At 44.3% G+C, this 70,360-nt stretch overlaps 4 protein-coding genes and 1 long non-coding RNA gene across 6 annotated transcripts in view; 1 reads left to right on the top strand and 4 right to left on the bottom strand.

Annotated features, from left to right (window-relative positions):
- Window positions 1-7,674: 7,674 nt before the first annotated feature.
- Window positions 7,675-17,568, bottom strand: xylb (xylulokinase homolog (H. influenzae)). Its single transcript, XM_031741581.2, has 19 exons — window positions 17,437-17,568; window positions 16,518-16,600; window positions 16,290-16,359; window positions 16,012-16,092; window positions 15,162-15,248; window positions 14,959-15,087; window positions 14,812-14,877; window positions 14,658-14,730; window positions 14,459-14,577; window positions 13,203-13,284; window positions 11,547-11,587; window positions 11,316-11,431; window positions 10,999-11,114; window positions 10,811-10,884; window positions 10,633-10,729; window positions 10,307-10,365; window positions 10,103-10,190; window positions 9,420-9,514; window positions 7,675-8,317 (listed from the first exon to the last, which is right to left on the bottom strand). Exons 1-19 carry the CDS (start codon window positions 17,491-17,493, stop codon window positions 8,249-8,251), a joined length of 1,602 nt encoding a protein of 533 aa, XP_031597441.1. The 5' UTR covers window positions 17,494-17,568; the 3' UTR covers window positions 7,675-8,248.
- A 3,051-nt stretch (window positions 17,569-20,619) lies between these two features.
- LOC116321685 (NACHT, LRR and PYD domains-containing protein 12-like) lies at window positions 20,620-33,805 on the bottom strand. Its single transcript, XM_039617096.1, has 7 exons — window positions 33,159-33,805; window positions 32,161-32,334; window positions 31,502-31,675; window positions 27,613-27,786; window positions 25,488-25,664; window positions 24,305-24,478; window positions 20,620-20,679 (listed from the first exon to the last, which is right to left on the bottom strand). The coding sequence occupies exons 1-7, from the start codon at window positions 33,689-33,691 to the stop codon at window positions 20,670-20,672; spliced, it is 1,416 nt and encodes a 471-aa protein (XP_039473030.1). The 5' UTR covers window positions 33,692-33,805; the 3' UTR covers window positions 20,620-20,669.
- Window positions 33,806-36,961: 3,156 nt separating this feature from the next.
- LOC116321687 lies at window positions 36,962-39,311 on the bottom strand. Its single transcript, XR_004199558.2, has 4 exons — window positions 39,092-39,311; window positions 38,873-38,985; window positions 38,143-38,759; window positions 36,962-37,013 (listed from the first exon to the last, which is right to left on the bottom strand). It is a non-coding gene; the product is annotated as an uncharacterized LOC116321687 (long non-coding RNA).
- Window positions 39,312-40,576: 1,265 nt separating this feature from the next.
- On the bottom strand, window positions 40,577-47,365 carry LOC116321684 (NACHT, LRR and PYD domains-containing protein 12-like). Its single transcript, XM_039617024.1, has 7 exons — window positions 46,737-47,365; window positions 45,474-45,644; window positions 45,195-45,368; window positions 42,194-42,370; window positions 41,842-42,015; window positions 41,183-41,347; window positions 40,577-41,059 (listed from the first exon to the last, which is right to left on the bottom strand). The coding sequence occupies exons 1-7, from the start codon at window positions 47,267-47,269 to the stop codon at window positions 41,053-41,055; spliced, it is 1,401 nt and encodes a 466-aa protein (XP_039472958.1). The 5' UTR covers window positions 47,270-47,365; the 3' UTR covers window positions 40,577-41,052.
- Window positions 47,366-58,071: 10,706 nt separating this feature from the next.
- sugct (succinyl-CoA:glutarate-CoA transferase) overlaps window positions 58,072-70,360 on the top strand; it is a 77,148-nt gene continuing 64,859 nt past the window's right edge. For both annotated transcript variants that reach the window (XM_039617130.1, XM_031741594.2), the window contains exons 1-9: window positions 58,072-58,265; window positions 60,524-60,572; window positions 60,654-60,727; window positions 60,804-60,889; window positions 61,095-61,145; window positions 61,211-61,331; window positions 63,096-63,187; window positions 64,295-64,438; window positions 66,689-66,784. In XM_039617130.1, the coding sequence (XP_039473064.1) occupies window positions 58,142-58,265; window positions 60,524-60,572; window positions 60,654-60,727; window positions 60,804-60,889; window positions 61,095-61,145; window positions 61,211-61,331; window positions 63,096-63,187; window positions 64,295-64,438; window positions 66,689-66,784 (837 nt within the window). In that variant the 5' untranslated portion in view covers window positions 58,072-58,141. The remainder of the gene's footprint in view (window positions 58,266-60,523; window positions 60,573-60,653; window positions 60,728-60,803; window positions 60,890-61,094; window positions 61,146-61,210; window positions 61,332-63,095; window positions 63,188-64,294; window positions 64,439-66,688; window positions 66,785-70,360) is intronic.

Here is a 70,360-nt window from a genome sequence, read left to right as displayed (position 1 = left end):
AAATCTGACCTGGGATCAGAAATGGTCTCCTTTAAGTGCAGCTGAGGAACCTGAAGATCCTCCATGATGGTGGAGGGGGCGGAGCTGATAGAGAGGACGTGAGGAAGAAAAAGTGAGCAGGATGAAGAGCACCTCCTCCCTCCGGCTTCAATAGAAGAGGTGACAGTTTAAATGTGTCCACCTAATGATTGTCTCTGTCCTCACCTGTGCATTAATCTGTGCACCAAAGCACATCCTGTGTATTCATATTAGCAAAGAGACCAAATCCTCATCCACACTTTCACACTTTGCATGAAGCTGCTGAGATGTTATCAGACTGAAGCAGCTCACTCGAGCACGTGTTTGATCCCGGTGCGTCTGAAGTCGTGGGAAAGCGTGGACGTCTCGTACAGAGCGGCCCTGATGGCGTCTGGTAGAGGTCAAAGGTCAGTTTGAGGACATCTGGAGCAGAAGCTCCACACCTGAAGCTCTGAAGCCTCCAGCCGTCATGATACACTGAGACGTTTGAAGCCTCGCCGGTGTCGTGCCAAGGTATGTTTCCCCTGTCGGGAGTGCGCACTGGGCTGTCCAAATCCCGGACAAACAGCGTCCATCATTCCTGATGTTTAGCTCACAAACTCTTCTTCTAAAGAAGAACTCCTCCTGAAACTTTGGAGCTGTGAGCTCTTTATACAGTAAAGTTACAGAATCATCAGGGAAACGTCGTCGCTTTGTAACACGAGAGAACAGAACGTGTCTCATGTTCTCTGTGACCCACAACCTGAACGCTCATGTACCCACACTCGTCTTTCACCGTCTCACTAAAGTAAACCTCACTACTTCCACGTCTAGTTGGTTGGAAAGGAGGCGGAGTCAACTGGTCCCACGCTCCCTGCCCAGTGCGCGCTCCCGACGCAGGTGAAACACACTCTGTCGGGGATACCTGCCTCGGCACGACACCTGTCCAGGAAGTGTTTGGAGTCTTGGTGATAAAGAGTCAGGTTGTGTTTTACTGACTCTTATTCTGAAGGAGCCTGTCAGGAAGAGGAAGTTTCCCCCATTAAGGTCACTTTCAGCAACATCATTACAGATATTTAATGTTTGTTTTATTTTGATGTCTTTTCTGTTCATCCAAAGTAAAGTGTTTGTTGTGTGCTGAGGATTGGGCAGCGATGACCAAATGAAGCTTTCTGACACTTGTATTGAAAAAGCGTTTCAGCACAGGCCTCTTTGGTGACATCTGGTGGCCAAAAACATGAAGCGCAGTTGAATCTGCTTAATGTAAACTGCTTCATCGTGATTGGCCGCTCTACAGAGCTTCTGTTTCATATCAGGCTGATGTGGAGCTTTGAACATGTGTTTGTGGGGCTGAAAAAACGATGTTCTGTCTGTTTTACTAATAAATCATTTAGATGAACAAACCTTCCTGGTTTAAACATGTGCTGTGTTCTCCTTTTGCTTTGACTTCTTGATGTTTTTTAGTAATAAACAAATACACAATATAACACTGTACAAAACAATCATATAATAGGCTGTGAGTACGCTGTGAGGTCCCTGCCTCCACATGATTATGTAATTAACCAGTGGACGCGTACATTTATATATAACATACTATAGAAGAGAGCATCCTCTCTTCAGCACAAACACTGACAGACTCAAGAACACTTTGTTTCTAGAAGGCATTCTATTCTATTTTATTTTATTCAAATGGATAAAATCACCTATAATCTATCTGTCTGTACTGCCAGTCTTTCACCAGCAGGGGGGGTGTGTGCACATGAAGCCTTGACAAATGAACCTTTTTGGGAACTATCAGGCTTGAAGACTTCAGGCTTCAAGGAGTTTTAAACCCTGAAAACTGTGGCGAGTCCATCGGTGTACTAGTAGTAGACCTTCTACTGTCCACACAGAGGGATCTTCCACAAATGCTGACACTTGATTGGTCAGTAGGCGGTGACGTCATACTTATTGATCTCCAGTCTGGAGCTGAGAAGCTATAACCTGATCTTCATAATATTGTAATAAGTTACCATGACGATTTTCCCTGGATAACATCAAATCCAGGTTGGTAGTTCAGTCTCTGCTCGCTCCATCCAACAATCATCAGACATGCATATCCCAGGGGAACATCACGCATTAGTTTCTATTTTTCACACACATATTAGTTGCACACCATGCATCACCATCACATTCAAGTCACACACAAATCTGTGATGATCACTGAAATCTAAATGTGGAGAGTCAGAGAGAAACAAGAACGGGCTCTTTGTGTCTTCTCTTCATCACAACAAACCAAATGAAACATGATGGAGGAAGTTGGCTGCAGGGCGGCTGTGAACATGTTTATTTGGACATGTTAAATTGGACATGTTAACATAGAGTGGGGGGACTGAATCCACGGAGATGTTTTTATGTTCACTCAATGTTCACTTAGAGCTTTCAAACATGTGACTGTGGTGATCATGTGGCCCACAGCCTCACAGTCTGTGATGTCATCCTGTCTCACTTCAAGAGCTCAAACAGGTTGATACGACTGTATGTGTGTGTGTGTATAGAATAGAATAGAATGCCTTTATTGTCACTATACAGTTGTACAATGAGATACAGAGCATCTCCTACTCAGTGTAAACATGCTGGGGGCGGCGGGGGTACAGTTCTTCAGCGCTATATACATATGGACAGTATTAACATATGGAAGAAGATGTGTATATATATATAAAATGTACAATTTACAAGCCGTAAGTCCATCCATCCATCCATCCTCATCCGCTTTATCCGAAGTCGGGTCATGGGGCAGCAGCCTAAGCAGAGAAGCCCAGACCTCCCTCTCCCCAGCCACCTCCTCCAGCTCATCCGGGGAACACCAAAGGCGTTCCCAGGCCAGCCGAGAGATATAATCTCTCCAGCGCGTCCTGGGTCTGCCCCGGCCTCCTCCCGGTGGGACATGCCCGAACACCTCACCCAGGAGGCGCCCAGGGGCATCCTTGTCAGATGCCCGAACCACCTCAACTGGCTCCTTTCGATGTGGAGGAGCAGCGGCTCTACTCTGAGCCCCTCCCGGATGGCCGAACTTCTCACCCTATCTCTAAGGGAGAGGCCAGCCACCCTTCGGAGGAAGCTCATTTCTGCCGCTTGTATCCGCGATCTCGTTCTTTCGGTCACTACCCACAAGCCGTAAGTAATATGTAATAAATAGTGTTATGTATATACAGTTATTGCACATAGAATTGGTATAAATAGTGGTGGTCCATAGAGGAAGTGGGAAGTGGGGGGCTGTGTTATCGGTGCATGTGTGAGTTCAGGGTGGTTATCGCTTTGGGGAAGAAACTGTTTTTGAGTCTGTGGGTTTTTGTGCTGATGCACCTGCAGCGCTTCCCTGAGGGAAGCAGGCTGAACATGTTGAAGCCAGGGTGGGAGCTGTCCTTGATAATGTTTGCTGCTCTGCTGAGGCAGCGGGAGGAATAAATGTCCAACAGGGAGGGGAGAGGGCAGCCGATGATCTTTTGTCTTGACCACACTCTGAAGCCTCACTCTATCCGCCTTGGTGCAGCTGCCGTACCATACCGTGATGCAGTAGGTTAGCAGGCTCTCAATGGACGAGCGGTAGAAGGTCAGCAGCAGGTTGGAGTCCAGCTTGTACTTCCTGAGGACTCTCAGGAAGTGCAGCCGCTGTTGGGCCTTCTTGATGACCGCTGAGATGTTGTCTGTCCAGGAGATGTCAGCAGAGATGAGGACACCAAGGAACCAGAAGGTGTGGACCCTCTCCACACACTCCCCGTTGATGTAGAGGGGGGCTAAGTCAGTGCTGTGTCTCCTGAAGTCAACAATGAGCTCTTTGGTTTTCTTAGTGTTCAGTGCCAGGTTGTTTTCTGAACACCAGGCTGCTTCAGGACTTCCTCTCTGTACTCTGCCTCGTCTCTCTTTGAGATGAGTCCGACTACCGTGGTGTCATCAGCAAACTTGATGATGAGAGTGTTGTTGTGGGTCGAACTGCAGTCATGGGTGTAGAGAGAATACAGGAGGGGGCTCAGCACACAGCCCTGTGGGGAGCCGGTGCTCAGTGTGCAGTGGAGGAGAGATGAGGCGGAGTCTCACAGTCTGGGGCCGGTTTGTGAGAAAGTCCTTTATCCAGGCACATGTGAGAGGAGGGAGGCCAAGAGCGACCAGTTTGGTGATGAGGATGTCCGGGATGATAGTATTAAAGGCTGAGCTGTAGTCCACAAAGAGCATTTGGACGTAGCTCTGCCGCTGCTCTAGGTGACTCAGCACAGCATGGAGGGCTGTGGCGATGGCGTCTTCTGTGGATCTGTTTGCACGGTATGCAGACTGGTGGGGGTCAAATTCTGGGGGGAGGTAATCCTTGATGTGCTGAAGGACTAGTCTCTCAAAGCATTTCATGATTACCGGTGTGAGGGCCACAGGGCGGTAATCATTCAGGCTGGAGATGGGAGACTTCTTCGGCACTGGGATGATTGTGGCTGATTTTAGACAGGATGGGATGGCTGCCTGTTCCAGTGAGAGGCTGAAGAGTCTGGTGAAGATGAGGGTGAGCTGGTGTGCGCATGCTCTTAGTACCTTGCCAGGTACTCCGTCTGGACCGGCCGCCTTGTGTGTGTGTGTGTGTGTGTGTGACAGTATCACAGCACTAACACATCTTTCTCTTCTCACTCGACTTCTCTGCAGCTTTAACTTCATTTGAAGGATTCCAGCAGCAGGTTTGGATTTGTCGGAGTTTCCAGACGGCCTTTAAACGCATCATGATGTAAGCGGCTGCACTGACGGGGAATAAAACACCTGAGCAGGTGTGCTGCTGCTGCTGCCAACAGGATGTCCTGCTGCTCCGGCTGCTGCGTGAGTCCCAGCGAGGAGCTGCTGAGCGTTAAAACTCAAAGTCATGACAGCAGCAGCTGATTTATTCTCCATTACTCATTTATATTCATTTATAACAGGGACCCTGAACGCATCTATTCATTCCCAGTATGATTCATAACAGCTTCATTTACACTGAATGACATCATATGACAGCTTTATGTATCAGATTGTACAGAAAATGATTTCTATTCATGTTTCTATTATTAAATCTAATCTAATAATCAGATAATAATCTGCTTTTCACATTAAGAGACTTTTATCAGGTTAAATGTAAATAAAAGAAGTGAGGAGGTTTCAGGTTTCAGGCTGGGTGTGCCTGGGTCAAAGGTCACTGTGTGTCCTCTCCTGCTGCAGGGATCAGGAAGAAGGGAAGAGGAGGAAGATGGACGTGTCTGTGCTCAGAGAAGAGTATCGGAGCTCCAGAGAGAGGAGGAGGAGGCACAGTCAGGTGCTGCTGTTCAGGACAGGTGAGAGGAAACGCCGTCTGATCTACTTCCTGTTTGACTTTGGACAAAATCTTTAAACTCAGTAAAAATCCATCTGTCAGGTTAACTGATAGAAATGAGACTTGTTCCTTCACAATAAAAGCATGTCAGACATGCAGAGACTGTGCTGGATCCTTTGTGAACGTGTTTAAATCACTTATTTCAGTAAAAGTAGCAGTACTACAAAGTAAAAGTACTACAAAGTAAAAGTACTCTGTTAACACCATTCTCCTGATGTGAGAAACACAAATTAGCTTCTTCTGCTGCTGTAAAATATGTGCTTTTATTTTGAAGGTGTAACTTACAGTTGTTGCTCTGGCTGATGTGACTGTTGGAGGTTTTTCTTCTTTCTAAAGTGAACTCACAGGATCTGATGGCTGTGTTTTTATTTTCATCATATTCAGTTTTAGTTTCTAACAGGCGAGTCTCAGGTGAGCTTCAGGTGAGTCTCAGGTGAGTCAGTGGGGCCACAAGTCGAGTGCAGGAGCTGCAGTTTGGAGCCGGTTGAGCCTTTTCTTTACTGCAGTCAGACTGCAGAGGGCGCTGTGTCTCTGAACTTTACCTGCTGCTCACCTGGATGAACTCACCTGTGAGCTGAAATCTGCTGAGCGTCACCTTTCATGAGTTCATGTGTTTCTGATTAAAGCAGCACAAACAGAAACACTGATCAGTGATCAATAATGTGAAAGGTGTGACCTGAAGAATCTTTAATAACTGAGTGTTCAGAGTCAAACATGTTTCACAGACAAATATTCACATCTGAGCGTCACAGATTAGAAACCATTCAAGCTCTTTCAGAATATTACTTCCTGTCAGCTGATCCTTTGGGTCCTGGTCTCTCTCTGATGATTGGACGCTCGTGTTGGCTGTGGGTGGGTCAGGATTCCTCACGTTCTGATTTCCATCTTTAGTCTCGGAGGAGCTGTCCGAGGCAGTCGCCATCGTCCCCGCCCCTCAGGGTCTGACGTTACCATGGCCACCACCCGTGATCTTTGACCCCGACCCCTGGCACGTCCACCTGGACCTGCACCGGCGCTCCTGCCCGGAGACATCCAGCAGGTGAGTTCCTCTCTGTCAGAGGTTCAGCACAGCAGGAGGTCTTCATCATGTCCGCCTGAGAGGTCTTCATCCCTGCTGGGAAGAACCCGCCTGCACGCTCTGGAGGAACATGGAAGGAGGTTCAGTGTCATCACGCCTCCTCACAGCTGTCCTCTCAGTTTGCTCTCTCTGATGATGGTGAAGCTTCAGTTTGTACAAATATCTTCCTGTGCTGTTGTTTTCCTCTGCAGACGCTCCGGCTCGTCCTCCTTGGAGGTCGGCAGCTTGCGGCACGAGTCCAGATACAGGAAACTCTCGGCTCCTCCGAGCAGCTCCTCAGAATCGCCTCCCTGCTGCTCCTCAAGTGCCACACGAGAAGAGGAAGATCCAGACCCTCCATCCTTCAGGGGCTCCAGGGGGGACCTGGCGTTTCCGGAAAGCTCCACCCCTATCACCACCAGCCTGCAACAGGACCAGCAGGAGAACCGGTCTACACAGAAGGAGACCAGTAACAGCGTCCTGGAGGGGAGGAGCTCCAGGACACTCAGGTTTACCAGGCAGCAGAGCGTGGGGGGGGCAGCCTCAAACTGCCAGGTCTACTACCCGTTCCCCAGCAGGAAGACGCCGAGGATCTCTGAGGCCGCCAAGAGGCTGGGGATGTACTCGAGCTTCTGAGGAGGACCAGATTCAGCAGCAGGTCGTACACGTGGAGCCTCACAGGGACCAATACGTGATCGATCGATACCTGAACCGATTAATACATGAACTGATTTTTCTGAGTTTTTAAAGAGCCAAAGTTTGATCCATTCGTCTCTGAGCTTCACAGAGGAACTCTCATCATCATCAGCCGCTGTGACGTCGCGCTGGTTATAAAGAGTTCTTCATGTTAGCGGCTCGGTCAGACACGAAGGTTCAACAGCATCATTTGAATCTGTCGGCAGACCTGCAGCTGTTATTATTCTGCATAGAAACGTATTTCTGGATGAAAGAATCTTATGGAAATGTAGAAAAATGAAAATGTGTCAACATGAAAACTGAGAAAAGTACAATAAATGTTTAAACATAGATCTGTTTTTTTCTTAATTTCACTTTGCTTTAAAAATAGATTTTACTTCTAATCATGATTTTCTTTTATTTTGTATCACGTACTCTTTTACATTTTATTTATTTTATAATATAATTTCATACATTTTTACTTTATTTCGAATTGATTTGTATTTTATTATATACATTTGTAATATTTTTGATGAAATTTTGTTATGCTTTTTTATTTTTTCCAGCAAGAGAAACCAAACACATGTTCATGAGCTCGTTCACTTTATTTCAGATTGTACACTAAAAATTACACATGATTAACTAATTATACCAGGATCCAGGTGATGAAGCAGTGGGAGGGGCTTCAGTCAGAAACGTCACAGACATGTCAGGCCTGTCACGAGTGAAAAGAAGACTTTAAAAAACTTTGGGATGTTAAACTTTGCTCTGCAGGACCCTGCTGGCACTAACGTGGACGTTCTTCAGCCGATCGCTCTCATCTCAGATTTTTGGAGGTTTAAATGCGACGCGTCACGGCTCGCTGGCTGTTTCATCATTTTAGCTTCTTTTCTGTTTCACTGCTGGTGGACTGAGGAAATCTGCTCCCCCATATAAAATCACATGGTGCTGTGTTAATGCTATCCTCCAATCAGGCTTTGACATGATGATGATGTCATTGATCCAATCAGGCTGAAGTCAAAGCGAGCAGCCCATCTTCAGGTGGCTGAGGGTTCACACTCTGTGATCTTCTTTCAGGTAAACAGGTGTAAAAGTCAAACTTAAAGCTGGCTTCAGTAGAAAATGGCGGTCGCGGGATTTCACTGATGGCGGTTTGAGGCTCAGCTGTGGCTCTTCTGCACAACTCTCTCCTCCAATAGCGCGTAGCGCTTTAGCAGCTTGTCGTACACCTGAAACAAAACAGAAGAAGAAATCCTGAGCTCGCCTCTGCTTCCTGTCCTGACAGAGAGGGCGGGGCTATATCTGAGACATCAGAGACACTTTTCAAACACGCTGCATGTCTGCACCTTAATCTCAGCGCTTAGAGGCCATCTTGGAAACATTTGTGGGAGGTTGTGTCAGGTGTGATGAGTCCGGGTGTGTCAGCGAGTGAGTTTAATGAGTGTTCACAGGTTTGTTTGATGGAAACTGACTTACAGGAAAGTGGAGGAACTCTGAACGTGAGATCCTGCACTGCAAAAACTCAAAATCTGTGTATTTGTCTTATTTCTAGTCAAAATAATCTCATCACATTTAAAATAAGACACAATCAATTACTGAGTAACATTTCAGTAAGATTTAGAAAACATGTTTTTAGAAAGTGCATCTTGAAACTAGAGAATTTTCATTTGTTCCACTGGCAGATTTTTTTCACTTAATACAATTTTTTTTTTGCTTGGAATAAGTGAAAAAGTCTGACAATCAGCTACTCAGTAGCTGATTGTGTCTTATTTTAAGTGTGATGAGATTATTTTGATTAGAAATAAGACAAATGTACTTGGTAAGACTGAGTTTGTTCAGTGTGTTCTTTGGACTCATCTGCTCCAGCGTCCTGCAGGTTGTTTTAGACCTGATTCATACAGCGGCCCTGAGAGCTCAAACACACTGCAACAGAAGAAAACAGAAGCAAACAGAAAAATGCTGCAGAAACTCACAGAGACCAACACGAGGGTTTCATTAAGGTGACGGATCAGCTGCAGCAGTGACAGGAAGTAAAACACGAGAAGGACTGAGACATGCTTAAAAGAAGCGGAGAATCCATCACCATGCAGGTAACGTGTGTTTGAATCACATGACTCATGATTAGCTGTTTACTGTAAGTGTGTTACATGTGCAGCTGGTCCGTCACCTTAATGTCTCCCCAGAAACACTGGTGTTGGTCTCTGCTGGGGAGCAGAGAGTGTTTCTGTGGTTATGAGGGCACGTTTCATGAAGCTCCTGCTGCCTCAGAGACCTGCTGCACGGTTCAGCTTCAGAGGCGTGGGAACGCATCATCATACAACGGCGCCTCACCTCCTTCGCCTTCGGATGCGGGGTGGCGACTAGTCGTGGTTCCGGTGCTTTCTTCACCACATCAAAGAAGGACGCTCTGGATTCTGCCACCAGGCCTGAAACCAGACATCGACCAATCAGAGGCTTCTTAGAGCCGTATTTCATAAACACCTGAAGCAGAATTCACTGATCCGCCTTTTTTCTGTTCTGATGTCAGACGGTCTCACTGCAGGCTGTGAATCAGTCGTGTCACCATGTTTTTCTCTTTGTAGACATATTTTCTCCCTTTTTCATGGACCTGAGTGAAATGTTGCATCAGAGCGGTCTGACTAAGTAAAGAAATTGTCTGAGTTTAAGAACTTGGCCCAAATATTTTTATTCATGTGAAAGGAAATCAAAAAATATAGAACCCTGTTTCCATTTCCACAGACCAATGAGCAAAGTGTCTACCACAGCCATCTCCATCAGAGTAACATCTGCTTGATCCAATCACATAAAGTTATCTCATGTCAGTTATTAACAGACTGCAAATAACTGCCAACTAGTCCACATTCAGTCTGCTAACATACTGCTTTCCTCTCCTTCTTTCCTTCCCTTTTATGTCCTCTCCTTCTCTTCTCTCTTCAAACTGAAACTCTCTCAGTGCTCAGAGACGAGGCAGTCTAGTGCGGGCTTTTCAAAATAAAAGCTGTGAGCACACTGACCGTGCAGAGCTCTGTAGGCTGAACCCAAACAGGTGGAGTCGGACAGGTCGATGGTGTAGACCGGAGCGTTGAACACGTCAGACAGCACCTATGGAGGAGACCACAGGAAGTGACTCTTCTCCCTCTTTGATGACATCATTCTGGCTATGTCCATCTTTTACATACAGTCTATGCATGCGGGTGCTAATAAAGCCTCAGACGGACCTGCAGGATCTCTTTATTCGATGACGCTCCTCCCGTCGCCAGAACTCTGGTTCCTGGAACTGAAAACACAAAATGGAGTCCCAGATGAGACTTAAAGCACATTCATGGTTTATCTAAGGAGGACGACGGCTTTACCGTCACCTCAGTCACACTTCCAGTGCTCTGGCTCAGAATCAGAGCCAGTGTAAAGATTTCTGTATGAAACGAGGGCTCAGGTTTAAAACGTGTAATCAGAGCTGAGCGTGATCCACGAGTTTCCTCACACAATAAAATCAAACAAAGAAAAACCAACGAATGGAAGCGTGTGAAGTCTGAGGAGGTCTTACTGATGGAGTATCCCAGCCTCTCAGCATGAAGCCGCCTGGACAGGAACTGACCCTCCACCACAGCCCGAACCTCCACCTGAGGACTCAGCGAGGACACCTGCAGGTGGAACAGGTGAGACAGGTGTGTCACAGTCTGAGTGTAAACAGATGGAAACATGATAAATGCTGGTGCACAGACCTCACAGTCAGCAGAGTCAAAGCGATGAACACCAATCACAGGAGGAGTGATCTCCATAGTTTCAAAATAAAAGCCTGTAAACACACAGCACAAGGAATCAGACAGAGGAGGCAAGGAAGGAAGGAAGGTAAGGAAAAAGAAAGGAACTGAAGCAAAGAAAGGAAATGATGAGGTGAAATGAACCTCACCGATGTTTCCATGGTTTCCGAGCGGCGTGTCACTCAAAGCTGTTGAGAAAAGTTCCCATGATGCTCCAGCACACTCGTTCCTGACGCGCTCCCTCGTCAGAGACCCGTTCTTGAAGCTGCTGATGACAAAACACCTGAAACACTGCAGCCTGTCTCTGGCTCCACCCCCTTTCCTAAGCAACATGGCGGACGCATCGAGGAGTCTGGTTGCCTCTGACTTTCTTGACATCATTGAGCTCTCACCTGACAGCTCACCTGTTTGTGTGTGTGTGTGTGTGTGTGTGTGTGTGTGTGTGTGTGTGTGTGTGTGTGTGTACCACAGCAGAGCCATGTACTCCTGCTGCTCCACCGGGTTACAGAAGACGTGACCCTCCAGAGCCGGACGAGGCTGCTGCAGCCACAGGAACACCGTGTCACTGGTCCCCAGACTCACCTGGACACACACACACACACACACACACACACACACACACACACACACACACACACACATTAACAGCCACAGTAACCCGGCATGATGACAGGAAGTGTGTCAGAGTCAGACTCACGGCGACGTCTCCGGGCTGCAGCCTCATTCCTGCCAGCGACGCTGAACACAGAAACAGATTTGATTCAAACGTTTTTCACGTTCAGTTTATTTGAATCACGTCTGTTTTAGTATTTTTTAATTTATTTATTTAATTTATTTATTTTTAATTTTGTAGTAGTGTTTAATGATGTTACTTTATTCTATTTTGTTATTCATTTAATATTTTATTTAATTTCTCACTTTAGTAGAACTTTTATTTATGTTTATTTGTTTTATGTCTGTGAAGGTTCTCAGTCATCCAGGTCATCGTAGTCAAAGGAGTTTGCAAAGAAAAGCGTCTGGACTTCTTTAAGTTGCTTGAAGACGTTTCACCTCTCATCCGAGAAGCTTCTTCAGTTCTAAGGTCAAATGGCCGAGAGTCCCAGATTTAAACCCAGTGGGAGTATCCCCCCAAAGAGGGACAAAGGACCCCCTGGTGATCCTCTAATCACATGCGCCAAGGTGTGAAAGTGGGTGTGGGTCCTAATCAGCCAGGGTTTCAGGTGAGCTCATTGTGAAACCTGGCCCCACCCTATCATGTGAATTCCTGAGGTCAGATGGCCCAGGATGTGAGTGGGCGTTAAGGCGTCTGGGGAGGGAACTCAAAACTGGATTATAGATGGCAGACAGTTGGTGTCGTAAACCATCGCCTCTGTTCAAAGATGGTCGCTCACAGTGGACATAGATGGCCTCTTTCACTCCTCTTTCAAACCATCTGTCCTCTCTGTCCAAAATGTGAACATTGGCATCCTCGAAAGAGTGACCTTTATCCTTAAGATGCAGATGGACTGCTGAGTCTTGTCCTGTGGAGGTGGCTCTTCTATGTTGTGCCATGCGCTTGTGAAGTGGCTGTTTGGTCTCTCCAATGTAGAGGTCTGGGCATTCCTCGCTGCACTGTACAGCATACACCACGTTGTTAAGTCTGTGTTTTGAGTTTGGGGCCAGGTTCCAGGGGGGTGGGGCCAGGTTTCACAATGAGCTCACCTGAAACCCTGGCTGATTAGGTCCCACACCCACTTTCACACCTTGGCGCATGTGATTAGAGGATCACCAGGGGGTCCTTTGTCCCTCTTTGGGGGGGATACTCCCACTGGGTTTAAATCTGGGACTCTCGGCCATTTGACCTTAGAACTGAAGAAGCTTCTCGGATGAGAGGTGAAACATCTTCAAGCAACTCAAAGAAGTCCAGACGCTTTTCTTTGCAAACTCCTTTGACTATGTTTATTTGTTTTACATACTTTAGATTTCTCTTTAATTTCATGGTGAATCATAACCCACATGTTTTGTTAATTTTCATATTACTGTGGTTGTCATGTGGTGCTGATGTGGACCTGTGTAACTACAGGTTCACATCAGCACAAATAACATGTTTAACATTATCTCATTATATACTGGTTGTTAGTTCAACTTCATATTTATTCTATAACATATTTCAGCTGTTTTGTTAAAGCTTGCGTTTATTGTCTCATTCAGAATAAATAAAGTTTATCTCATATGACCTCACTGATATCAAGTCTTACAGGATTCTTTTAAACAGGCCTGATGTTTGTGTTTAAACAGTCACACTTCATGATGTTGGGGAACAAATCTAAACATTTACATTTTATTGATTAACCATCAATAATCTCACATGTACCTGGGTTGTCTCCAGTGAACGCCACCACACTGCAGCTCTCTGAGAAACCGTACCGATGCACAAAGTAGGAGGAGACGGGACCCTGCAGACAGTCAGACCAGAATGTCACGGACCATCATGAGCACAAGAGAAGCCCGCAATGAGTTGAAACATTAACTTGTTATCCCTTTACGGCCGGTCGGGGCGGACACGCTCTGTTTTGAGTAACTATTTTTTCAATCTCGGTAGAACCGGGACCGCGTGAGCTAGCACAATAATTTTTTTGCATATGAAACCGGAGGAGTTGTACTTACATCTTATGCCATCAGCTTGTCCTCGGTCACGGTTTCCTTCCACTTATAGCTTTGCAAAACATTGTGTAAAAAGCACTTGTAGCAACAAAAACATAATATTCCAGAAACACGCTTTGCCGATCTGATCAGCTGTTCATAACACTTCCTACGTTGGAATAGACGTCCGCGCGAACGATCACGTGTTGCCATTACCTGCCCGAAACCGGAACTGACGTCATTTTCACAGAAAATGTATTTTTTTTCTATGGAGCGTTTACAAAGACATGCTGGTGTTTTTAAAACTCATGTTTGAGTTTATGCTTTTCTGAATAGTTTCTGGGATGCAGAACTCAAATTGCACAGCTGGAAATGCACATGCTGGTTTCCTCACAAATTTGGATTATAATATTTATTTTTGCTTTTCCTGCAGTATATAAAAATTGGTGTATCTCAAAAATAAAACTATGAAGACACTCAAAAAAATTCCTGTGGTTGGAAACTATTCTGTGCAACTTTTTTGTATTTACAGTTTTGAGGGATAAACCTCTGACATTTCTGCAACTAGAAATATGCAAAAAAACCAAAAATGATTTTCAATTTTTTTGTAATTTATTGCACTTTTTTGTAATTTATGTAGTTACTATGGACATAATGCAAACATATTATTAAAATTTGGGCTATAATGGTTGTATTGTTGTATAGCAACTTGAAATGCTCCCATAAATGGCTCCACAGCATGTAGAATACAAAGATGGTGGACTTGGCTCTGTGGTTTTCATGTGTATCCATATTCAGTGATATAGCTGGAAATTAACCACACATATAATTCTTCTCTGTTTCTCTTTTTTGACATATTTTTCAAGTAACCTATTTTATAATATTTATAATAAAACTGGAAATTCTGTTTTTGCTGTGACACTCTGATCCTTTTAGGGGCCCCCATGTGGCCACCCCATGATAAATTCTGGAGGCTCCCCTGCTTACCAGCACAGATGTGGAGGGCAGTGGAGCTCCCAGCAGCTGGTCCAGGTGAGGAGCGGTGGCCTGCAGGCAGATCTCAGACCAGTTTCTGGTCCTGATGTCCAGCAGATTCATCCCTGAGCCTGAACAATCGATCAGTGGGTTCATTGATTAGCTGATGGGTGAGAGACCCTCAGAGAGCGACGAGCCAAACAAACCGTACCGTCGCTGTAGTCGATGGCAGCGTAACCACCGAGGAAGAGAGAGGCGGCAAAGCTGCTGACCAATGAGATCCTCTGAAACCAAAAACACACACGTTCATGAGGTGTGAGGAAACAGCTGGAGGCGGGACTGTGCAGGTGCAGTGAGGCTCTCACCTCGGTGTCCTGGAACTCCTCCGCTCGGGTCTGATGCAGTTTGGCGATCTGGTTTCCTGTGAAACGCTGCAAACACACAGACGCGTCCTTTAAAGCTCTTTAACACACACACACACACACACACACACAGATGTGGCACAGCTGGACCTCGTAGGCTCTGGATCCGGTGATCTCCGCCAGCCTCAGAGCGCCTCCTGCTGCTGCCTGCAGGTCCTCACACTGCTGAGTGCTGCTCGAGTCCATCCACACCGGACTGTCCGACACCGAGAAGCTGTCCTGAGGACGCAGCAGCACACCTGAGTCAGCATTTAACCACACACACACGCACGCACACACACGCGCGCGCACACCTGCAGCAGCTGGTGCAGGTCCTGGTCCGGGTCCAGATGTTTCAGAGTCTCAGACGCTCCTCTCCTCCAGAACACGCTGCCATGTTGCTGAGAGACAATACAAGTCAACCAGACTCCATTCACTTTTCTTCAACTTTTACAGACTGTTTCCCTGCCTCCTGCCAGGTGATGGCAGCGTGCTATATGATCAGAAGTATGTGGACACCCAGTGAGCAGCTCCCTCTGAGCTGCACATCACTCAGCAGCTTTGATTTCAGCAGGTAAATCTTTAGAGAGCACAAAAGTGCTTCAGGATTTACTCCGAGTCACACGTGCTGATGGGAAGTCGTGCAGTTAGTGTGACACGATGCTGTCATGCACACTGAAGCACTTCATGAGAAAACACAGACTCTGTCTCAGCAAACTTCCCACCACACTCATTCTTCTCCAGAGCTTAGAGGAAATTTATTTTTAGTGTTTGCTGCTAAAAACACAAACAAGCCTGAGTTCACAAAAAAGAAGGCGGTTTGATGTGACGTCCGTGCTGTGATCAAAAGTATGCGGACACTCCTGGTTCTCCTGTGTTAAACAAGCTGTTCACTTTACAACACCTGAGAACATCAAACGATTTAGAAATATGAATTTTTGGAGTTTTTAGGACATTTGAGTAACTTCATACTGCACCAGAAGAACTTTGTACTGTGGATCAGCTGACAGCACAAACTGTCTGAACTTCCTGTTTCCCTCAGTGGAAGCACAGAGTCACTCCTGTCCAGGTGTCCACATATTTCTGCTCATACTGCAGCACTCGTCCTGTTCGTGCTTCACAAATTATTGGACATTTATGCCAAAGTCTAACTTCAACCATCACCTGACCGCTGCCTGACAGCGCTCTGACACGGGAGAAGTCAAGCCCCGCCCTCTTCATCTTGTCCAATAGCAGGTCCAGAGCCTGGGGACGGAGAACAGCCAATCACAGAGACACAAACACAGGTCAGAGGTCAGCTGATGAACCTCAGCGTGAGTTAATAGTTTAACAGCTGTGTGTGTTACTGTGTGTTACTGTGTGTGTGTGTGTGTGTGTGTGTGTTACTGTGTGTGTGTTACTGTGTGTGTGTTACTGTGTGTGTGTGTGTGTGTGTGTCTCACCTTGACCCACATGAGCACAGGTGAAGTGACAGTGAGTCTGTCAGCGTGGATATGAACTCCTCCCTGAGTCCTGAGAGCAACAAACACACCTGAACTGTCAGACTTTCAAAATAAGACAGTGGCTGGAATCCTTTCACAATAAAAGCCAGTCGGTCACCCTGACAGGTGTGAGTGTGACTCATGAAGCCTTCCAGCTGTCTGATGCTGTCAGGTTTATATGATCTATACCTGAATTCATGCAGCTCGGCGTCAAACTGCACGCCGCTCTGATGAACCACACGCAGCTCTCCATCGATGACCACCGCCTTCAGCTTCAGGAAGACATGAAGAGGAGCAGAGTAAAGACAGAGCTGCTGATTGGACGGGAAACCTGGGTTTAAAGTGCAGTGGAGGGGGCGTTGATGTCACATGTTAGGAGGAAACGTGAGCAGATTGTTTCAGGAAACCACGGACGAACCGTCATCCAGGACTTTTACTTTGAAGGGACTGTTCCTGTTTTTCAAAGTTTCATTGTTTCATGAAGTTGAGCTGATGAAAGTTTGAGTGGTTATAAAGAAAAAGAATGATTTGTATAAGTGATGAATGAAGTGAAGAAGAGGATGGTGCAGCTGGAGCTGCTCGCTGTCTTTATACAACTATGTTGTACTTCCTGCTGCTGTCTCGGACACATCAGTGTGAAAACTGACATTTTTACTGTCACTCAGACTTTTTAGGGATAAATGAAGGAAAATGACGTCATCCTGTTCACAGAGACGCTGACAGGTTATCGGCCACGTCACCGACGGCAGCTCAAACACCTGAAATATCATTTTAGGCAAATATCGCTTTATGAGCTCAGATTCACTGATCAGCTTCATTTCCTCTTATTGATTATTGGAAACGTATCGGACGTCATCAGCTCTGTGACAGCTTCTGACGTCATCGACCTGTTTCAATCTGCGAGTGCACGCGGGTCAAAACCTGTCCGATCAGCTGGACTCTGTACCGACAGTACGGAGTCCAGCTGAGACAACAAATCAAACCTTCCGCCGTCTCCACGTTCTGCGCCTGCGCACTAAAGTCCGTTATTATACTGCTACGTGCACGTGGACAGCATGCCACAGCAGACATAGCGCAGGTGAAGGAGGGACAGGTGAGGTGCTGTTACCTGCTGCGTGCTCAAGTCCAGGCCCAGATAGAGAGGAGCGCGCGGAGCGGAGGCCATGAGCGCGAGGAACCACACAGGAGGAGGAGGGGTCAACGTTTAGTGACACAGCCCACAGGCTCCTCCTCCTCCTGAGCGCAGACTCCGTGTTGTGGACAAACGTGTAGAGTTCGTGCTTTTAAAGGGACAGTTCACCCAAACGCTTTAGTTCACATCACAGACTGTAAGTAGAAGATGGAAGATGGATACGTTTTTAGTATTAATAAACAGAAACATGATGCAACAGAAGACAGTGTGTTAAAGATCTAAAGACCACATCAGATAAAATAATAAACATGGTTCAGCCCATAGAGTGGACAGGGGTTATTTGTTGTTGTCAGTAGCAACGAGGCCTACGGTGGTGCCAGAGCACATGTTGAATCAACACTATGGGCAGACTGGAATAAAGGTGAGTGTTATTAACCCTCTGAGGTCCATGGACACGCCTCCAGATCACATGATGGATTTAATCTGACACAGCAACGAGCTGCAGCCACGCTGAGTCTGTGTTTGAACTCCTGTTGAAAGTCAGGGCCGTGCAGAGACGTTTATAGGGGCGGGTGCTCAAAGCTAAAAAGGGGCACATTGAACCAGGCTGAATAACAACAACACACATTCATCAAGAATCTAATATGGGATCGCATCAAACATTAAAAAGTCCATAGGAGAGATGGTAGCTGATTAAACAAGTGTCATGAGATAATAACAAAATGCAAAGATTGGTGACAGAGCTTGGAACCATAAGGCAACAAAAAACTGAGAAATAAACAAGGCTCTGCCTGTGAATCACTCTTTGCCTCTCTTCCTCCTTCCATCCCCTCATCTCATCTATCACTCTCCACTTGCTGTCCATCTGAGAACAAGGCACAACTTGCTATTGCAATAAACTATAATTTAATTATCCACACCTAACAACTCTTACACTTAATCTATAATAAAATGATGACAGAAAAATGTTATAGAAGCAAAACATTCCAGTTGTGCTTATTATTATTTTTATACTGGAATACCTCTCCAACAACTGGTACATGTGTTAATGTTACCTGTGCTCTTTGTAATCCAGCTGCTGAGGGATCCACTGCCTATAGTAGCCTCACACAGCTCCTACTGTTTCCTCCTCATGTCCTTACCAGCCATGTCTGGACAATGTTATATTATGAGTAATAATTTAAAAGATCCATATACATAAAACACACACATGCACACACAGTGACATTTTAGACCTTCTTCAGAATACTGTATATACTGTGGGCACAAGTTTCCATCATGGTGCTGATCCAGAATCCTTCCCTTATTATTTATTACTAGAACTACAATAATAAAGCAATGAGGGAAAAAAAGTAATAAATTTATAATAATGTATTTATGATGATTCCATTTGTTTCACTATCCACTCTGTGCAGGCAGAAAGCTTATTACATTTTTAAACTGTAGAGATACAATAATTTTGCTGCTGTAAAATCAGCATTTTGTCTTATTTAAAATATAAATCTAATATTATCTGTTTCTTAATGTATGTTCTTTAAAATACAGCGTGTTTTTTTAAATATTATAATTATAATAATCCATTATTATGTGGACATGCATATTAGATCGTTTTAAGTGAAATATAATCCCTCCAGAAAGGCAGGAAAAGCCCTGTAACTTACTTTAAAACTAAATATGTTCCCTAAAACGGTGACAGAGCTACAGACCCATGACAGCCTTACCCAGTGAGCCAGCAGCTATGACCAGCACTACTTGTGCAGTTAATAAAAGGACAGGTAAAGTTTGTCGCGCTGTTGCACCCACAGCACGCTCATTTGTTTCAGTTCGTCAGTTGCCACAAGACAGCTTACCAACGTGTACGTGATAAGCTAATACTCCTGTGTGCTTTAGACTACAGTGTGCGCTGTACACCTACTTACTGGTTTTGTCGCCTCAGTCGGTGTCTCTGAGTTAATTTGTGTTTCTCCTACAGCTCCGGACCGCAAAAATGCGCGTGCACTTTGTGAGCTCGCTCCTGCTCGTAACCAGCGCTGTTCTGCCGTCAAGGGCGATCATTGGTTAATGGTGATCATGTGACTGATGCAAGCCAGATCCTTTTATTTAGCAAAATGTGATTAATAGTTAAATATTATTGTTGAGGGGCACAGACAGGACTCCACACGCACACACATTTTTAAAAAAAAATAATTAAAATTTTAAAAAAATTGCCTCAACAAAAGGGCACTTTGGGCACCCATCAGGAAAGGGGCGGGTGCTCAAGCCCCTTCCGCCCCCCCCTCTGCACGTGCCTGTTGAAAGTTCAGACTTCAAACTATACACCAGTTTGTAAATGTTACTGATCGGCCACTAAAACCAGAGTCATGATAAAAGAACAGACACAGTGATTCTTTCTAAATCGTCACGTTTAGTTTGGGAAAATCATCGTTTTCTAAACTTAACATCTATATTTGTATGTCAAGTTATGAAAATCATTCAGTAAACATGTTCGTGTTTTTTACAGTAAAATATAAGTACTACTAGGATTTTATGTTTTTGTGTGATTTCAGATCAGTTGTGTTACTACAGTATGTCAATGAAAACATGGCTGTAAATTCAGACACAGCTGAAAACACTGAAACCAAACAAGGCAAAACAATTACAGGTAAAATCAAACTGTAGTCAAAGATGTCCAGTTATACCTTCATCTCAGTGCCGATTTCTGACATTTGGTGTAAATTTAAGCAACAATTTAATTATTTCTAATAAAAAACAGTGAAACTGCACACAAACATGAAAACGTGACATCAATCTTATAAAAACATTACGTTTATTAATCAGTGATGTTTGAAAGCCTTTCCAGGTGAGTTTGATCCAGGAGGGTCTGAAGCCAGAGTCTCTGTGCAGAGACTGTAGAAGGACAGAGCAGCAGCAGATCCAGATCCACTGATGATCCTCTGTCAGATCCAGAGGGACACACAGGGATGATGCTGGACTCTACATTGTGTCTGACAGTGGAGCTGTTCTCAGAGCAGTTCACTCTGCAGCACTGACAGTCATCTGCACTTCATTCCTCTGTCAGTCACTGCTGGATGAAGCTCTCCTCTCCACCTCCCAGTAACATGGCCCAGTCAGAGCGTCTCTACACACAAGCTGCTGCTGCTTCAACCTCTCTGGATCATCAGGACACAGCTGCTCCTCTCTCAGCACACACACCGTCCTGTTTACCATCATCACCTCCACCTGCAGAGAGAAGGAGGAAGAGCAGAGGAGATAAACGAGTGTTTCCAGAGATTCCTCCAGGTTCATACGCTTTTTTCAGGGTCAAATTCAAGCACTTTTTAAGCACTTTCAATGTCCCTTTTCAAGCTTTTCCAGCACATATATCTCAATCTCGCAGCCCATGTCACCCCTACTTGCGGTCCACATAATGAAAAATTATTGTTCAAAAAATGATTTAATATGAAGGCAACAGGCAGAGTGTTACAGGCACAGCCCTAAAGCATGTAGCCTCATGGGCAGTGAAGTCCAGCTGTAAGTAAGCTATTAAGACTCGACTGTACGCTGTGTTCGTGTTTTCCTCCGAAACAATAAGTTCCGTTGGAGCCTTTCAACGCCTCTCTCTGTCTCTCGCTAGCAAAGTTGACCCAGACAACAAAGTAAAGCTAGTTTTTGGCTATGAGCCCGACACGAACCCGACGTATTAGCCAGAGGTCCCTTTACTACGGTTCGGAGCTGCGGACCTGTTTTATATACGCGCGGAATAGTTTTCTATACGAGATCGCTGCAAAAAGTGCAGCCTTACCTAATGTCCACCTACTGTTACTCATTTATATTAAGATTTACACATCTAGTTGGCATTGGTATGGCGAGTAACCTTCAGTAATAGTAATAAATCATCTTCCCAACACTGTCAGTGGCTGATAGTGCCCCACAGGCCTCAGTGTGAGCTTGAAGCCATTTATAATGTTTAAGTAGTTTAATGTGTCGGTGCTGATGATAAACACATTTTGAATGAAAGCCGGGGAACTTTGGTAGCACAGAAACAAGTGGCTATTCTTTGTGACCACATGGATCACTCATATTACCATTATTTCACCCAAAGGCACCAAGTTAATACTCAAAAAAGCTGCAGCAATACACACAAATATAAAACAGTACTTGGTGACAACTTTGCTTTTAGCCTTTAACCCTCTGGGCTCCAGGGTGTAACTGGCTGCTTTTGACTACTTTTGAATCATTTTCATAACTTGAAATGCAAATAGAAATTGTACATTTTTTAAAAACTATGCACAAGTTTTGCAAACAACAAAGTTATATGGTACTATTTACCTAAAAATGCAGCCAAGGCTCAGACGTTTTTTATATAACCACTTAAAACTATTTACAGAACAATCAGGTGCTCTGCATCAAATAAGAAGGCACACAAATTATTTATGCAAATAGTTTGTGTCACTATAACACAGAGGAGAACAGCACAGGGATAAACCTGCAGGTCTGACAGCAGGTGTGTCACTCAGCGTTTACACTGCAATCTGCCTTTGGTGGCTTTTTAGCACCAACTGTGACGTTCACTAGTAGAACTGACACACAAAACAAAACAACAGCTACACACTAACTACACAACACAACACACTAACTTGAGACTACAAACACAGTAAACAAATCTCTCACATATCCAAACTCTCTCTCTCTTTCGCTCACTCGCTCTCTCTCTCTTCCCAAACAACCAAATTGCACATGTTGCCGTATCATTTTTGATTGGTCTACATGGTACATTTTTCCACCAATAGGGAAGGAGTGTTTTTTCTTTTTTTCACTCCCAAGCGGAGAGTGTTTGCTAGCGCTGTTCGTAGAAAACACAGTTTTTACTGTTTCTTCCCGCTGTAAACACCACTGTTTTATTCTGTTTTTTACATTAAAAGTCTGGTTTTACGTGGCCTATCAACACAAGTTAAACACTGGTATATAGTTTGAAGTCCGGAATTTCGACCCAAGTTGGAGACTCTGAGTCTGTCAACCCCAGAGGGTTAATCAGAAATCCTTAAGTTGGCTAGTTATGTATCGGGCTAATGTTTAATGTTTAATGCTTTCACTTGAGCAAAGTAACTTATATTACTGCTACTGCTAAGTAATGTTAGCTAAGTTCACAGCATATCCATAAATCTCTATGCCATAAACAGCACTGCCGTATTGCATCACACTCAGTGCATTTCAATCATTTCTCCAGCGAGTCTGGTAGCTAGCAAAATAATAATCATAATTTTTAAAAAATAGCATGTGTAACGTACACGTACTGGAAAATTATTTACTAGGACTCACCTATCATGCGACTGGAGAACGCAAACTCCGCCATTGTCATTTTCCATCAAACACTCATAAAAACAGCAACCTACAGGTATGTTAGCGCACTCATCCCCGACTGTCCGAGGGAGGGGCGGGGTCACACGTTGAAACAGACAGATGTGCAAGGCAGCCCAGGCGGGGAAATTTTGCTTTTACATTTTGCGACTCATTTTATTTCTCTATCTGATAAGAAAACTATTGAATCAGATAGTTATTTGTGGTGCATGAAATACAGTTATACTTTCAAGCACTTTTAAACACCACATCTGAAATTCAAGCACTTTCAAACCTTGAAAAGACAATATTAAAATTCAAGTGTTCTCAAGGATTTCAAGCACCCGTATGAACCCTGCAGAGACTCTTCATCAGCTGTCAGTCAGTGATGCAGCACATGCAGTGTAAAGAGCAGCAGGGACTTCAGTTTCATCGGTTTTATCTGCAGATTTCATTTACCGTAATGTTTGGACCATAAGGCACATTAAGCGAAACAAAACAAAATCAGATAATTCAAACTTTACTCAACTCATTCTTCTTGCTTCCTCGACTTCTGTAACATTGATTCATTAATATTGAATTCTATCACAGCTGCTCTATTCCCATGTTGTTGCAGTATATTAATGACTAACCTCGTATTGTGGATGGATTATCTCAGTTGTTCTCCTGACTGAAGTTTGGTCCGTTTACAGCATCCTGCCATGCGATTGCATTTGTCCCTAACCATCAGGAACCTTCACGTTAACTTTTATCGAGTGGAAAAAAGTTAGCATTCATCCTCCAGCTTCACTGTGTTTATGCTATGCTAACATAGCTGTGTCGCTAGCGATCACGTAGCACATCATTATATACCAGCTAGCCCAACTTCAGTAACCCTACAAACATCACTGCTGTTTAGTTTTCTGTCTTCATTTATGTTGGAAGTGATAGCAGAGCTGTACGTTTGAATGTTTCAGAAATCTCTCAGTCAGAACATGCTATATCATGTTTAGGTGGAAACTAGCGAGCTAACTTCCTGCTAACTGCTAACTCTGTTAAATGTAATAAATTCTGTTTTCATGGATGCCTGGATGTTAAACTTAATTGTTACACCTGGTAAAGCATCAACGCTGATCATTTTATTACAGATGAAAGAATTTAGACAGTTTTTAACTCTCAGTGAAGCAGGCCAAGTTTAGGACCCAGATTACTCCGCGAGGCTCCTGACTACAGCAGCTGTAATGGTGCGACAATCCATCAAGCGGTGCGGCTTCATAGCTTACCAAAGTCGTACTTAAACATTTTTGACAGAGTTTTGAGCGCCGTGTAGCACATAAAATCGGTCCGAGGTCAGTAAGCACAACCAAAATTCATACATAAGGCCCACTGTCGATTTTTAAGAAAATTAAAGGATTTTAAGTGCACCTTATAGTGTGGAAAATATGGTACGTCCGCAACAAACTTGTTCACACTTCATTACTAGAGAAGTTAACCATGTTTAATACAATACCACTGAAGCAACATTGACTGACTACAACCATTTACTGACCTCAGAGTTTCCAGGCTATAGTGTGAATTCTCTACAAGATCAGACAACCGCTTCACATGTAGATCCTGCAGGTTGTTTCCTCTCAGCTCCAGCTCTCGCAGGTGGGTGGGGTTGAATGTCAGAGCTGAGTGCAGATATTCACAGCCAACAGCTGATATAAAGCAGTACTCCAATCTGCATAAAGAAAAGATGAGTTTAGAAAAACGCGGAGGAAAAATAAAGCACAAGTTTATTAAATAACTCTCAACTGAAATCACTTATGTTTATTAGACAAAGTGCTTGAAATCATTCAGTGTTTCATCATCTGTTCAGAGCTGAAGAAGGTTCAGAATGTAGAAGTTTAGAAAATGGAAACTCCAAACAGCTGAAGCCAACAGGAAGCAGCTTCAAACAGGAAACTGTGCAGAGTTTCAGACTATATGTCCTGATGCAGCCAGTTGGATTTTGGAGATTTGAATCTCTGTTCTGTGACTAAGTCCTTGAATCATTTCTTCCAGTTGGTCCAACAAGACAGACTAAGTATTGGACATGTGCTGTGGCTCCATTAGGGGAGCTTCTACATGTGATGCACTGAAGAGAGCTCAAACTGGGCACACAGTGGTTCCAGTCTGGACCAAAGACTCTATACTGGTCTGTGTTTATCTAACCTGTTCAGTGTGCTTCTCATCTTTGCTTATGATCGTGTGGTTTCACTGCTTTTTATTCTTGGATATACTAATGAGTGTCAGAGAAATTAGGATTTGTCTGTTTTTCATGCTCATGGCTGTTTAATTAAGAGTGAATGGTCCACAGTGCGGTTATGGCCCAGTGATTTAGCCAAATTAAAAAAGAGACACTTTCATAACACTAGAAACTGACTTTAATCTTGACGTAGCCCACAGCGTCCCTCTGGTGGAAGCTGTGGGCCAACAGGGACCACTGGTCGCCTGTGGTCAGAAACAGCTGCTATAGTTCAGGCCTAACTCCAAACCAGACGACCCTTTGTCCCTCACCACCTCCTCCTTACTTTCTTTCTGATGTCTTTTAACTTGCATGGTTGCATGGTGCTTTTTTATAATGAATATTTTGTTAGATAATCAGATTTTGACATAATGGGCCTACTCTACATGAAGGCCTACATCTGCAGTTTAATGCCACCACAATGTTTTTATCATGTACATCCACACACAACATGGTGACTGACCTCAGAGTTTCCAGTCTGCAGTATGGACTCTGCAGAAAACCACACAGCTGCTTCACTCCTGAATCCTGCAGCTTGTAATTGTGACACAGGTCCAGATGTTTCAGATGGGAGGGGTTGGACTTCAGAGCTGAGGTCAGATAAACACAGCTGATCCGTGACAAGCTGCAGATGCTCAGCCTAAATAACGAATAAAAGATATGTGTGTTGGATTTTTTACTTGAAATCATTCAGTGTTTTATGATCTGCTGACAGTGTCGATCCAAACAGCTTAAATGTGTTTGTGTGTGCGCATGTTTGTTTCAACCACAGTCCTTTATGTTTCAAGGTTCAAAGAACAGTTTGAAAGAATTTCATATATGTACATATGTATCTGCTGCCCTCTGCAAAAAGGTTTCACAGCATCAGGACCAGGACAGCAAAATCAGAGAAACCCAGAACAGCCCAGCTGCTCCAGCCTTGACTCTTCCTGTGTCTGTAACATCTTTGACCTTCCACTCTTCCAGCCAATCAAAAACAAAGCTGACCGTTCCTTTTTCTTTCTGCTCTCATTTCTGAGGCTCTTCTTCACTGCTCGGACCTTCTGCCCCTGAGTCTGTCTACATGTTTCCATTCAGAAGAGAAGATTTCCTGATTAGCTGTTACCCGTCACTAACCACATGAAGAGCTTCAGCTACATTAACTTCATGAACAAAAGTCAGAGGAGCCACCTTGATTGCAGTTATTATTTCAAATATGAATAAGATTAGTAGAGTATTTACACTGAACAAAATTATAAACACAACACTTTTGTTTTTCCCCCCATTCCTCCCACACAAAAGACCCATTACTCTCAAATATTGTTCACAAATCTGTCTAAATCTGAGTTAGTGAGCACTTCTCCTTTGCCGAGGTAATACATCCCACCTCACAGGTGTGGCCTATCAAGGTGCTGATTAGACAGCATGAATATTGCACAGGTGTGCCTTAAAACTGCCCACAATGAAAGGTCACTCTGAAATGTGTAGGTTGATCACACAGCACAATGCAACAGATGTTGCAGCTTTTGAGGGAGTGTGCAATTGGCATGCTGACTGCAGTAATGTCTACCAGAGCTGTTGCCCACGAAATGAATGTTCATTTCTCTGCCATGAGCCGTCTCCAAAGGTGGTTCAGAGAATTTGGAAGTACCTCCACATCCAGCATGTTCACCTCTATGATTGTCTGAGACCAGCCACCCGGACAGCTGCAGCAACAATCGGTTTGCATAATAGACAGTGTGTGTGGCATCGTATGGGTGAGCAGTTTGCTGACGTCACTGTGGATCGAGTTGCCCATGGTGGCGGTGCAGTTCTGGTATGGCCAGGCGTATGTTATGGACAACAAACACAGGTGTATTTTATTGCTCGCATTTTAAATGCACAGAGATACCGTGACAAGATCCCGAGGCCCATTGTTGTGCCATTCATCCACAACCGTCATGTTGCCGGATGACAATGCACAGCCCCATATTGCAAGGATCTGTACACAATACTTGGAAGTATCGAGCATGTTTGGGATGCTCTGGATCCGGGGTATATGACAGCGTGTTCCAGTTCCTGCCAATATTCTGCAAAATCGCTCAGCTATTGAAGAGGAGTGGACCATCGTTCCACAGCCCACAATCAACAACCTGATCAACTCTATGCAACGGTTTTACACTGTATGAGGCAAATGGTGGCCACACCAGATACTGACTGAACCAAAACCAGAAGAGTGCACAATGAAGATCGTGATTGTGGATCATTATAATACTGCGATCGGCGATCGTGGCTCAAGAGTTGGCAGTTCGTCTTGTAATCGGAAGGTTGCCGGTTCGAGCCCCGGCTCGGACAGTCTCAGTTGTTGTGCCCTTGGGCAAGACAGTTCACCTACCGCCTACTGGTAAAGCCAGAGGGGCCGACGGCGCAATATGGCAGCCTCGCTTCTGTCAGTCTGCCCCAGGGCAGCTGTGGCTACAACTGTAGCTGCCTCCACCAGTGTGTGAGAGTGAATGAATAGTGGAATTGCGCTTTGAGGGTCTCGAAAAGCGCTATATAAATGCAATCCATTATTATTTTATTATTAATGTCTGCAGCCTCTTTAGCATAACTAAAACATAGCGTCTGACCTCAGTGTTTCCAGTCTACAGCAGGGACTCTCCAGGAAACCACACAGCTGCTTCACTCCTAAATCCTGCAGGTTGTTTCCCCTCAGGACCAGATGTTTCACATGGGAGGGGTTGGACTTCATAGCTGAGGCCAGATAATAACAGCTGACCTGTGACAAACTGCACCACTCCAGTCTGTATAAAGAGGAAAAGAAAAAAGCTTATTCGACAGTTTCAGGTTTAAATCATTGAGGGTTTCACTGTTTTTCAGACTATATGATGCAATGTGTCCAACATTAATGTAATTTATTATGAGCCAGACACATATAGCCTAAGTTGCCTAATAATGGCTAGAAAAGGACAACACAGAGGTTCTGGTGATGGCAGCACAATAACAAGCCCTAAGCAAAGATGCCATGGAGACAATCTTCAGCACAGACATGATGTTCAGAAATCTGTCATCTCGTGGACTACTACAATAAAGAACCTGTTGGACATTATGGACAATGCTGGGCATCATCTGCATATGGCCATAAACAACCAGAGGAGTCTGTTCAGTGACAGGTTGCTTCTCCCAAAGTCAAGGACCAACAGACTTAAAAACTCCTTTGTCCCACACACCATCAAACTGTTTAACTCCTCTCTGGAGGGGAGAGGGAGGGGAGACAGGGGGACAAAGGAGGGCGGGAACAATTAATCTGTAGTGCCTATATATATATATATAGATATTCTCTCTCTCTCTCTTTTAACATCCAACGGTGTAATAGACTCACAAAAGTTGAAATGTGCAATTCCCTGGTATTCTTATTCCTGTTTATTCTATTTATCCCTATTGTATAATCTGTATTTATATATGTGTATATGTGTATATATGGTATATTTGGCCCAGTTTGCATTCTCTCTGGTTACCTCAGCTTCCCAGCTGAGTTGACTGGTAACTCTAAATTGTTCATAGGTATGAATTTGAGTGTGAACGGTTCTATGTGTTTCCCTGTGACAGACTGGTGATCTGTCCCGGGTGTACCCCGCCTCTCGCCCTATGGTAGCTGGGATAGGCTCCAGCCCCTCGTGCGAGCCTGACAAGGATAAGTGGAAGAGAATGGATGGATGGATCTATAATTGAGCCATTTGTATATATTAGAGCTATTTCTTATATCTTTCTAAAGTTTGTAATATATTGTATTATTTATTTCAGTTCAGTCTGTTACTGTTATTGCCCTAGAGCAGGGGTCTCAAACTCAAATGAGCCGCGGGCCAGTTCTGGCACCGTCATCTCATTGGAGGCCACTTTAGTGTTCAAGTAGTACAAAAAAAAAAACACGAAAACACCCACTAATATTTCCTAAAATGTAATGTTGTGTTTGTTTTATTTAATTCCAAATATTGTGTAACAAGACAAAATTGCAAACATGAACGTAATTTTTTTCTCACTCTTAACTATCTGAAGCCTTTCAGTTTCAGTTTCATTTGTCATATGCAAGTTAGCACAGAGTCAGCATTGCAATGAAATGTATTTGACGAGCAGCAGACAGTCACTCAGCAGTATAGTACAGTAGTTTCATTGAGCTACCAAATAAACAGCTCTTTCTGGCAGACACGTGGCAGCACTTTTGCTACAATTTTGTTTGTATTTAACAAAATAAAAATGCAGGCATAAGCGTACACATTAGTTTTCGACTGCAAGTGAAAATTGTTTTCTTTCCAAATAAATCTCTCACCGAACTAACACAGCCCTCAACATGTTTGCACTCTCTTGTTACCTCGGCCAGGTCCGCGGCTCTGAACCGTGGTAAGGAGACCTCTGGATAATACTTCGGGTTCTGTGTTGGGCTCGTAGCCGGGGACTAGCTTTACTGTCTGGGTCAACTTTGCTAGCGAGAGACAGAGAGGCATTGAAAGGCTGCTCCAGCAGAACTTTGTTTTGGAGGAAAAGACGAACACAGTGTACAGTCGAGTATTTACAGCTTACTTGCAGCTGGGCTCGTCAGGCACTCTCACGGACGACACCACCCATGAGGCTACAGTCTTAAAGGGCCATGCCTGTAATTCAATTCAATTCAATTCAATTTTATTTATATAGCGCCAAATCACAACAAAAGTCGCCTCAAGGCGCTTTATATTGTACAGTAGATAGCACAATAATAAATACAGAGAAAAGCCCAACAATCATATGACCCCTATGAGCAAGCACTTTGGCGACAGTGGGAAGGAAAACTCCCTTTAACAGGAAGAAACCTCCGGCAGAACCAGGCTCAGGAGGCGGCCATCTGCTGCGACCGGTTGGGGTGAAGAAGGAAAACAGGATAAAGACATGCTGTGGAAGAGAGACAGAGATTAATAACAGATATGATTCGATGCAGAGAGGTCTATTAACACATAGTGAGTGAAGAAGAAACACCCAGTGCATCATGGGGATCCCCCAGCAGCATACACCTATTGCAGCATAACTAAGGGAGGATTCAGGGTCACCTGGTCCAGCCCTAACTATATGCTTTAGCAAAAAGGAAAGTTTTAAGCCTAATCTTGAAAGTAGAGATAGTGTCTGTCTCCTGAATCCAAACTGGAAGCTGGTTCCACAGAAGAGGGGCCTGAAAACTGAAGGCTCTGCCTCCCATTCTACTTTTAAATACTCTAGGAACAACAAGTAGGCCTGCAGAGCGAGAGCGAAGTGCTCTAATGGGGTGATATGGTACTACAAGGTCATTAAGATAAGATGGGGCCTGATTATTTAAGACTTTGTATGTGAGGAGCAGGATTTTGAATTCAATTCTGGATTTAACAGGAAGCCAATGAAGGGAAGCCAAAACAGGAGACACTCTGCCGTTGTATTAAATCATTTTTCGAATAATAATTTTTAAAAAATATTTCTTTACATCAATATGCGGGCCGCAAGTAGAGGTGACGTGGGCTGCAAATGGCCCACGGGCCGCGAGTTTGAGACCCCTGATCTAGAGCGACTGTAACTACATAATTTCTGTAGAGATTAAAAAAGTTGTCTAATTCTTATACAGGAGCTCAACAATGGACTATATGCTGTCTCTATTCCTGTTCACCTTGTACTCCTCAGTACAACTCTGGGTCATTAAGTCTACATACTCAGAACAATCTGATTATTCTGAACAAGTTTAATCTACACCAAATAGGCTTAAGTATTTTTCTACCTACACATTATACATACAGAGTGTTATCTGGCTTGGCAAGCCTGTGGGACTCCAAAGGCAGCTGACAGGTACCATCAGGCCAGGCGGAGTGCAGCTCTGGAAGCGGCTGATGCCAAAACTCAGGTGCAGTAGGAGTTTGGTGAGACCTTGGAACAAGTCTTTTGATCGGTTCTTTTAAAGTACTTTGGTTATTGAGTCTGGCTTCGGGCACCGGAAGTCTACGACCACAGCTACGTTTGGTGGACTCTGTGGAATCCTTTAAAATGCAGGTAAAAGTTTTCTGTTTAAACAAGCCTTCTGTTGAGCAATTTTGCTGTTGTTGTTATTTTTTATTTTTAAATTTTTATTTACATTTATTTACATTGTATTGTCTGTTTTGGTACTTTACGTTTTGTTTATTTTAACCTCTGTGCACAGAGCTTTGTGACTACCTGTCTATGAAAAGCACTTAATAAATAAACGTTACTTACTTATAAAATATTTTGTAAGAGAAAAAACCCAAACAATTTGCAGTGAGAGACACACTGACATTGGCAGGACATCTATGTTGTTCATTAAATGTCAATAAGTTCTTGAGAGTTAAAATGAACTTTTGGGTGTTTTGACTGGTGTGTGATTAATGTTAATTGCTTCTTACCCAGTAAACTGGTAACGACTTTTTACTACAGTAAGATAAAATTCTGTTAAATCCATAGAACTGAAAATTTAAGTTCTCTGGATTTACATATCAGAAAAACGTGGCGTCTAACCTCAGAGTCTGCAGTCCCCCGTGTGGATTCTCCAGAAAACCACACAGCCGCTCCAATCCTGAATCTTGCAGCATGTTAAGACTCAAGTCCAGATGTTTCAGATGGGAGGGGTTGGACTTCAAAGCAGAGGCCAGATAATCACAGCTGATATCTGACAAACTGCATTTCTCCAATCTGAATAAAAATGTAAAAGGTATCAGCTTAACAAATTGACTTCCTGTTTGAAGTCATTCAGTATTGATAATCTGTTCACAGCAGAAAAGTGAGAATATAAAAGGTGATAATGAGTGAACATGTTGCTTCTCCAGCAATAATAGAAATAGTGAGCTTCAATATTTAGTTTCATTTTTTATGATTTCTGAGCGACAATTAGTTTAAATGGCTGAGTGGAGTAAAATTTGAAAAACAAAGCAGAATGCTTTAATGTTTAATTGAATGAGATCAACATCCTCATACTAGCCTGTCACTTCTATTTGGAGCCAAAAGGAAAAACTGTTGTTCAGTCGTTTGGCAAGAGACAACATTTCTGAAAACACTCAAACTTCTTCACATTTGTCTTCAGACACATCCTGAACATTTAGGAACTAAAGAAAGTTTCAAACATAAATCAAAGATCTGAAATATAGAAAAACAACAACAGCTGCAGTCAGTGAACTCACCTCAGAGTCTCCAGTCGACAGTTTGGACTCTTCAGTCCAGCACACAGAAGCTTCACTGCTGAATCCTGCAGCTTGTTTCCACTCATGTCCAGCTCCGTCAGATGGGAGGGGTTGGACTTCAGAGCTGAGGCCACAACTTCATAGTGAGTCTCTGAGAGTCCACACTGAGCCAGTCTGTTATTATAGAAAATATAAAATCTGTGTTATAAAGTCAGACCGAGTGTACATTAATGCAAAACAGCTCAACTTCATGATGCATGTGTGTGGTGGAGCAGCAAGGACAGTTTCTGTTGTTGAGGTCATCTGGAGCAGTTTGGAAGGTTGTGTTTTTGAGTAGCAGAGGCCATTTCTGTTGGTGTAGGCAGTTTGTGTTTATGATTCCAGTGATTCATGGAGCTTGAACCACTCACTATGGCACTAATTATGAGCCTGAGATAGAATAAGGTAACTGCTCTCCACCTCTATACAAACACAGTGGCTGACAGAGAAAGACACAGCAAGTCTCCCACATCCAGATGAAAACAAAATCTTTACCAGCGAGTGAATGTTACATTTAAATACATTCACAACAACACATGATTGAGCCTTCTGTGATTAATAAAATAAATAAATTGATTTCAGCTGTATTTAAAGTGACTTTAAATGGCTGCATTTTCCTGTTATATTATTTAAATGTTATCCAACAATTACGCAAATCTATGTATTTATTGTATTTAATCATCAAAAAACTGAGCCACCACCATCATCTACATCACCCACCCAGGTGTTCTAAGGATCCAATGACAGTAACCCCCTAAGTATGAGTGGCCTCATACTCCTTTTACTGTTTGAAAAAACTGCTGAGCTTTGCTTTCACCATAGGAAAGCTGAATGTAAAACTAAAACAAAAGAAATGTAAAACTAAAACAAAAGAAAATGATTTAGTACTGTCTACGTATTAAAAACAAACCTACCAGTCTACACTGATTTATGGTGTAAATGATCACATCTGGACTCACCGAGCCTTTCTGCAGTTCCTCACAGCTGGAATCAGTCTGTGTCGTCCTTGGTCTGATGTGTTGTATTTCTGCAGGTCCAACTCTTCCAGAACCTCCTCTGACATCTGCAGCATGTGGGCCAGAGCTGAGCAGTGGATCTCAAAGAGTCTCTCCGATCTGTTTTTTGACTTCAAAAATTCTTGGATATCCTGATGTATTGAGAGGTTATTCATTTCTATCAGACAGTAAAAAATGTTGATGCTTCTGTCAGGAGAGATTTTATCACTGTTCATCATCTTCAGGTTGTTGATGACTCTCTGGATGGTTCCTGGGTTTTTCTCTGTCTGACCCAGCAGACCTCCTAAGAGTCTCTGGTTGGATTCCAGACAGAGGCCATGAAGGAAGCAAACAAACAGGTCCAGGTGGCCGGTTTTACTTCTCAGCGATTCTCTCATGGTTTCTGAAAGGAGCTCAATAAGTGATGGGATATTATGCCAGATATCCAGAAAATCCCTCAGCACCTTTGTCTTCCTGCTGGTGAAACAGTGGAACATGTAGACTGCAGCCAGAAACTCCTGAATGCTCAGATGAACAAAGCAGTAGACTGGTTTCTGGAAGATCACACACTCTCTTTTGAAGATCTCTGTACAAACTCCTGAGTACACCGAGGCCTCTGTCACATCCAGACCACACTGCTCCAGGTCTTCTTGGTAGAACATGATGTTTCCTTTCTCCAGATGTTCAAACGCCAGCCTCCCCAGCTTCAGAAGAACTTCCCTGTCAGCCTCCGTCAGCTCCTGTGGACTCGTCTCATGTCCCTCATGGTACTTGTTCTTCTTCCTCTTTGTCTGAACCAGCAGGAAGTGTGAGTACATGTCAGTCAGGGTCTTGGGCAGCTCTCCTCTCTGCTCTGTAGTCAACATGTGCTCCAGAACTGTAGCAGTGATCCAGCAGAAGACTGGGATTCTACACATGATGTGGAGGCTCCTGGATGTCTTCATGTGGGAGATGATTCTGCTGGACAGCTCTTCATCACTGAATCTCCTCCTGAAGTACTCCTCCTTCTGGGCGTCAGTGAAGCCTCGTACTTCTGTTAGCCTGTCGACACATGTAGGAGGGATCTGATTGGCTGCTGCGGGTCGGGAAGTTATCCAGACGAGAGCCGAGGGAAGCAGATTCCCCTGGATGAGGTTTGTCAGCAGCTGGCTGACTGATGACTTCTGTGTGACATCAGACAGCAGCTTCCTGTTGGTGAAATCCAATGAAAGTCTGCTTTCATCCAGGCCGTCAAAGATGAACAAAAGCTGAGAGACAGCCAGCTTCTCTGCTGTGACCTTCTGTAATGTTGGATGGAAAACATGGAGCAGCTGCAGAAGACTGTACTGCTCATCTCTGATCAGGTTCAGCTCCCTGAATGAAAGCAGAACCACCACACTGACATGTTGGTTCTCCAAGCCCTCTGCCCAGTCCAGAGTGAACTTCTGCACTGAGAAGGTTTTTCCAACACCAGCCACGCCGTTGGTCAGAACCACTCTGATGGGTCTCTGTTGGTCAGGGAAGGCTTTAAAGATGTCCTGGCACCTGATTGGAGCGTCATGGAGGGCGTCCATCTTGGAAGCTGTCTCCAGCTGCCTCACTTCATGTTGGGTATGAACCTCTTCACTCTGTCCCTCTGTGATGTAGAGCTCAGTGTAGATCCTGTTGAGGAGGGTTCTACTTCCTGTTTCATCACTCACACATCTCCTCCTCAGACTGATCTTATGTTCATCTAAAACCTCCTGCAGACCAACATCTGCTGAAAAACAAGAAAAATAATGACACTAAAAAGGCGAGACCTGTGCCTAAAGATATATTGAGTGTGCGCGGGGAATGCCTTGTATAGGCACCGGTCCTTGAGATCTTCAACTCCCACTCTAGCAGAGCTTTGACAGCATTCCTAGGGAGACGGGGGAAATGAGTTCAGATAGAGTATGTTCAGCACCTCCATTGCCGAAACCGCTGCTCAGAGCTTTGAGCACATGGTGGTTGGTGCCTGATGTGGTGGTAACTCCCAAACCAGATGTCCTATTGGGCTCGGTTAGCCTGTGAGACTTCTGAGGCAGCTGACAGGTACCAACAGGCCAAGCGGAATGCAGCAATCGCAAACCACTGGACCAGTTCTTTACCCTTTCAAGCACACTTGAGGGTGCATGTGAGTTTTCCCAACCAGTATACGTGTATTTTATGGAAGGCATAAACACGATTTCCCTAAGTGGAGAACTCTTGTTCACAAGTAAGTGGAGTGGGAGATTGATGCTGTGTATTGATTGACTGTACCAGCCTGTCTTGGTGAAGAGAGAGCTGAGTGTAAAACAAAGCTCTATTTACCAGTTGAGCTACGTTTCTACACTCACCTATGGTAGTCAGCAGTGAACTAAAGAACAAGTTTGTTAATACAAGTGGCAGAAATGAGTTTTCTCAGAAGGGTGGCAGGCTTCTCCCTTACTGATAGGGTGAGGAGTTCAACCGTCTTGGAGAAGCTCAGGGTAGAGCCGCTGCTCCTCCACATCAAAAGGAGCCAGTTGAGGTGGTTCGGGCATCTGACAAGGATGCCTCCTGGGTGAGTTGTCCTGGCCATGTCCAACTGGGAGGAGGCCCCGGGTCAGACCCAGGACATACTGGAGAGATTATATCTCTTGGCTATGTAGGAATACCTCGGTGTTCCCCCAGACAAGCTGGGGGAGGCGGATGCATCTTTCAAAAATTATGGATTTGATCAACTGGTCCCTCAATGAAGGGAGGGAGAGAGCCCAATTGTCCTGAAGAGACGTTTGCTGCTGGATACTCGATGGTCAGTTGTGTTGTGTTCCTGGCGACACTCTCGATGGAGGACATTGAATGACATCTACCTATTCTGAACCATGATAACAGAGTTCTGGCTGATCGGAGCTGGCTCAGACCTGGGTTATCAAAGAACAAAGGAAGCAACTACAGCTGTTCAAACCCCCACAAGGGCTGCCGACATGACTGACGATGAGCGAGCTGTGAGTACTCATGCCTCTTCAGCGGGAAATTGATAGACCTGCTGACCAGTGATGGACATTAGATCCGCTTTAAAATTGGATGCAGGTTGTTTACACTAACCCAAACAACCACCACCTTCATTAATGCAGCTACCCCTTGGGCGCCAGCCAGAAGGCCATAAGGTTGAGGCTGGCTGGAACAGCAATTCTCCCAGTTAACGAGGCTGTGTTTTGACTCTCTGACCATATCCTTCAAGGCCACCTGCGTTGGCTGGAGGACTGTTGAATTTTGCCTAACTAGGTGAAAAGACCCTGTCTTCCCAATTTGATGTTTGTGCAATGTATGTATGGTCGGAAGGGGGTTAAATTTTCACTGCAGGTAACATGTATGTGTAACATTGCATGTGACAAATAAAGGCTTGATTGATTGATTGATTGATTGATTGATTGATTGATTGATTGATTGATTGATTGATTGATTGATTGATTGATTGATTGGCCTTAGGGAAGGCCAATCAATCAAGGCCAATCTGCTTAGGCTGCTGCAACTGCCACCCGGCCCCAGAGGGATGGATTTATGAATAGAAAGAAAACACAACAAGAAGTCCAGTTTTCAGAAACGAGTCCATCAGCAGACAGATGTTCAGTCTTACTTTGTACACAGCTGCTCTGACTGGCTGTCTGCAGTCCAGCTGTGGTTCTGGATCTTTCTCCACACTGGGGACAGGAGGAGTCTCCTGATGAAGCAGACTGGTCCCAGTATGAGGAGATGCACTGTCTGCAGAACCAGTGTCCACAGCTGGTAGAGACTGGATCCTTCAGGACGTCCTGACACAAAGCACAGCAGGACAGCTGCTCCTTCATCTTCTTCTCTCTGTAAACATATTTCATCATCAATAAAACTTTTGCTGACTGTTAGTGAAAGAAGATCCAGATCTGATGACACTTTGCAGAATCTGTGATGGTCATAGAGTCGGTAAAAGTGAAGTTACTTTCTGTGGTGATGCTAGCTTTTATTTTTTAACACTAATGAACTGCTTTTCCTGTCTGCCTGGCTTATTAAACAGTGGTCTGCCTGCAGTTTCATATGAAATGCAACACTTCACAGTAAAAGCCTTTCTCAGAGACAGCTGCCTATGTCGTTCATTGTTTTATAGCCACCTTGTGCAGCTTAGCTTGGCATAGTCTAAGGAGCTTGGAAAGAAAAGCGTCTGGACTTCTTTAGGTTGCTTGAAGAAGTTTCACCTCTCATCCGAGAAGCTTCTTCAGTTTTGGGGAGATACTCCCACTGGGTTTAAATCTGGGACTCTCCATCATTTGACCCTTAGAACTGAAGAAGCTTTGAGTCTTTCAGATCACTGTGGAGAGATGTGGTCCACATTAACAGCCTGTTTAAGGTCACACCACAACATCAATCCCAGTTAAGCCCAGTTTCTTGAGATCGTGGCATGATATGCCTCTTTTTGAGGTTTTGTAGCTTAGTTTACTTTGTCAAACAGGTTCCATTTCAGTAATTTTTTGATTCAGCAGATTGTAAAATTAAACTCTTTCTCATTCGTTCACACAGAGCCAGGTAGATTTGGACAGGTTCCCACGTAATAAATAAAATTATTTTAAAAATTTTCTTTTAATTCATGTTAATCGTGTCAAACGTGATGATCTGAAACGTTTGACAAAAATGCAAAAAAGTAAATGTAAGATTATAAAAAAAGATGGAGAGGAAGAAAATCAGGACAAGGACAAAAACTTTTTCGCAGCACTGCATAACTGTGGTTAAAAGTTCACATACACTCATTATAAGCATGAAGATGTACAGACGTCTGTAATGATTTATATACTGGAGTTTCTCTGATCCACACAGAGTCACAGGTGTGCACACAGCCCAGGAGCCCCTGACTGTATGAAAATAAATTATACTTGTTGTTGTTGTTTTTCTGTGTTGCTTGTTGCAAATACATTTTATTAAGAAAACAAACAAACATAGATCAGTTCAATTCTCTTACCCAGGACTGAGGTCTGCAGACTCTCCTCTGCCCTCCTCTTCCTCCATCATCTTCTTCTGGAGTCCAGCCAGTCTGAGAGGTCCACCACAAACACACAGCTGCTGTGAAGCTTCCTCCTCATTCAAACTACCGACTTAATAACAGCAGATAGTGTTTTATGACAATTATTGATCCTTTATAAAATATCTATGGTAGATGATCTCAAACTTTTGTTTACAAGTGTTGCAGTTTGTTCCAGCACCTTCAGTTAATGAATAATGAAATGTGATGGCAGTTTAAATCAAAATATTTGGAGGAACAAGTGACAAAGATCTATAAAGATCATGAGACAAGGAAGCAATGCCTGGAGATACCAGGAAATCATTAATATAAATTTCACTGATCATTTCTACTCCTTCAGTAAATGATTTAAACCTGATGACAGTCAGAACTCTGACTTTGAGCTCAGCACAGCTGTTGGTCAGATGGTCCTGATGTTTCCGGGAAGAATCATCCTGGTTCCTCATGAACTTTGACCCATTTTCACTCTCATACTAACACTCGTCACATCATCCAGCACTTCCTCCTTTAAATCAGCCCGACCAGTTTAAACACGTCCCGGCCAGGATCCACAGCAGCTGAACACATGAAGCACATTCATTGCCTTCAGACTGAATCGTGCCACCATTCTGGACTCTGCTGAGCAGGCACAGGTGTGAGGAAACATGCAGGTACAGGTGGTTACACTCACCCTGTCTCAGCTGTCTCCAAACAGACCCTGAGCTCTGTTACTTCCTGTTTTCATGTATCTCAGTCATGTTTGCTCCTCCCCTCTCATTTACAGGAAGTCTCTCCCTCTCTTTGCTTGAACAGGAAGGATTTCAGTGTTTTTGATCAGCCTATCAATGCTTTACTTAATCTTTCAGTTTAAATGTGGAAAATAAAATAAAGCTTTCTTTCAGAGACTCACAGGAAACGGGAATCCAGCTGAGCAGGACGTCCTGCAGGGTTACCTGTGTGCCCTCAGAGGTTCAGTCAGAGACTCGTGGGAAACAGTTTGTTAACCAAACCTTTGTTCCAGAGCGCCGGCTCGGTGACACTCGCTGAGTTTGTTCCTGTGAGATGAGGGACAGTCCTGTCTTCTGTTCCACACTTCCCGGGGTAAATGACTCTGTGAAGCTAACCTGCTGGCTGACGGCAAACTCCGCCCCTCGCTGCACCTAAACAACCTGACATTCACTTTCGTTTCCTCATTCCTCAGCCTGTCAGCCTTCTCTGCACTCAGTGTGGCCTCCACGACCGCAGCAGTGATTAAAACACCTGTGTGAACTTGTTATTCTTATTAATGCGAATATTTGTTATTAAGTCAAGACACACACACACAGACCTTTAGTCAAGTCCATTTTAATTAAAATTATTATCTTATGGGATTTTAAACAGAGGTTTAGCCAAAGTGATTTACATACGCACTTATTTGATGATTACAACTAGGGTCGGGTATCATCACCGATTTCTATAATCGATTTGATTCAATTCAATTTTGACTCAGACAGAAATATTATAATTCTGATCATTTATCAGTACATTTTTAAAATATATTACACATAGATATAAAATATCCACATTTGATATCTATGTGTACAAACAAAGCTGAGGCTGAGGATCAAACAGAAAAACATGAAGCAGATTTACCTGTTCGGGCTTTTTATAGCAGATAGCCCTAAAATGAATCTGCAGTCAAACAAAAACTGAAGAAAACCATGAATCAACATGTGAACATGAGCTGATGCTGCTGAAGTCAAGCAAAGTTACAGAGGTTTGATTACAGACACAGCTGAGAGTTTGTAATTTGGTATAAATAAAAAAAGTATAAATTTCTTTGGTATCGAACAGCAGAAATGAGACTTTGTTTTAGGTTATTTAAAAACAAACAAACAAACAAAAACAGAGGCCAACAGCACTGAACACAACAGTAGACTGCTGCGTAATAACCAAGAGAATAATGCTGAAAACAGAGATTTGAGATAGTGTACTTCAAGAACAGTTTCCTGAGAGAGAGAGAGAGAGAGAGAGAGAGAGAGAGAGACAGATGTGCAGGAAGTGTGATTTTATTGTGGTGGAAGCGAAACAGCCAAAGTCAGAGGGAATTCATGACGATGTTTATGTGAAGCGTAGTTTGGATCTTCTTTTGCTGCTGGTTCAGTCAAATTTGGTTGGAGTGACGAAACCTGCAGCTTCAGAATCTGTGAGCTGTCGGCTGTATGCGCCGCTGGGTGAACGATCCACGCTTTGTGTTTACGTCTTCGTGTGGATTCCGTTTGTTTGCTCTCATTTACTGTTTTAGCTGTTAGAATGTTGTTAAAATGGTTTGTGAGCGTTAACCTGAGATTCTGGCATTTCTGGTAAAATACATTTATATTTAAATATCAATCTAGGATTTAATGAATCGATATTGTGTTATTCAAGCTAAAATTTATTTTTTAAACCCACCCCCTAATTACAAGCACAAAACTCACAGCAGACAAAGTGACAATAATAACTTCATTTTAAAAAAGAATTGTTTTTTTTATAAAAACATGAAGCTCACAGCCAACACCACAGGGATGATAATTAAACTCTAACAACGAACAAACAGTCAACTAAATATTAAATATATAACTTAGCAGCCGACGAGCAGCTGTATCTGAGATTTCTCAGGTGGCCGAGCTAAACCAGTGCAAACATTAACAACTTTTATTCCCTGACGAAAACAAGATGATAACAAAAACCAAAACTAGGATGAAATGTACTGATACTTTTGTCAGTGTGTATAAAAATGAGATGATAATGCTGTGAAGAGATGAGGTCCAATCAGAACCAACGAAGCTGTGGAGAGTCAAAAAGAGGGCAGGTGTCTCTGTGCATCTTTCTGGCTGTCAGCTGCATCCAGCTTTATCTCCTGCAAAGATCAACACAGACAACAGCCATCATCATCATCTTTAGGTACATCAAGCTCTGGGATATACTGCATACATAATAATATACATGTAACACAGTGTTGCTGAAATCAGCAGTGACTCACTCCACTCTAAAGTCTGGAGTCTCCACAAGATCAGACAGCTGCTTCACATCTAAATCCTGCAGGTTGTTGTACTTCAGGTCCAGCTCTCTGAGATGGGAGGGGTTGGACTTCAGAGCTGAAGCCAGAGAAGTGCAGCTGATGTGCGACAAGCTGCAGCTCCTTAAACTGTAAAAACATGCAAGTTTATTTATCAGCGTTTCAAACACCTGAAGCTAACATGCAGCTTTAAACAGTGAAAAAGACCTCGCATTAATACGGCCGACAACATGCTACTGCCTCTAAAACACCCTTACGTCAGCACTCATGCAGACTAATTACATGTCAGGAGAAAAGCTAGTGCTAGAGCACAGAGCCTACATACTTCATGCAGGACAACGTCATTATTTTCAGTCTGTCTACTTTAAGATAAAGCTGGAAGGCTATAAAAGTGTAAGGACATATTTATCTCTGAATATTTCAGTCAGTACAGTTTTTATGGATAAAAATCACAAATCATGAGACAATCTTACAACTGTTACTCTGAGAAGTGTCTACGATTGGATGAAAATCACTGAAAACAACAGATTTTACAGTGAAGACTCTCAGTGGGGTCAGTGTAACAATCATATCTGCAACTGTCACATATTAATTTCAGCAACAACTCAAATGTGATGTCTGACCTCAGTTTCTCCAGCTTACAGCAGGGACGCTCCAGAAACCCACACAGATGTTTCACTCCTGCATCCTGCACATTGTTGTTACTCAGCTCCAGATGTTTCAGAGGGGAGGGGTTGGACGTCAGCGCTGATGCTAGATATGCACAGCTGATCTCTGACAAACCGCAGAGACTGAAACTGAAGGGATTCGAAAATATGAAGTGAATTAAAAAGGACAAACTGTCTGCTCCCCCAACCAAACTCTCTGTATCTCATTAATGTGGTCATCTGATTAATCTACTACCTTAGCTGATATTCAACCCACAGTCAACTTTCACTCACAATATTGTCGGACAGAAACATGACAGACTCTGACCTGAGTGTCTCCAGATTACAGTCTGGACTCTGCAGAAATCCACACAGCATCTTCACTCCTGAGTCCTGCAGGTTCATGTTATAGTTCAGGTCCAACTCTGTCAGATGGGAGGGGTTGGACTTCAGAGCTGAGACCAGATGATCACAGCTGGTTTCTGATAAACTGCATGAATCTAATCTGAAAAAAAAAAAGAATAAAACGCAACAGAAGTTATTTTACTTCCATGAAGCAAAAGCGTACACAATGAATGTCTCTGTGAGTGCTGCGAGTTTCATTTATACACTTCTCCCAAAGTCATCCTGGGAAAAGATATGTGTGTGACGCTCTTACACTCACACATGAGTCTAACTGTGCTCTGGATAACAAAGACCAGAGGAGCCACAACAAGGCCCGAGAGGACAGAGACAGAGGGACACATTCCTTCAGCTCACTGTAGAGAGTGCTGTATAACTTTAATTTAAAACAAAAAACTGGGACATACCTAAATGATCAACCTACAGATGATGCTGATAACAGAAAACATCTGTAAAAAAAAAAACAAAACCAAAAAACCAAAAAAACCAAAAATGGATTCTAGTAAAAAAAACAACCTGCACAGATAAAAATGATCCAAAGTGTTTAAATCCTCCTTCAGTGTAAAGATGGATAAAAGTCCTAAATCACACTGTGAAGCCAGAGTGATACAGACTGAAGACAGCTGCAGGAAAAACAGGGGAAACAGAAAGGAAATCCTTCTCTGATAATATCCTTGGATTTCAAAGTTTAAAAGCATTCATACGGGGTTAAGGAAGGATTCTGATACTGATTCTGAATACAAATCCATCCATGACCCTCTACTCATGAATTTCAATCTCAGTGGCAGCAGGCTAAGTAAGGGATCCTCTTTCCAGTTCCTCCTGGAGGATCCCAAAGCGTTCCCTGCTTAGATGAGATAAAGCTCCCCAGTAGGTTCTGGGGTCTCCTCCTCTCTGCCTGAAAACAACCTCCAGGAGGCGTCTTAACCAGAGGCCCAGAGCGTTTGAATCTCTGTACTCTATATATCTATATATGACTCCTTCGATACGAAGGAGGAGCAGTTCTACTCTGAGATCCGTCTGGATGTCGAAGGCCCTCATCTCATGTCCAAGCTCAGCAACATTATGGTGAAATCTGGCCGCTTGTATTCATGACCTTCCTCTTTCAGGTATTACCCAGATCTCATGACTACAGGTGAGGGTTGGAAAGTAAATGTACCGGGAAAATGAAGGCATCATCTTTCAGTTCTGCTCTTTTCACCACATGAATCCAATATAACACCAGCATTATGACTGACGCTGCACCGACTCATGCTCGGCCTTAGCTGGGTCAGCCTCTCTCTTCCAAGTGTTCCATCATTTTCTAGCAGAGAACCAGACGCTACAAGGTGACGCTCTAATGACACAACCATAATATTTGAAAAGAACAGAGGAGTTAAACTCCCACAATCCCTTCATGGTCAGGATGGAATCTGCACTGCACTCACCTAATCTAAGGTTTTTAATGTGATGATATTTACACTCCCATCAAAGCCACTCGGATCACCAGAGTCCAAACATCAGAATACGATGATAAAAACCCAAATGAGGAAGGTCTCTACTAGAGCCGCAGCTGTGGAACATTTAAGTCATCTTGATTTCTATCAATTATTCCGTTGATTCGTGGAGTGACTGGATAAGAAATGTGTTTCTCATTAATGAGCAAACATTCAAAGGAGAAAAAACAGGCTTTTCACGTTGGTTTCCATTCTGCAAGTTTTTCTGTTGCTGAAAACAGACGTTATGATGGCGTAGATGTTAATTAACCTAACATCCCTCAGGTTAGTGAATCAGAGTCTTACTGGCCCATCTACATTTTTATTGGCTTGTTAAAAAGGATTTCTTCTTTATTTTTAAACATTGATGCAATTTAATTAACACAATATTTTATATTAATAAAAAAAAAATAACATTTTCATGCGGCCTGTCCTTGAACCTCGGGTCCTCTACCAGAGGCCTGGGAGCTTGAGGGTCCTGCGCAGTATCTTAGCTGTTCCCAGGACTGCGCTCTTCTGGACAGAGATCTCCGATGTTGTTCCCGGGATCTGCTGGAGCCACTCGCCTAGCTTGGGAGTCACCGCACCGAGTGCTCCGATTACCACGGGGACCACCGTTACCTTCACCCTCCACATCCTCTCCAGCTCTTCTCTGAGCCCTTGGTATTTCTCCAGCTTCTCGTGTTCCTTCTTCCTGATGTTGCTGTCATTCGGAACCGCTACATCGATCACTACAGCCGTCTTCTTCTGTTTGTCTACCACCACTATGTCCGGTTGGTTAGCCACCACCATTTTGTCCGTCTGTATCTGGAAGTCCCACAGGATCTTAGCTCGGTCACTTTTTATTCCCGTTGCTCATAAATATGTTTCTATTGCAGGTCTGTTTTTAATCACAAATGTTATTATATTATTATTATTATAAATAATTAACCCAGCCTGCCCCAGCCCCTACAGTTAGTCCTACAGTCACATGTAAATATAGCTATTAAATCTTATGTGAGTGTGTACTACGCTAGTGCTGTGCATTATAAGAACAGGGGAAGCCTAATGGTAGGGGACCAGGGGGTAACCCACCAACCACACACAACCCCACCTTCCACAATCACACTCCACAGAGGAGGCCTTAGCCCACCACAGCCCCTCGAGGAGGAAAAGCAGCCCCAGAGGACCCACCCAGGGATACCCAGGTGGAAACCACTGGGAGTTACTATTAGGTCACAGGCAAAAGGTACAACTACAGTGAGGTGGGGTCATAAAAGAGGAGGTGGAACCAAGTCCACCAAAAACACGGCTGGGCCCCGTACATGCTAACTGTACAGAAGCCGGCTTGCATGAGGCAAAAGCAACTACAGTCAGTCCACCCCAACCTGAAGAAGGGCCAGCACCCCCACCACGAAATGCCAGCTCGAGCAGCTCAAGCCTCAACAAAATCCACATGTTTCTCATACTGACCTCAGAGTCTGTAGTTTACAGTGAGGCCTTTCCAGATAACCGCACAGATCCTTAATGTCAGACTCCTGCTGGTGATTTCCACTCAGGTGCAGCTCTACCAGATGGGAGGGGTTAGTCTTTAAAGCAGAGGTCAAAGCAGCACAGCTCACCTCTGACAGCCTGCAGCCTTTAAGTCTAAATAAAAACATTAGAAACAAACAAATTTTAATCATATTCAAAAAGTGAACTGATTATAAATGTTTATTTAATAAATATCACAGCTCAAATCAGTAAACTGACCTCAGAATCCTAAGTTGACAGTTTGGACTCTTCAGTCCCGTGGACAGCTTTGCGCCTGAATCCTGCAGGTTGTTAAAGCTCATGTCCAGCTCTGTCAGGTGGGAGGGGTTGGACTTCAGAGCTGAGGCCACAACTTCACAGTGAGTCTCTGAGAGTCCACAAGAACTCAGTCTGTGAACAGAAAATAAAATGTGGGTTATAAAACAGATGCGAAGCATCCAAACAGAAAACAGAGTGATGTCATAATCTGATGAACATCTGTTTTGGAGGAACAGTGTCTCGTTTCACTGTGTACTGTACCACTGCACATGGCTGAAATGAAAATAAAGACACTTGACTTGAAAAATAGTATATTGAGAACTCATGGAGAAGGAAACATCTGCATTAAAAGGACTTTATGATGCTGGAAGGTCTTTGAGACAAATAGGATTAAGGATTTAGTAAAACACGGCAGATATTGGATGATTGTGTGGGCTTCCATTTCTTCAAACTGTGTGGGCAATCTCTTCTGGACTGAAACTGAGTAGTCATGAGTTCATGCAATGAGACGATGACCCCAAGCATTCTTCAAGTCTGTACAAAGATTAGCTGACCAAGAGAAAGCAATCTGGAGTGTTGGAATTGATACGATGGCCAAAGTACAGATTTGATTCCAACTGAACAGATCTGGGATTTAGTGGATTCAAAGATAGGCTACACAAAAGTTTCATCCAAAGCAAGTCTCTGGGATCAGCTAGAAACAATCTGGAACTCAACGAGAAAAGAGACGGTAAAGATGTTTGATTTCTGCTGCACCACATTTAGTAAACGTTGAACTTCCGTTATTATAACATAACTAAGATTCTAAGAAATCTTAATTCTTGATTCAAAAACTCAAATGTTGCAGGAAAAGCACAAACAGAATGGAAAAGTAAGATCCTGGCTCCGACTGTGAAGTCATGCATTGTGCAGGTTAGCTGGGCGTGTTGTAAGGATGGAAAAAGGAGATACCTCCCATGCGTTCATCACACTGCAGTGCATGGTGCTCATTACCCACTCCTGACTGAATTACATCATGATGCCATCATAGAACAGAATTATCACATCGTAGGTGTAAAACAAAAATATCTAACTTCTACTGTACAATTTCAAATTCTCTCCAAGTGACACTTCTCCATGTTGGTGCAGAGCCCACAATATGGTGGGAGAGGGATTACAGCCTGCAAATATACTGGGTATGTTTCTACACTAATCAATGATGTTAATGATCACATCTGGACTCACCCAGCCTTTCTGCAGTAAATCACAGCTGGAATCAGTCTCAGTCGTCCCTCCTCTGATGTGTTGTACTTCTGCAGGTCCAACTCATCCAGAACCTCCTCTGACATCTGCAGCATGAAGGCCAGAGCTGAGCAGTGGATCTCAGAGAGTCTCTCTGATTTGTTCTCTGACTTCAGGAACTCTTGGATCTCCTGATGTACTGAGAGGTCGTTCATCTCCATCAGACAGTGGAAGATGTTGATGCTTCTGTCAGGAGAGATTTTATCACTGTTCATCTTCTTCAGGCTCTTAATGACTCTCTGGATGGTTCCTGGACTGTTCTCTGTCTGACCCAGCAGACCTCCTAAGAGTCTCTGGTTGGACTCCAGACAGAGGCCATGAAGGAAGCGAACAAACAGGTCCAGGTGGCCATTTTTACTCCTGAAGGATCTCAACATACTTTTTGACAGAAACTCATGAAGCGATGTGATGTCATTCCAGATATCCAGAAAATCCCTCAGCACCTTTGTCTTCCTGTTGGTGAAACAGTGGAACATGTAGACTGCAGCCAGAAACTCCTGAATGCTCAGATGAACAAAGCAGTAGACTGGTTTCTGGAAGATCACACACTCTCTTTTGAAGATCTCTGTACAAACTCCTGAGTACACCGAGGCCTCTGTCACGTCCAGACCACACTGCTCCAGGTCTTCTTGGTAGAACATGATGTTTCCTTTCTCCAGATGTTCAAACGCCAGCCTCCCCAGCTTCAGAAGAACTTCCCTGTCAGCCTCCGTCAGCTCCTGTGGACTCGTCTCATGTCCCTCATGGTACTTGTTCTTCTTCCTCTTTGTCTGAACCAGCAGGAAGTGTGAGTACATGTCAGTCAGGGTCTTGGGCAGCTCTCCTCTCTGCTCTGTAGTCAACATGTGCTCCAGAACTGTAGCAGTGATCCAGCAGAAGACTGGGATTCTACACATGATGTGGAGGCTCCTGGATGTCTTCATGTGGGAGATGATTCTGCTGGACAGCTCTTCATCACTGAATCTCCTCCTGAAGTACTCCTCCTTCTGGGCGTCAGTGAAGCCTCGTACTTCTGTTAGCCTGTCAACACACATGTAGGAGGGATCTGATTGGCTGCTGCAGGTCGGGAAGTTATCCAGACGAGAGCCGAGGGAAGCAGATTCCCCTGGATGAGGTTTGTCAGCAGCTGGCTGACTGATGACTTCTGTGTGACATCAGACAGCAGCTTCCTGTTGGTGAAATCCAATGAAAGTCTGCTTTCATCCAGGCCGTCAAAGATGAACAAAAGCTGAGAGACAGCCAGCTTCTCTGCTGTGACCTTCTGTAATGTTGGATGGAAAACATGGAGCAGCTCCAGAAGACTGTACTGCTCATCTCTGATCAGGTTCAGCTCCCTGAATGAAAGCAGAACCACCACACTGACATGTTGGTTCTCCAAGCCCTCTGCCCAGTCCAGAGTGAACTTCTGCACTGAGAAGGTTTTTCCAACACCAGCCACGCCGTTGGTCAGAACCACTCTGATGGGTCTCTGTTGGTCAGGGAAGGCTTTAAAGATGTCCTGGCACCTGATTGGAGCGTCATGGAGGGCGTCCATCTTGGAAGCTGTCTCCAGCTGCCTCACCTCATGTTGGGTATGAACCTCTTCACTCTGTCCCTCTGTGATGTAGAGCTCAGTGTAGATGGTGTTGAGGAGGGTTCTACTTCCTGTTTCATCACTTCCTTCAGTCACACGTTCACATCTCCTCCTCAGACTGATCTTATGTTCATCTAAAACCTCCTGCAGACCAACATCTGCTGAAAGAAAGAAAAACAGAAAGAAAACTCTTCAGTGTCTGAACAACAACAAGAAGTCCAGTTTTCAGAAACGAGTCCATCAGCAGACAGATGTTCAGTCTTACTTTGTACACAGCTGCTCTGACTGGCTGTCTGCAGTCCAGCTCTGCTTCTGGATCTTTCTCCACACTGGGGACAGGAGGAGTCTCCTGATGAAGCAGACTGGTCCCAGTATGAGGAGATGCACTGTCTGCAGAACCAGTGTCCACAGCTGGTAGAGACTGGATCCTTCAGGACGTCCTGACACAAAGCACAGCAGGACAGCTGCTCCTCCTCACAAACACCACTCCTCTTCCTCTTCCTCCCTCTGTGAACACATTTCTTTATCAGTAAAATCATTGACTGTCAGTGACAAACATCCAAATGTGATGACACTGTGCAGAAGCTCTGATGGTCACAGAGAAAAGTCAAAGTGGAGAAACTGGTGTTTGAAAAAGTGTTTTTCTGTCCAGCTGTTTTATTAAATATAGTTATCTGCCCGTCTCAGGTAAACCAGGGCCATCACAGGCGACCCCGCACACCACCTGATTGACCTGGTCAGTGTCTCAGGTCAATCAGGTCTCACACCTCCAGACTCAGTCCCTGCCTACCCACCAATATGAGCCATGGGCTAAGTGAGCCTCATCACTCAGGCTCTATTCAGACCAAGTCCTTTCACTCCTCCAAGCACTCTGGATTCTCTAACTTGTGCCTTTCTGTTGTCTGGTTTCATTCTCCCCTCACACACAGACAGTTTAAAGGTCGCACTCACGGATAAATTCTGTGATAAAAGTCGTGTAAATGATTCACTGAACAAGACTCCATCAGGTCATCTGCAGCAGAAACTGCTTCTTACTTTGAGGGTTCAGGATCACTGCTGAAACATGGAGGTTGTTCATGAGACCAGTCACTCCTCATGGACAGATAGCATGTTACTGGAGACTGTGACCTCTGACCTCTGCAAACACACACACGTTTTCATTTGTATCACTCTGACAACAACAACATATTGGGGTAACAGTCAAACGACCTCCTGCAGTAAAGTGAAATTAATAAAAGTCTGAATAAAAATCTGCACTGTTTGTCCACACGAGTATTTTCCCACTGTTCTGGGTGACGCTACACAAGGAGGCCTCCCGATTTTCCCAGTTACAGCAAACACCACACACTCAGGCTTCACCTGTGACCTGAGGACCTTACCTGATTCTGGTTCCTGCAGCTGGTGAGTTAATACATATGCATACATACTGTTTGCCTGATGTGTGTCTGGTTTGGTGACATGTGTAAGTGTGCCTGACATTTCAAAGTAAAAGTATTTAGTAGTCAGTGTGAACACACAGCTACACTAACAGGATCTGTTACCCAGCGCACTCTTACTTTGGAGGTTCAGGGTCACTGCTGAAACATGGAGGCTCTTCTTGGGACCACCTGCTCCTCTCTGCGCCCTCCTCCTCTTCCTCCATCACCGTCTTCACTTCACTCTGAGAGGAGAGAGTAAAGTGATCCTAAGCTATCAGCTCTGTACCCACGGGCAGGGGCGGACTGGGCATCTGTGGATTCTGGAGAATCACAGAACGGCCGGTACTCCAGGAAGGCCGGCCCACCATTCTCCACGCATGCTTTCAACACCTGTTTTTTCTCTCTTTCACACTTCAGTACTCTAGGGGGCAGCACTACATCTCTAAGTTGGATACCAGCTGCATTGGCTGTGGCTGCCAGGCAAGAAGAAGAAGAAGTGGAGTAGGAGGCAAAGACGGTGGAAAGAAACCATGCAAAACGCGGCTGCAAGTAAAAAAAGGAAAGAAAAGAGTGGGGCTGAGAAGGCAAGAGAAAAGAAATTGCGGGCATTAGATGCTGAAGCCTCTAAATGTCACAGACTAACCGACATATTTAGCAGCACAGCCAGGTACAGGTACCTCCTTATTCTGCCTGTGACACAGGTAACATGTGAGAGAAGTTTCTCTGTTCTCAAACACATAAAAAGTAGAATAAGAAGCACCCAGTCACCTGGAAGCATTCAGGCTTATGACTACAGAGAAAGACATCCTCATGTCCCTCGACAATGACTTGGTCATAGACAGAGTTGCAGAAAAAAGTGACCTGTTGAAGAAAATACTTAGATAGATATAGATATAATTTTATTTCGAACATGCAAATATAATTGAAATAACAACAGAAAAAAAACAAAAAACCCAAAGAAAACAAAACTTAAAAATCATCAAGTTTTCATGTACATATCTTTGTCTACAGAATGCGTGTGCTCGAAAAGGAGTAGGATGAGTTTACCCTTTTCTTGTTCCTACCCCCTTATTTCAAATTTCATTGCTTGCAAATCCAACATTATTTGATCATATATGGTTAACTATGTACAAGTCTAACACATGAACATACACAAATAAAACCATTTTCAGCACGTAAACCAGAACAACAACAAACTACATTTTTACATAAACTAATCACCCTGTCTATAACACCCACTTAATCTCTGAGCTTATTTTATATCTGTGACAAACACCTTAATGAACACTTAAGGTTGGGTTACTCAGGCCTTGTGATTTATCATAACTCATACGCCTTGAGGCGACTTTTGTTGTGATTTGGCGCTATATAAATAAAACTGAATTGAATTGAATACAGTACTATACTATACTACTACTACTACTATACTATGTGTTTTGTGTTTCAGATAACTGTTTTGTATTGGTTCAGCCAGAGGGACTGCAGTATGTTGAGACTAGGGCTGCCACAAACGATTATTTGATAGTCGACTAGTCACCGATTATTTTTGCGATTAGTCGACTAATCAGATCATCATCCATTGGACGTACAACGTACAGCTGATTGCACCAGCAGCATCTGCTCTTATATAACTATCATTAGCTTACAGCTTTAAGTGTTTAAGGTATGTGCTAACTAAAAATAAAGACAAGATGATAGTTTATTAAATTTTAATGACATTTGCAGATTGTTTTGGTGGAGTTTAATAAACGCAGCCGTCTGCTCCTTGCTATCTAAAATATAACAGGACACCGGAGTATGTTCTGGAGCATCTCACACTTCTGATAATCAGTCGTCTGCTTGACGTTTATTCAGCTGTGTAAAAACTGTAACTTTAATCTCAGCCAACCCGATTTACTCAGGAACAATTAAAATACTAAAAAAAGCAAAACAATAACATTTTAAGTTATCTAAGTGACTCATATATCATGTTTAACCTGAGTAGCGAAAGACGGCGGTGGGTTTGAAAACGATTTGCCGGGAGTCCGGTGTTCTCACCGGCTCTAGTGAGCCTTGCCCCCGGTTAGCTATCGAGCTGGTGGGTAACAGACGTCTCCGAAAACGTCGGAGCGCTTTTGAAAATATGTGGTGTCTTGATAAACTGAGCAGATATTTGAGGTTTACACAGCTACATTCTCGCATGAAAATATGTTAAACGTTTATTTTGTGACCCAGAAAGATTAATAAGAGTAATATTAAAACTAACTAGCTGCCGCCATTGTTGGAAACTGAGCTGGGCCGCGCTATGAATTCTGGGACACAGCTTCTTCTTCTTCTTCGGGATTTATTCCTACTTATTCCTGCGTCTTTTGTGATCTTACAAAGCTTCAAATGATGCGTCGACTATTAAAATCAGTCTTCGACGATTTTAATAGTCGACGTAATCGTGACTAGTTGACTAAGCGTGGCAGCCCTAGTTGAGACCTCCATTTCTATGTGAGTCTTCAAGTTAATCTAGAGCAGGGGTCTCAAACTCAAATGAGCCGCGGGCCACTTCTGGCACCGTCATCTCATTGGAGGCCACTTTAGTGTTCAAGTAGTACAAAAAACAAACAAGAAAACACCCACTAATATTTCCTAAAATGTAATGTTGTGTTTGTTTTATTTAATTTAATTATTTAAATCTTAACTATCTGAAGCCTTTCAGTTTCAGTTTCATTTGTCATATGCAAGTTAGCACAGAGTCAGCATTGCAATGAAATGTATTTGACGAGCAGCAGACAGTCACTCAGCAGTATAGTACAGTAGTTTCATTGAGCTACCAAATAAACAGCTCTTTCTGGCAGACACGTGGCAGCACTTTTGCTACAATTTTGTTTGTGTTTAACAAAATAAAAATGCAGACATAAGCGTACACATTAGTTTTCGACTGCAAGTGAAAATTGTTTTCTTTCCAAATAAATCTCTCACCGAACTAACACAGCCCTCAACATGTTTGCACTCTCTTGTTACCTCGGCCAGGTCCGCGGCTCTGAACCGTGGTAAGGAGACCTCTGGATAATACTTCGGGTTCTGTGTTGGGCTCGTAGCCGGGAACTAGCTTTACTGTCTGGGTCAACCTTGCTAGCGAGAGACAGAGAGGCATTGAAAGGCTGCTCCAGCAGAACTTTGTTTTGGAGGAAAAGACGAACACAGCGTACAGTCGAGTCTTAATAGCTTACTTACAAATGGGCTCGTCAGGCACTCTTCTTGGCTGCAGTGGTTATTATTATATTTACATGCTTCCAGCTCCCGTTTCTGCTCGGTGACAACTCGTGCTTATCTCCTTTTTCTCCCTCCCTCACGCTCACACACACACAGCGGGAGGGGCGGTCCCACACGTTTTCCCTGCTGCAAGGACTACACCGCCCATGAGGCTACAGTCTTAAAGGGCCATGCCTGTAACACTCTGCCGTCGTATTAAATAATTTTTCGTATAATAGTTTTAAAAAAATATTTCTTCACATCAGTATGCGGGCCGCAAGTAGAGGTGGCGTGTGCCGCAAATGGCCCGCGGGCCACGAGTTTGAGACCCCTGATCTAGAATAATATACTTCTAATACAACATCTAGTCAACATCAGCACTGTTGCTATAATTTTGATGGTTTGATAGCATAAACCATAATTAAAGTCTTGTAACACTCATGCCGAGCATTATTGTTGCCGAGTTTCTGCATGCCAATTACTTTGGACCGGGCTCAGGCAAAGTCCAGGTCTGTTTTTTAGTCCCAGTCCGTCCCTGCCCACGGGTATTGACCCTGACTCTTCCCTCCACGGCCCACGGAGACCATGGAATGATAATTATGCTGTAACAATGCGCGTAATTAAATTTTGCGGGCGTAGACCTCGACAGCCGCGCTCACAAAGAAGCCCTCGTGCACGCGCGTCTGCTTTGCTTTACACTAGTGATATGCGATACCACTGATTTTCTTTCCGATCTGATACCAAGTAATATTCAGGGTGGTATCGACGATACTGATCCGATACCGATACTTTGTACAAAAACTTATTTTTTTTTATTGAATCTCAAATTATAGCGTGATAATGATTACAGGACATCAGATTACTTGTTCTTATCACTTAATAATGCAGAGTTCATCATATAGAAATAAAAAAAACTGAAGTTGTGCTATTTGAACACGTTGCCTGCCTGCAGCACTAAAGGACTCCGTGAGAGACGTCTGTCTCGCCCTAGCAGCACCTGTCCCTGTCCTTCTCTTTAGTTCGTCTCAACATACGCTCGTCATATTCTGTGATATGATTTACTCTGAGGTGTTTGACAAGGTTAGTGATGTCGCCACAACCATACATAACCCTCCCGATTTTTCTGGGAGAATCCCGAATTTCAGTGCCCCTCCCTAAAATCTCCCGGAGCCACCATTCTCCCGAATTTCTCCCGATTTTCCACCCGGACAACAAAATTGAAAAACCATATCGCAGAATTCATAGCGCGGCCCAGCCAATTCCAGTTTCCAACAATGGCGGCAACGACTTAGTTTTAATATTACTCTTATTTCTCTTTCTGGGTCGCAAAAAAACTTTTAACATACTTTCAGGTGAGAATGTAGCTGTGTAAACGTCAAATATCTGAGCCAACCAACACATCGTCTTCAAACCCCCGCAGTCTTTCACTACTCGGGTTAAACATGATATATAAGTCACTTTGATAACTTCAAAATGTTGCTTGGCTTTTTCAGTGTTTTATTTGTTCGTGAGTAAATCAGTTTGGCTGAGATTAAAGTTATTAGATTAGATTAAATTAAATTTAACTATATTAATCCCTCGGGAGGGTTCCTCCGGGGTTTTCACACAGCTGAATAAACATCAAACAGAAAATGATTAAACAGAAGTGTGAGACGGTCGAGAGTTTACACCAGCGCCCGGTTATATTTTAAACAGCAAGGAGCAGACGGCAGAGTTTCACTCCACTGAGGGAGCTCATGAGTACCCGGCGTTCTTTAGACCGCGAAGGCTGGGTCCTCAGGTGGAAGCAGCCTCTGAATTTGGACACCCCCGCTGTTTCCGGGCCGGCCAGTAATAACGGTGACATTTAACGTATTTTATCCAGATAAATAAACCCTGTAAAATGTGTTTACCCCCCCCACCCCAACAGCCCTTTTGAATGTCTCCCTAGTATGGCCACAACACCTCACTCTTGGAGCACTTTTTTGCCACATGTATCGCAAACCACGTCTCAGGTGTTTGTGGAGGTAAAATAAGTCCGCATATGACTCCAATTACGCTCAGCCCAGGGGCGGATCTAGAAGGGTGGCATGGGGTGGCAAGTGCCACCCCAGTTTTGCATATGACAGTGTTGTTTATTAAAATAAGATAGCATTAACAGTTTGAGCGTAGTTACAGTCAACAGTGAATATAAATGCTAAAACTGAATATATTGCATAGTGTCCCCCCCTCCACCATTAACAAATGGTTCAGCCCATAGCAGGACGGCTTTTTTCTTGTTTTCAGTAGCAAGCGATGTTTATTATTGTGCCAGAGCACATTTTGAACAACACCATGGGAATTACGGATTTTACACAGGTGGTTGGATGTTACACTCTGGAAATGGAAGGAAGGTGAATGTTATTAACCCTGTGGGGTCCACGGACACGCTGCACCTCCAAATCACATGACTGATGTAAGCTGACAAAGCAACAAGCTGCAGCCACGCTGAGTCTCTATTTCAGCCCACATTGAAAGTTCGGATTTCAAAGTTTTTAAATTTTAATTACAGGCCAGTAAATACAGAGTTATGATAATATATATAAGCCACGCTTTTTACTAAATACTGTCGTCACGTTTGTGTGTGTGTGTGTTTAAGCGTTTTCTAAGGACAGCGTGAAAAAAGTAAAGAAAGGGAAAAAGCCACCTCTTTCCTATCGGTGGAAAAATGCACCATGTCGACCAATTCAAAAAAGTCAACATGTGGGATTTGGTTGTTTAGGAAGAGGGGAGAGTTTTGGGAGTGACGGTAACGGCAGCGAGACAGAGCGAGTGGGAGAGAGAGAGAGAGAGTTTTTAGATGTGGGAGATTTGTGACGTTTAGTGTGGAGTGTATAGTTAGTGTGTTGTGCTGTCTTGTGTAGTTGTTCTGTTGTGTAGTCATTGTTTTGTTTTGTGTGTCAGTGAGGGCACTAATGAATGTCACTAAGGCACATTTGTAAACACTGTCACTAAGTAGAAAACCAGCGGAGTGATACACCTGCTGTTGTCAGGCCTGCAGGTTTGTCCCTGTGCTGCTCTCCTCTGTGTTTTGGTGGACAAACATCATTTGTGAGGCATCTTATTGCGACACCTGATTGTTCTCTCATTTTAGTTATAGTAATATTTTTAAATGGTTGTACAAAATGAAAAAAAAAAAACAACGGCAGGTGTATTGGCTGCATTTTTAGATAAATAGTTGTATATGTTTACAAAATGTACATTTTATATTTACTCAACATATCTATGGGTTGTTTTACGGTAAAAAATACTGCTAAGATTTTAAGTTATTTGTGTGATTTCAGATCAGTAATACTAATGCAGTATGTCAGTGACAAAAACAACTAAATTCAGTTGAGCTGAAAAGATCCCAAACAAGGCAGGGTGAAAAAATAAAATGAAACAATTTGAGGGTGAAATACAAACGTAAACTCAAAAGGAGTCAAAAATGGCCAGTTGTATTTCAGACCTCAGAGGGTTCATCCAACAAATCATGAAAAATTAGGTTTAAATTTTTGTTCATGACAGTGCAGATTTCTGACATTTTGTGTAATTTAAGCTGTAACAATGTGATTGTTTTCTAACAAAAAACAGTGAAACTTAAGTTAGACTTGTGTTTGTAAATGAACCGCCCCATGTTGTGTAGCTTTCTGGATTTTATACTTATTGGGCTCCATATTTATTTATTATACAGGCTATACAGTACATAACATCAAAACTCACATGTTTTATGTAACTAAAGTGTGTAATTATGTGGGCTACAGACAATAATTAAGTTATAGACTATATTTATATGAAAAACATGTATACTTACTGCATTTGAATTATTTTAACCATATGTAACCACCTGCATATGTGTTTGGGGGGAAAAAAGGCTTTAATTTTGCCACCCCATTTGATTTCTTTGCCACCCTCATGCCACCCTAAGAAAATTTCTCTAGAACCGCCCCTGGCTCAGCCATTGTTGTGAGTGCGCACGCCAGCGGCTGCGAGACCTTTATACAGCCGTATTTCGCACATGACTATGAAAGGCGGAAGAGGAAGTAGTTCCTTTGAATGTAGACAATGTGAATGTTATAGTTTCTTTCCACTGTGTTTCTGTTAATGATAAACTACAAATTTACCCTAAATTACTAAAATATCGATATTTTAATGTGAGAATCGATTCTAGAACATAAATGATTGGTATCGGAGGAATCGATATTTCAAGATCGATCCGCACACCACTACTTTACACGCGCTACTGCAGCGTCACGCTCCCTGCGCTCGGAGAGGAATCCCGCTCGTGTAAATAAAATTACTTTTGACAGTTTGGAGGCGGAGCCCAAAGGTCCTAATGTGATTGGTCACTTTGATGGACACTTCGGGTTCCTGCCTTAAACCGAGTTGTATTTACTTTAAATGTGAAAAATAAAGTTCGCTGAATGAATTATTAACAGTGATTGTTCGCTGTGCGGTGACAGCTGTCACTGCGTTACTTAATGTTAATAATTCTAAAGAGTCTGAAGCCTCTGCACTGACGTGCGCGCGGCTGCCGAGTTCTGCGCGCGCCAAACTTAGTTGCGCATGTGAAATGACTTGCTCTGATTATTTTCGTGCTCGCGCATTTGTCATGACATAAATATCAATGAAGTAGATACTCTTACAGCAGGTCAGTTTGGGGTCACCATCAGCCTCTGCGTCGGATCCACGTCCTTCTAATGTGTCCGCAGTCTGAACTTACCGCCAACAGGTCACGTGATCGGGCTTTCTCTTCTTCCTCTTTGGAATAAGGTCGGGAGGTGGGCGTGCTACTGCTCCCCTCCGGTAAGCAGAATAAATGCTGACAGTAACGGAGACACCGATCTAAACGTTTCCATCTTTGTCTCGACGAGGACGCAGATCCGGCTAAAGTGGTTTTATTGATGTTTGCGTCTTCTCTCATTAATCGAAGGTTCATCTGAGAGAAAAACTGATGTTTAGCTCTGTGACATAAAAGTAGACCAGAAGCTTAGGGACCATTTAAAGCCAAACATCCACAAAAGGCTCTGAAACAAGTCCTAAGCCGACATACAAAAGACTGCGTCTGGGCTGAGTTTTACTTTGAAAGGCTCAGGCCGGAAGCATCGTTCGTGTAGCTTGATGCTAACAGGTGGAAAATGTCGGCGTGTGTCGGGGTGCTGAAGCGCCGTCTCGGGGCTCTCTGTCCGGCTGGTTTCGCGTCGCCGCTGCAGCCGCTGAGATGCCCGGGGGGCGGACGGTGGGAGTCCAGCACGCAGACAGGTACGGCCCTGCTGCTAAAGCCAGCTGGCTAATATTAGCCGAACAGTCCGGTTATCCGGTGACAGGACCGATCGGCTTATCGGTAACAAACAGCTGCTCACATGATCAAACCATGCAGCCGTGCACACAGGTAAATGAGCCTGCATGTTCTGAAGCGTGTTACACTAAAAGGACTTCTGAACTTTGACCTGCTGTTGGTCAAAGTCTGCTACGGTGTGTGAAGCTGTCGCAGAGCAGCTCCACTTCCGGTGATTGCAACAAACAGACCTCCCAGTCAAGCGGGAACGTTGAAATAATAAACACACAGAACGATTTAAACGGTGATCCAAATATTTTCTAATTAAGGTGTGCAATCATTTACAATAACCCATAATTGTGCTTTTAATACACTAACCAGCCACTTTATTAGGTACACTTTAGCTACTCATTAAGGCCAATATCTAATCAGCCAATCGCAACGCAGCATTTCGGTGCATCATGATGAAGAGCAGATTTAGGGAACTTTGAGTGATTCAGAAACCGCTGCTCAGCTTAGATCTCCACACAGACATCCCTGAGCTCACATCCAGCAAGCAGCAGCAGCTCTGGCAGGAAGTGACCTGCTGAGGTCAGAGGTCAGAGGAGTGTCACTCCTGTGAGTACGAACAGGAAACTGAGGCTGCAGCTCACACAGACTCACAGACAGCAGAAGATGGAGAAAGGTTTCCTGCTGTGCTCGGCTCAGAGTTTAAAGCCTGGATCCGTCCTGCCTGTGTCAGTGCTCAGCCTGCTGCTGCTGCTGTGATGCTGTGGGGGAGTCTGTCAGCACCACCTGAGCGTCAGTGCTGCTGCTGCTGACCTCATCCATCCTCTATGACCTCAGCACACCTTCAGCAGGAAAACAAAGCTCCGTGTGTCAGAGCTCAGATGGTCTCAGGCTGGTTTCCTGAACATGACGATGAGTTCACTGCACTCAGACGGACTTCACAGTCACAGATCTCAGTCCAGCAGAGCAGCTTTGGGCTGTGGAGGATAATGATGCCATGGTGATGCCATGGTGATCTCATGTTCATGTAGGGCTGCTCGATTATGGCAAAAATGATAATCACGATTATTTTCACTGAAATTGAGATCTCGATTATTTGACGATATTTATTTAACAATAACAATGTATTGAATAATGGCTTTAAAGATGTCAAAAAATAATATAAAATAGTGTGCAAATACTGATAACAGTGCAAATGTTTGCAATATAAAAAATAAATGAAAAATGTAAACATCTATGTTTAGTGAACTGCATAATACTAGTTGTTCACTGTGTTATTTGAGCAGTGGTCTTTGGCGAGTGAAAACGTTACCGCGTTTGTTATCTCCTTGTGTCTCTGGGAGCTGGTGGGATATTTAGTCGCGTTGTACAGGGTAGCGTGAATGGAGGTCTGTGAGGATGAAGCAGGTGTTGTCGAGAGTTTTTCTCTATGTTCCTTCATTGTTTGATCGTCACTTTGTGAGCGGTCTTCAAATGATTGAATAAATTTGTAGTGTTGCTCTGTGGTGCAGCTACGACACCGTAGCAAAGTTTCCACACTATGTCTACTTGATCCACGTCTGACTGCGTGAACCGTAATGTTCCCACACCACTGAAGTCGTTTTACCTCTTTTCAACCAGCGGCATTCTTTCTTCAGCAGCCATTATCCTCTCCTCTCCAAATAACTTCTGCTTACCTTTCCGAGCTTCCCTCGGGTCCTCTTAATTGTTGTGACGCGTGTTCGAAACGCAGAGAGGTGCGCTCGATTTACCACAGGGAGCAGCGCGAGAGTAAAGCACGAGGGAGGTGCTAATAATCGACTCAGTTATTTTTAATGATCGTTGGAAGCCCAGATCGTAATCGAGATTAAAATTCGATTAATTGAGCAGCCCTATGTTAACGTGGACTAAAATCTAAGCAAGGTTTTCACCCTGTTGCATCTGTGACATGAGGAATTAAAGAAGCTCAGAACATGAACCAGAGAAGATGTGCAGGACGCAGAGGAGTCTAATCCTCCTGCTTTATACTTCTGCTGCTGGGTCTGAAAACCCAGCAGCTGTCAGGCTGATCTGTGCTTTCACTTCACACTCAGAGTGAGTCCGGCCCACGGGTGTGCCGCCTCCGGCCCACAGATATTTAACAAAGCTCCAACACAGAGTTTCAGCTGTTCTCATCTGAAGCAGGAACACTGTCTTCCTGTCAGGAACACCAAAGCTGACTCTCCTTCTCTTTGGGATTCCGTCTGAATTTCAGGTGAAACCCTTCGGCCACTAGAGGGCGTCAGAGTCCTGGACCTGACCAGGTGAGTGTGAGCGCTGCAGTTACACTCTGAGTTGTTGGCAGTGTGGAGGCTCAGCGCTAACGTGGATGTTCATGTTTGCAGAGTTCTGGCTGGGCCCTTCGCCTCCATGATCCTGGGAGACCTCGGAGCCCAGGTGATCAAAGTGGAGAGACCAGGTGAGTGCTGGGCCTCATTCCTGCCCCGCTGTGAGCAAAGCATTGTGGGACAGTGTTTGTGCGTTTTGTTGAACAGGTGCAGGTGACGACACCAGAGCCTGGGGTCCTCCATTTGTGGCGTCAGAGAGCGCCTACTTCCTCAGCGTCAACCGGAACAAGAAGGTCAGTGTGTGAGCGCCGAGTCGGCACAAACACATTCATTAGAAACAGTTTAAGCATCAGCAGGACTCTGACAGGGTTCAGTCTGCAAACTGTAAAGTTTTCAGCTGTAAACAGATCAAACATGTCAAACGTCAGCCTCCATCGCTCACCTCACGCTGATGCTTCATCCGTGTTTGGGATCATTTGGGATGAACTGTGATTTCAGAGCATCGCCGTGGACCTGAAACATCCCAGAGGAGCACAGATCGTCCAGCAGGTACGACACAGTGACCAGGTTTGTGTTTCTGCCTCAGCCTGTTCCACTCTCTTGTTGTGTGTCAGCTCGCAGGAGTGTGTGACGTGCTGCTGGAAAACTACGTGCCGGGGAAACTCCGTCAGATGGGTTTGGGATACGAGCAGCTGAGCGGACTCAACCCTCGGCTCATCTACTGCTCCATAACAGGTAACAGTTTTTAACAGGCTTACATGTGTTTCCAGGTGTGTCTGAGGCACCTATAAAGGGGGGAAATCGCAGATGGGGTGGCCAGAGTGGAAAAATAGAGCTGATAGGCTCCACCCACTCAAGTCACATGACTGAAGGACTGTGGAACGTCCAGTATTGATGGATTTAGGAGCTGTGGAAACACACCTCCACCTCCTGCAGTTCTCCCTCTGAGCCACTAGATGGGGTCAGACTCCACAGTATGAACAGACTTCCTGCCGGAGCGCTCTGCTTCCTGTCTGCAGGCTGTGATGTTACAGCACAGGAGAGGTGGAGGTGTGCTCTGCAGAGAAGAGAAGCAAGACAGAGCAGAGGTGGTGAAGGTGGAGGAGTTTAAATACCTGCGGTCAACCAGCCACAGAGAGCAGGCAGGGTGGAGTGGGTGGAGACGAGTGTGACAGAAGGACAGCTCAGAGTCAGAGAGGTGGAGGTGATCTGAGCACGTGCAGAGGGGGGAGGGTGGAGGATGGAGATGGAGCTGCTCAGAGGAAGTTCATGGATGTCTCCAAACAGAAATCTGTATGTCACTCTTCCACAGGGTGACTCTTCCTCTCCACACGAGCGCTGCTGAGGTTTACTCCACTCCTCGGGTGGAGTAAAGAACTGTGATCCTGCAGGGTGGAGCGAGGAGTTGGGCAGAGTGCCGTTAAAACCCATCCGTCAGGAGAGCTGATGGAAAATATGTTGAGAACAAACGAGCGACATAAACGATGAAAGAGTTTCATTCTCTCTGCTCCGCCTCCTTTCTTCTTCTCCTGCCTTTATTCTGTTTTCTTTCCATTTCCTGTTTGTGTCCTTTGCCCTCATTCTCTGTGTCGCTCTCACTGCTCCAGCCCCTCCCGTCCTTTATTGAGGAGAAATGAACTACATTACCCAAGAGGCCTCATTAAGCTGCAGCAGCTGGATGCAGTGGGCAGATTTACGGCCTGGTTGCATCCTGAGCTGTCGGAGCGACGTCCTGGACGTTTGTCCCGCAGAGCAAAGAGCAGCAGCAGGTTTAAGTTCTGGTGTCACTTCCACAGGAAGAACGGGTCCACAGAGTGTGGATCTTCCATGTGGTTCATCAGCTTGTTAACATTTAAACAGGCTGTTCATAAAACATGGACATAAAACCTGCATGTTGTTTAATGTCCAGCAGGGGGCGACTCGTAAAACGAAGCCTGACTGTACAGAAGTTTATGGGAAAAAGAGTTTACTGTTCACCTGATCTGAGGTCAGCAGACGCTCCTGATGAGTTCACGGTCTGAGTCGCTGGATTCAGATCTGATCGAATGAAAAATGAAGCTCGTTTGGGAAAATTGATCCCACCAGAGACAAGGACAGTTAGATGTTTAGATGTGTACGTACGACGTGCACGAAGCCTCACACTGACATCGTTCTCCTGCAGATGTTTGCTCAGCAAGCCTCAGAGGTCACGGCTGTTTCTCAGGCTGTCTGTGGGCTGCTTATCATTTTCAAGCCTTTGTGGGATTTTTCTTTGTTTCCCGATATAAATCGAGCTTTGAGCTCAGACTGTTTAGGAAATCCATCTTGTTGTTTAGTCACAGCTGCAGACTCATCAGCTGGAATGTGGTTTTCCTGGAAGAGGAGACGCCGAGAGGACGATGGTTTGATTCCCCGCTGTGTTTTCACTCAGGTCAGAGAGAAACCAGCCCACTGGCACCGAGGCAGTAATGTGTGTGTGTGTGTGTGTGTGTGTGTGTGTGTGTGTGTGTGTGCGCTCAGGATACGGACAGACCGGTCCTCACGCTCAGAGTCCGGGGTACGACTCCATCGCCTCGGCAGTGTCAGGGATGATGCACATCACCGGGCCCGAGGTCAGACTCAGACCGCACACGCTCAGTAACGTCCTGATCCTGCTGAGTATGAACATGTTTCCATGTCTTTACAAATGAAACACTCGTGATGTTAACGTCAGACTCTGACCTGATGTCTGGCTTCACTTTACAGAACTTTGAGGCGCGGCTGTAGAAATATCAGCACGCAGGAAGTGCAGAAAGTCAACTTCAAATTAAAATGTTAAACATTTTCTTGGCTCGTCATCGTAGCTGAGAATGAAACACTGTGAAACAGTCTTTAGGATGCAGATATTTCAGACAGCGTCATGAACGATGTGTCCACAAATCCCTGACGTGGATGTTACTGTCCAGTCTGAACAGGAAACCCAGTTTGTTCTGGCTTTCAAAATAAAAGCCAGGCACATGTTACTTATGGTCATGAACAGATGAAGAATGTTGAAGCAGTTTAGAGTTTCTTTGATTTACTAGTTACTGAATGAAACGTTATGTCCTCACAGTTAGGTTTTGACTCAGCCCTCATTTCTCTGTTTCCTTCCAAGCAGCCAGACCTTCTTGTATTGTTTAAGTGGCTCCAGCTTCCTGAAGCTCTTTCCGAGTTCTTCTGTAAACATTGGCTGCTTTATCTCTCACCTTCAGTCCTGTCCTTGTACCCGAGCATTTTCCTCGAGGGACGAGCCAGTGTTGTGCACAGAACAGACACCAGGTTTAAATGTGACCTTTAGGCTCTTTGTTCCCACACATATCACTTGATCCTGTTTCTTTAGCAGAGTGAGGCCTGCAGACCTGCAGCAGGTGAGTCTGAGTGTCCGGTCCTAAAGAAAGAGGCACAGATAGAAACAAACATGCTCACACCAAATGTTCAGCTTCAGGCTTGTGCAGACGCAGCTTTCCTTTTTTACTGTGTTTGTACTTTCATACATATAATAATGAGACTGTGCACAGATTTCCTTAGTATATGAAATGACGGGTGGCTCAAGACTTTTGCACAGGATTAATCTGGAATGAGTCCTTGTAAATGTCAGCACTGACTCTGACACGTTTACAGCACATCAGCTTTCTGGATCAGGCAGCCACGATGGCTCTCAGTCCCTGTCATCTCCCATAATCCTCTGTTTCTGCTGGCAGGGCGGCGACCCGGTGCGTCCGGGAGTCGCCATGACGGACTTGGCGACGGGGCTGTATGCGCACGGAGCTGTCATGGCCGCCCTGCTGCAACGGCAGAAGACGGGCAGAGGAGTTCACATCGACTGCAACCTGTTGTCATCACAGGTAAAACCACCTGACGATGAGCCAATCAGCTCTCAGTATTCTCCACAGGTGCTGATATGAATGCAGTGTAAGGGCTCTCCGTGTTAGAGACGTACAGGTGGGGGCGCTGTGACGCTCACCTGGCAGCTGAAACCCGCTCAGGTGACACTTCAGGAAGCTCAGTCAGAGCCTCAGGACACATCAGCTGAGCAGACGCGCTGCTCTTACCTGCAGCAGGTACAGCGCTGTGTTCAGGGTCAGCTGGTAAATGAAAGCGCTGAGGCTGATTGATCGATGGAGTGTTTGTGACGGTGCAGATAAGCAGACGTGTCACTGCGGCGGTGTGTGGAGCAGGAAGGTGGAGGTATTTAAACAAGCCCGTGATTTATCCTGAGAAGTCGAGCAGTTTAAACAGACGCGTCAGTGTTTCTCTGACTGTTTAAATAAAGCGAGCGATTCTTAATCCTGCAACCACCCGGACTCGGAGACGGATGGGATCCCGCCTCCTGCTTGGACCCGCACTGTTCGAGCCTCCCGGGGTGCGTTTGATTTGCAGTGTCAGGACGCGCTGCTTGTCTGACAGTGTTGCTTTTAAAGGCATGTTTTATGTTTTCTGCATTCTCATTTTTCACCTCTCTGGCTGGGAAAGGCGCTGCGATACGACCGAGTTCAGCTCGTTTCAGGACTTTATGATCCTCCAGAGAGAAACTTAGTCTGCAGTTTAGAAAGTTTAGAAACACAACACGAAGAAACAGCTGCTTCGGCCTGAAAACGCTGAAGCGCAGCTCAGCGGGGTCGTCTTTCAGAGTGATGGAGAACAATAGATGGACAGAAAGGGACAGATGATGGGACGACATATGGATAAAAGTTAAACTGTGTCTCGCTGAGTTTTGGTCCAGCATGCGGGACCAGAGCAGCGTCCGTGCTCCTCAGCTCCAACCTGCCAAGAAGATTTATAAACGTCACCAACAAACACCAACCAGCAGCCAACACGGCTCATACCGGAGGCATCGCCCAGGTCTGAGCTCAGCGAGACTGAAGCCGACCTCCACGCTGCAGATGGACTATCATCAGCCAATCATCACTCATGATGGGACTCAGCTTTTCTTACTTGTTCCTCAAAGGTCGTTTTGCTGATGTGGACTGAAGTAGTTGTTAAATAGATCCTGAACTCCAACCTTTAAATGTAACCTATGAACAGAAATGTTACCTGAAGTCTGGATTCACGATGAAGGATGAGAGTGACATAGATTGATGTGTCGATAAAATATGACTGCATACACCAATCTGTAGCACGCCTCCTGTGATTGGTTAACAAAGCCGTGAGGTTCTGATCCTTGCGGTCGAGTCTTGGGGCTGCTACAAATAAAATACCCACAATCCCCCTCTCTGCATTCCTGTCTGAAGTGCTGCGACCACAGGCACGCCGGCCGCAGCGCGAACAATGAGCGCGCACAGCGCTCTGATCCGAGTCCGTGTGGAGCGTTTGAGCGTCGGGGGGATGGAATCGCTGCGAGCTGCCTGCGGGTCCCACAAAGCTTCAGGCACCAGAGAGTCAAACAGTCTGAAGCTCAGCTTGAAGCAGTCGTGGTGTGTCAGAGGAAATCAGTGTCATGCAGAAGAATAGTTTGATAAGAAGGTAAGAACCTGACCCGGGGCAGGGGGGCGGGGTCATCCTTGAAGCTTCGTCTGTAGAAGAACAACAGAAACCGTCCATGAGCGTCTCTGTTTGAGTCAGGTGATCGTGATGTGGTTGAAGTGCAGATTCTTTCATTCAAGTTGATGAAGGAAAATATTGAAGTGACCCTTCAGGTGTCTGTGAGCAGCACGCACACCTTTCCTCACAGCATCATGTGACTCGCTGAGGCAGGTGTGTCGGTGAAGACGTTGGAGAAGCTTTAACCTCATTGTTACCTGCTGGTGAAATGAAGGTGAGCAGGTCCACAGAGACTGTGACACTGCTGTGGAGCGTCACAGTGATTATGAAACAGTGGAATAAATGGAGAGAAAATAATTGTTTTGTCTTGTGTTATAAATTTATGACCCTGACTAACTGTGATGTTTCCAGACTCGGTTACTGTGTTAAACTCTGCAGCGCTGCTTCATCATCATGTTTGTAAGTGTGATCCATGATGTGAGCTGTGCCTTTATCACACTGCTGATATTTGCAGCAGCTGCAGGGGGAGGTTGGGTGTACACACTGAGGAGAGATCAGCTGTTAGCGTCCGTGTGACCGAGCTCAGGTGTAACTGCCGCCTCTCTCTCTCTCAGGTTTCCTGTCTCAGCCATATTGCTGCTAACTACCTGAATGCAAGGAAGGAGGCGAGGCGCTGGGGGACGGCCCACGAGAGCATCGTACCTTACCAGGTAACACCTTCAACTGGCCACTATCTAACAATAACTTTATTGATATTACACCTACAACACAGAGAAAAGCAAAGACAGAAAAAACCTCAGAAAATATAACATCAATCAACATTGTTAAATAATAATAAAAGAATAAAACAGTGATGTCAGGAAAACAGAAGAAAACTGAAAAGTGATGCACGAATATTAAATAATGATGAGGTGATAAAAGGGCAGCTTATCGAAATGTTCTCAGCTGTGACGACGACAGCAAAGGTCAGTCCTTCCTAATTACATAGAGTTTAAGTTTCATTGTTACACTCACAGGTGGCTGCACTGGAATCAGGTTTGATAGGAACCAAAGGAATAATTATGCTGTAAGTAAATGTAAGGATGGTGTCATTTCCTGGTGTTTCTCTGTCTTACATGGTAAGCATGTTGTAGTTCTCAGGGCACGGGCCGTGTTATGGTTTAACCTTTAACCTTTGGGAAAGGAGACACAGACTCTACTGTAGGAACATTTAAGAGCAGCACTTACATGTAGCTACAGTAGAGTCTGTGTTTTACTTCCTTGTTTTCGATATTAAAAGTTTACCAACCAGAGTTTACCACAAACGTGTCCGCTCCTCTGTCAGTGCGATGTTATGGTTTAACAGCGTTTAGCGTCTAAAACGCGCCTCAGCCGAACGATCGAAGCGCGTCATTGGTCGGCGAGCCGTGAGCCAGCTGACTGTGTGGCTCTTCTTCTCTGGTGTCTCTTTGAGCGTCTCTGCAGCTGTAATTCTGGTGTGTTTGACAGTTTTCCTCCAGGCTTGAGGAGACTGTGAGCTTGTTTATTATTAACAGACTTTATTGCATCTGCGGGAGGAACACACGACTCTGACGCCAGAAACTCCTTCAGACTAAGATGGGCTGAATTACACTTTCAGGGTCGAGCGGCTCTAAAAACACTCCTGTCTCAGCGCGGCAGCAGGCACGCTCTGACCTCCCTCTCTCTGGCCACACCCTCCAGCTTTGTTGGTGCAGATTTACAGATCTGAGAGTTTTCTAAGAGCTTCTAACATCCAAATATACGACAGTCTCAGACGTGAGCGTTGTCAGAGGAAGAGGAAGAGCTGTTTGAGATCTGAGGAAGTCCTGAGCGTTAACGTCACGAGCAGGACGAGCTTTGAGCCATAAATCAGATGGACAATTAGAAGTGATTAGTGTCATCTTAAACGTTTTGTGTCACACTGTCGCCTGTGAAGTGATTTCCAGCTCTCTCGCTCAGCGTCCGCACACATGTTTCCTCCTTAAACCAACCACACAGACGGCTCTGCTCATGTTACACTTTTTGTCTTAAACCGCTTTAAAGGTCGCAAACGTCTCTTTGAGGCCATCGCGTTGGTTCCAGATATCAGCAGAGTGTGTCCATCCTCGAGGCTGTCACCGTAACAAATGACAGTTTCTTTTCCTGATCACATTGGAAGGTTTATAAAAGCACGAGAGAGCAGAGTTAGAGCTGTTTCTCTTCTGCCTCGGCTTCTCTGTGGTGTCGTTAAATGTGAATTATCTGTTTCTGCAGGGTTCAAAGCGCTCGGGGTTTTGGCTGGATGGAAATCCGCAGATGCAGACTGAACACAAACCAAACCATGCAGGAAACCCTGATTAAAATATAAAACTAAATAAAGCTTAGAGAAGCAGCAGCTGGAAACGCTCCTGCTTTATGGAGTTTCATATTGAACTGTAAACTGCTGTTCAGGCAGCACAAAGTTGTTTCAGAGACTTTTAAAAATCATCTTTGAGCTGACAAGAATACTTAATGATGAGGTGGGCGTGGCAATGGGCAGATTTACAGGGAGGTTAAAGTAGATCCCGGACGAGCTCCCAAACTATGTTCTACATACTCCAACAGCATCAGTCAGAGCATCTCCGATAATTAACCTGCTTCTAACCTTTAAGACCGGTCTGAGCAGGCACGCTCCGTTTTGCGTAACTGTTTTTAAATCCCTGTACAACTGCAACCACGTAAGCTAGAGCAATAATTTTTTTTGCAAATGAAACTGGAGGAGTTGTACTTACATCTTATGCCATCAGCTTGTCCTCGGTCACGGTTTCCTTCCACATATAGCTTTGCAAAGATTTCATAAAAAGCACTTGCAGCAACATAAACAAAATATTCCAGAAACACGCTTTGCCGATCCGATCAGCTGTTCATAACACTTCCTGCGTTGGAATAGACGTCAGCGCGAACTATCACGTGTCCGCCATGACCTGCCCGAAACTGGAAGTGACGTCATTTTCACGGAAAATGTATTTTTATTTACCTTCAGGGCCTTATAAGCCTGTACTGGTGTTTTTCAAAGTCATGTTTGACTTCATGCTTTTCTGAATAGTTTCTGGGATGCTTAGAACTCAGATTGTTGGAAATAGTTTATTTCGATGCATGTTCTGCTTTTTTGCAAATTAGCATTATAATATTTATTTTGGTTTTTCCTGCAGTATATAAAAATTGGTGTATCTCAAAAATAAAACTTTGAAGACACTCAAAATAAATTTCCTGTGGTTGGAAACTGTTTTGTGCAACTTTTTTGTATTTACAGTTTTAAAGAATAAACCTCTGAAATTTCTGCAACTAGAAATATGCAAATAAAAAACAAAAATGAATTTTTTTGTAGTTTAATGCACTTTTTTGCAATTTATGTAGTTACTATGAACTTAATGCAAACATTTTATTAAAATTGGGGCTATAATTGTTGTATTGATGTATAGCAACTATGAAATGCTCCCAGAAATGGCCCTACAGCATGTAAAATATAAAGATAAGCTCTGGCAGACTTGGCTCTGTGGTAGGTCTTAAAGTAACGATGCATTGACTTGGATCAGGCTCGTGTCTCTTTAACGTGTTGCAGTTCTTTGTATTGTTTTTGTTGTTTGAGTATTTTTAAAAGTGTTTCTAAAAGTGCTCTTAATCAGAACGGGGAATTTTTAACACAACTTTTCCAAACATGCCAGTTTCATTTTGTTTGCTTACATTATTTTACTTTGCAAGCAAAACCAAAATTATTTCACAAAAAACAAAACGTATTAGCTTCCCTGATGCTAACGGTCAGCGGCGTGTCCTGTTTGCTGCAGCCTGCAGTCGTCTGCTGTAGCTCTCACTGCTCTCCTGAGCGATCACACATCCTTCTATCTTCATCATTCCTCCCACCTCGATGAGATTCCCAGCCACTGAAGTGTCACCACAACATACTGCCGCCGCTGTGCTTCACTGTGGGGACGCTCCTTTGGGTCGTAGCCCGTCTCCTTTCTCCAAACTCTGTGCACAGAGCTCTAGTTTCATCTGATCTGACCCAAGGACACTGCAGTCTGTAGAATCTGGTCAGCATACGTCAGTCTGACATGCAGAAGTGGACTATTTCCCGGTCTGCATCCTCTCAGTGCATCCCTGTGCGATTCCCGACTCAGCTGAGTCATCCACGAGTGTCTCTTCAGTTGTTCTGGGCTCTTTAGACTCACTAGTTTTGAAATCTTTGCTTCGTTCTGCCTGGTCTGTTCTCGGTGACCGTCTTTGGATTTCTTGATGATGCTTCCCTCTGCAGTCCTTCACACATGGAA

Source organism: Oreochromis aureus, linkage group 9 (assembly GCF_013358895.1).
Source record: "Oreochromis aureus strain Israel breed Guangdong linkage group 9, ZZ_aureus, whole genome shotgun sequence".
In the NCBI taxonomy this organism is placed as follows: Eukaryota; Metazoa; Chordata; class Actinopteri; order Cichliformes; family Cichlidae; genus Oreochromis; species Oreochromis aureus.
The sequence above is the reverse complement of the archived record's forward strand: the minus strand, read 5'-3'. Positions and strand labels throughout refer to the sequence as shown.

Coding starts and splice junctions, on each gene's coding strand:
- LOC116321684 (XM_039617024.1), bottom strand. CDS start 47,269: ATGTTCCACTGTTTCACCAACAGGAAGACAAAGGTGCTGAGGGATTTT. Junction 42,371..45,194: donor TGTAAACTACAGACTCTGAG/GTCAGTATGAGA, acceptor TTTTTTTTTCAG/ATTAGATTCATGCAGTTTAT. Junction 41,348..41,841: donor TGTAAGCTGGAGAAACTGAG/GTCAGACATCAC, acceptor ATGTTTTTACAG/TTTAAGGAGCTGCAGCTTGT.
- xylb (XM_031741581.2), bottom strand. CDS start 17,493: ATGGCCTCCGCTCCGCGCGCTCCTCTCTATCTGGGCCTGGACTTGAGC. Junction 15,249..16,011: donor CGCTGTCAGGCAGCGGTCAG/GTGATGGTTGAA, acceptor ATTGTCTCTCAG/CAACATGGCAGCGTGTTCTG. Junction 11,588..13,202: donor GTTCACTGGAGACAACCCAG/GTACATGTGAGA, acceptor TTCTGTGTTCAG/CGTCGCTGGCAGGAATGAGG.
- LOC116321685 (XM_039617096.1), bottom strand. CDS start 33,691: ATGTTCCACTGTTTCACCAGCAGGAAGACAAAGGTGCTGAGGGATTTT. Junction 27,787..31,501: donor GGGGGACTGCAGACTCTGAG/GTTAGACGCCAC, acceptor CTCTTTATACAG/ACTGGAGTGGTGCAGTTTGT. Junction 24,479..25,487: donor TGCAGACTGGAAACTCTGAG/GTCAGTCACCAT, acceptor TTCTTTATGCAG/ATTGGAGTACTGCTTTATAT.